The 69051-nt window shown below is 39.7% G+C and overlaps 5 protein-coding genes across 6 annotated transcripts; 2 read left to right on the forward strand and 3 right to left on the reverse strand.

Annotated features, from left to right (window-relative positions):
- Window positions 1-8596: 8596 nt before the first annotated feature.
- Window positions 8597-24789, reverse strand: kdr (kinase insert domain receptor (a type III receptor tyrosine kinase)). 2 transcript variants are annotated; one of them, XM_062424003.1, is made up of 30 exons: window positions 24545-24789; window positions 23543-23636; window positions 23242-23444; window positions 22811-22932; window positions 21075-21240; window positions 20667-20806; window positions 20088-20271; window positions 19025-19145; window positions 18697-18863; window positions 18455-18611; window positions 17374-17494; window positions 17147-17258; window positions 16710-17045; window positions 16300-16446; window positions 16083-16214; window positions 15054-15160; window positions 14548-14683; window positions 13415-13519; window positions 13111-13224; window positions 12682-12770; window positions 12254-12416; window positions 12071-12162; window positions 11832-11954; window positions 11636-11747; window positions 11444-11543; window positions 11245-11350; window positions 10656-10801; window positions 10465-10549; window positions 9571-9653; window positions 8597-9403 (listed from the first exon to the last, which is right to left on the reverse strand). In XM_062424003.1, the coding sequence occupies exons 1-30, from the start codon at window positions 24609-24611 to the stop codon at window positions 9187-9189; spliced, it is 4047 nt and encodes a 1348-aa protein (XP_062279987.1). In that variant the 5' UTR covers window positions 24612-24789; the 3' UTR covers window positions 8597-9186. The 2 variants fall into 2 exon arrangements, with proteins under 2 accessions (XP_062279987.1, XP_062279986.1); XM_062424002.1 differs by having other exon boundaries at window positions 21075-21243.
- A 3034-nt stretch (window positions 24790-27823) lies between these two features.
- LOC133984993 (cytokine receptor common subunit gamma-like) lies at window positions 27824-29703 on the reverse strand. Its single transcript, XM_062424524.1, has 5 exons — window positions 29433-29703; window positions 29148-29238; window positions 28699-28865; window positions 28307-28440; window positions 27824-28182 (listed from the first exon to the last, which is right to left on the reverse strand). The coding sequence occupies exons 1-5, from the start codon at window positions 29512-29514 to the stop codon at window positions 28003-28005; spliced, it is 654 nt and encodes a 217-aa protein (XP_062280508.1). The 5' UTR covers window positions 29515-29703; the 3' UTR covers window positions 27824-28002.
- Window positions 29704-35085: 5382 nt separating this feature from the next.
- srd5a3 (steroid 5 alpha-reductase 3) lies at window positions 35086-38733 on the forward strand. The gene is made up of 5 exons (XM_062424319.1): window positions 35086-35661; window positions 35837-35988; window positions 36831-37016; window positions 37100-37225; window positions 38229-38733. Exons 1-5 carry the CDS (start codon window positions 35438-35440, stop codon window positions 38486-38488), a joined length of 948 nt encoding a protein of 315 aa, XP_062280303.1. The 5' UTR covers window positions 35086-35437; the 3' UTR covers window positions 38489-38733.
- Window positions 38734-39402: 669 nt separating this feature from the next.
- tmem165 (transmembrane protein 165) lies at window positions 39403-44420 on the forward strand. Its single transcript, XM_062424060.1, has 6 exons — window positions 39403-39701; window positions 40130-40355; window positions 40468-40643; window positions 41824-42006; window positions 42113-42218; window positions 42580-44420. Exons 1-6 carry the CDS (start codon window positions 39552-39554, stop codon window positions 42654-42656), a joined length of 918 nt encoding a protein of 305 aa, XP_062280044.1. The 5' UTR covers window positions 39403-39551; the 3' UTR covers window positions 42657-44420.
- A 5512-nt stretch (window positions 44421-49932) lies between these two features.
- On the reverse strand, window positions 49933-59550 carry clocka (clock circadian regulator a). The gene is made up of 20 exons (XM_062423731.1): window positions 59479-59550; window positions 58150-58209; window positions 57654-57802; window positions 57462-57553; window positions 57254-57343; window positions 56968-57088; window positions 56707-56820; window positions 56496-56614; window positions 55990-56072; window positions 54773-54879; window positions 54510-54657; window positions 54232-54307; window positions 53938-54079; window positions 53728-53828; window positions 53483-53576; window positions 52797-52954; window positions 52480-52689; window positions 52179-52366; window positions 51314-51617; window positions 49933-50229 (listed from the first exon to the last, which is right to left on the reverse strand). The coding sequence occupies exons 1-20, from the start codon at window positions 59496-59498 to the stop codon at window positions 49933-49935; spliced, it is 2673 nt and encodes an 890-aa protein (XP_062279715.1). The 5' UTR covers window positions 59499-59550.
- Window positions 59551-69051: the final 9501 nt, after the last annotated feature.

The raw sequence follows: 69051 nt of genomic DNA on the forward strand, positions 1-69051 counted from the left end.
AAAAACGCACATCTGCGGTGTAGCCGGGGAATGACGTGAGTGTCCGGTGAGAGCAGTGATAACCTGAGAGGGTCTCCTTCCTGTACAGCTGTGCTTGACCGGTACAACAACACTCGTGAATGAATTATTCACCAAAGACACATGCTGATACACACACACACACACACACACACACACACACACACACACACACACACACACACACACACACACACACACACACACACATACATACATACAAAGCTAGTGACATAGATACCTTGCTTATCCTTGATATGTAGTGTAGTCACTATAGTTGAACATTCCTTTCTTGAAGGAAGGAACCAGCAGTGTTATCATGACAGAGAGAAAAACATCCTGATGTTTAATACTTTCTTGCCCCCCTCTCCCTTCCCTCCCGCTAGCATTATTGCAGCCCTCCACAACTCCCCCCCGTCAGCTTTTAATATCCAACAGCTGAGTGACCTCATGAGAAATTTGTGAATGGGCAGTCCGGCGGGTACTCTTATCAGACTCTGCAGATTTCAGCCCCTTGTAGGACTATGAGACACAATAACAGTGAGGCAGCACATCCTGCTTTGCTCAATGGATAATGGATATTTGTGCAATCAATTGTTGAGAATATACAGTGCAGTTGCGCAGGAATCATTCAGTTCATGTCCTGATACCAGCTGCAGATAGTTGTGTGACACTAACAATGTACTGCTGGAGCGAGGCCATTTTATTCATGTCCCCCCACACTCACTGCTAACTTTTCCAAACAAAGTGTTGTGGATAGAGAGTGCCATGGGAAATCTGAGGCTCTGTGTGATTAAATAAACTTGCATCAAACTAATCTGTTGAAAGCGTGTGTGCTCATAGCTGTGCTGGATGCGGAATTTAATGTGACACATCTGTGACCATTTTGCCATGATCATCTCTGAAATGTAATAAATTAAAGTCGCCTGACTTGATGAAACTGTTTCATTACATCAGTGTTTTTCAGTCCTACAGGAGAAAAACACACTTTAAAAAAAAAAACTTCAATATTATTGTAATATCTTTCCCCCACATATACCTTTGAATGGCTTTGTTATGATTTATTACATGTGTTTTCATATTGCAGTCTAAGCTATTTATCATATACAAAAAGAAATTCCAGCATGTTAATATCTATGATTTAATGATCCATATAATATCTGCTTCTCTTCAATATCTGAAACCATTTCAGGGAGGATAAGAAATTGCCACCCTAGAACCATTTCCTCTTTTCCCTTTCAAAAAATGAAGAGCTTCTTGATGTATTTCACTCCCTATTGTTGTGTGACTGTAGACAAAATACTACTACAGTGTTTAATAAATGGATCCAACAAAGCAATGATAATGTGTTTCTGTTTTGTAAACTCTCGCTGATATTAATCACAATATGTATTGTTCAGAGTTTGTACTGGTTTGTATGTGAGTTTCCAACTTGATTGTTTCTGAAGCATAAATATTTCAATTTGTTTGTGTTTCTAATAGCTGGTGGTTTTAGATACCTATCAGTTATGAGTTAAATTATGACTTTGATTCATCCATGTGTTGGCAGCCGTTTAGGGAATTACCAACAGGTGTGTGCTATCTATTTTTCAGAGAGGAATTTTTGGTTAGGAGGCATGTCTCCTCTGAGACAGGCTGTTCTCACGTGATTATGACTCCTCTTACCTGGAGACGGACTGCAGAAGCAGACCTTGTCTGTCTAACACCTGATGTACACAGGACACTGATTGATGGGGTGCATACTTCCTGACAGCAAAATGGATGACTGATTTATCTGACCGGATCTGACCGGATCTGGTGTCACTCATGATAACAGACTGAAAAAGAGATATTACTGCGATCACTGCACAGTTTGGAGTTGAGATCTTAGAGATTCTATGTGATTTATGGGAGTAAACGTCAGATAGAGTTGATGTTGGATTATTTGATTAATTGAGGCGAGTGATGCGCCCTGTGGGTGACTTTTAGCTCTGTTAAATTGGAGTCAAGTGATAAGGTCATCATCGTGTTTATGACCTAGACAACACTTAAAATATATGTATCGCTTCCTATGGTCACATCAGTCAAAAGCAATTAGCCTGAAGCCAGAGCACACACCATTCACTGTGAGTGTTTACTGTTGAAGCAAGGCCTGTGGCTGCCACTAAAGATGTACATGCTGTACTTATTGTTTTTGTTGATGTGTTCTTTATTATAAACTTAATCCAGTGTCATATTGACTTTCCTGACATTTGGATTTATAACACTGAGCAAAGAGTAACAGAAGTGAAATGAAAACCAGTTTCAGAATATCTTTTCATTAATCAAATGATAATTACACATATCAAGCCAATATCAGATCATCAAACTCATCACTCAATATCCCCCAGCACCAAAGTAATGTAAGAATAACTGTATCAAAACAACTTTACTGCCTGTCTGCTCACATGGTACACACACACACACACACACACACACACACACACACACACACACACACACACACACACACACACACACACACACACACACACACACACACACACACACACGCACACACACGCACACACACACACACACGCACACACACACACACACACCCTCACATCTTGCCTGAGGAAGAACCTCCCAGCGACCCAGCAGCATATCCTGCAGGTGACAGGTCAGATTGACAAGCTGATAGGAACATTGCTTAACAGTCTGTTCTCAGTGGTTTGGTACGTTTATCTGGCTGTACTAGCATGAGAAAAATTATGGGTACATTTTGTCATTTCATCCAGAGAAAGTGGCTGGCACCAGATCAGATATTTGAAGATATTAAAATGCTCAAAGTAGAGAAATTGATTTGTCGAGCTGTCTTTAATATGTTCTCGATTGATTTATTATTCAAATTTGAGGATTTCTTTATGCTTGCATGCAATTGAAGTTTCTATTAATTTTTTTTAAATTATTGCTATCAAATCAATGAGTAAAGTGGAGAGGACAAGTGCAGTCAAAGTGCCCCTATGCATCCTCCAAAAAACTAAATTCATCTTCCAATCAGTTCTACAGCTATAAAGCATCACATGACCTGAAGACTGCGTCTCACTGCTAGATTAGGCTTTGTTTTTACACACATGACACTGCTACCAAGAAGCAGCCAACATAAATATTCAGGGCAACATTTCATGACAAAAGGCATAAATATAACAACCATCTGCCACTTTTCAGATGGTTGCTATAGCAAAAGCGAAAGTCTTGAATTCATAGGTGGCATAAAATTGAGGAGAGTGTGAGCAAATCTATTAAGTTAGCTGGATAAAATCATAATAGTTTTGTGCCACAGACCCCTGATATATACTTTGGCTAAAAATACATATTTGCTCACATTTCAAATAGCAAATAACTTAAAATCCAACACATAGAACCCAAAAAGCTCATGTAATATAGAAATGAATGTGAGTTAATCACCAAAAATGACTAAAGGGGGTTGATGCTGTTTTAAATTTAATACATTTCATAACCTCACATAATTATCAGGTGCCCAGTTATATCATCAAATGTAATGATAGCCCTGCAGTAACAGTTAAAAGATTTAAAGATAATAATTTTTAAAAAAGCTTACAGCTATAGTTCCCCTCAGCCTTCATTGTTTTCTTCATTAGTCCCCTTCATCCCTTTTTCTTTCCTTGCTCACTTCACTTGTTCCTTCTTTACCTCTTCATTTCATCCTTTTATTTCTCTCCTTCTCTTTTTTAGTTTGTGCCATCTTACTTTCCTCTTTCCTGTCCTGTTTCCCTTCTTTCTACGTAGTGTGTGTATGTGTGTGCATGGTATGTGAGAATCTGCCTGGGTCAAAAGTAGCAGCAACAGCGTTGTATGGTATTTCATTGATTTGGGCATTCTCTTAAATAAGCAAGCCGAATGGATTTGATAATGAAATGCTGACACAGTGCATTCATTTACAGTGTGGTAAAAGTGGGTGGTCTAGATGAATACTGAACTTCATATAATAGCGGTGACAACTGAGCCCTCAGCATCCTCTCTGCATACTCTCTGCTTTTTATCATTTCACTACTTACACTTGATTATCCTTGGGCACTGTTGTATGATCACTGTCTCTGCTGCTGTATTCAATTTACTTGTGGTTCTTGTTTATATATGTATGTATGTTTAATGTATAATTTATGTATGCACTGATGCACCTCATGCCCAAGACACATTTCCCCAATGGGACATTAAAGTATATCTTATCTTATCCTGCTAGCTTCAGACCTTAGGTAACTGCAATTAATCCTACATTTTACTGTACCCTTCACACCTTAACATTAAAACTGTTTGTGTATGGTTTCATCAATAGTGCCTATAGGGTCAAACGCACAGGATCAGTTTCTCTGTGGGGATCAATAAAGTTCTTCTTCTTCTTCTTCTTCTTCTTCTTCTTCTTCTTCTTCTTCTTCTTCTTCTTCTTCTTCTTCTTCTTCTTCTTCTTCTTCTTCTTCTTCTTCTTCTCCCTCTTCTTCTTCCCTAATTACAAATCAAAGCCATTGTGGCTTTTGTCTGGGAAAATTCAGATGAACATTTTGCTCTAAGCTTCCCTTCCTAGTCTCTGAACACCAAATGCCAAATGCCCGTACAATGTTTGAATATCAAAGGAGTCGATCTTGACTGCCAGCGAGTGAGTGACAGGCTTGTGTAAGCAGCCTTTGAAAAATAGGGGCATATGACAGCAATATGAGATAAAGCTGCTGCGGACCTGTCAGTGAAACAAAAAATATCTGTTCAATCGAAATATGTGTGTCCATGTGTCATGTGCAAGTATGGTGGTTCAGTATCAAAAGTGCAACTGAGCCGCTGTGTTGATTGCTAGTAGTTTTCTTTTCTTTTCTTTTGTTCCAGGTCAGGTAGTTATATGTGAACTGACAGAACACGTTCAAGGTAATCACAAGTTATTATCTCTGATCAACGCCTTGATAATAGTCTGACAGCTTAATAAACCAATCCATCAGCTCCACACTTACTGAAGGTGTACATGTGTGTAAGAGTCTGTAAATGTGTCTTGGATTTCAGATAATCTCTTATGATTTGATGGACGAGAAGACAGAGGAAAGGTACATTTGGTACCCTTTATATTACAAAGCACTATTATAGATTGTCCAGCAGAGTTAAAAGAGAGTCTGTCAATCAATATAACATCACATTTCATACAGGGGACCCGCTTGTTTCCTGTTTACAACCGCTAGTTTACATTAGTTCTGTAAACCATGAACAATATCATGCTCTCACCTCAACCTCATTGTTATTACTGGTTATTATTGTGCCCCCATAACCTAAATTTCACCTGAAACCATGATATTCAACTGGCTTATTTTGAACCATTATCAGTCATGTTTGTGCCTTAACTGAACCAAACCTTTCCATTGAATTAACACATCATAACACATATACATTTTACAAAAGGTTTAGGAAGTGACAAATTATCAAATCAGGCACCGCTTCTATATATCATTGTGGAGCACATGAACAAATGTTTTATTTAATTTGGAGAACTTGTTGCACTATTACTCTAATTTCAGTTAACATACCAACTATCATGTAGGTTACCATCAAGATCTGTGGTGTGTGTGTGTGTGTGTGTGTGTGTGTGTGTGTGTGTGTGTGTGTGTGTGTGTGTGTGTGTGTGTGTGTGTGTGTGTGTGTGTGTGTGTGTGTGTGTGTGTGTGTGTGTGTGTGTGTGTGTAGGATGAGCCATCAGATGACACCAGAGATGCTGTTTGCTCCTCTGTCTCCTTGTGATCTCAGACTTCAGTCTGGAGAACTGATGTTAGAGCATTACTACCACTTAGTGGCGGGACTGAGTTTAAATAATAATAGAAGTCATGTGATCTTTCTGTTGCATCCCTGTATGAAATTGTTCAGTAGTTTTTATGACAGCGCTGCTATATATTGTGAGAACTCTCTGTTTTAAAGTTTATTAAACTGTAGCTTAAACTGGAACTTAATCCTAAAGTTTCATTTGTATTAATTATAAACTCATTTTACACTGTCTAATACATAAAAGTGAATATTGTTGCAATATTGTTCATTCCATTGAACTTAATATTTAGGTCAATATTCCAACTGTTTATTATCTTTTACTTTTACCTGTGTGTGTGTGTGTGTGTGTGTGTGTGTGTGTGTGTGTGTGTGTGTGTGTGTGTGTGTGTGTGTGTGTGTGTGTGTGTGTGTGTGTGTGTGTGTGTGTGTGTGTGTACTATGTTTGTTTGTTTCTCATGTTTGCTATATGACACAAACACACACACTTACACATGCGCATAGTATAATGGTAATGCTATCCTTTTTTTTTTAAATGATCATTTTTATCTTTTTGTTGTTTTGTCTTGTATGGGTGACTCTCTCTCCCTTTTGTCTTGGCATAAATCAGTGTTCATCTTACACTATCAATTTAGAAAAAATAATTAGCTTTTTCATTCCATTAGAGATCATATGTAAAAAAAAAAAAATAAATAAATAAAAAAATAAAAAAATGCCATTTCTGTAAGAGATTATGTAAATAAAGGCTACTGGCCTTTAACAGAACCCTCCGGTATACTAAGTTAACTTAGTATAGTTACTTTGTAATGGCTAACAAATGCAATTCAATTCTTAACATTTGGGAGGCAATTTCAAAGGATAGCTTAATAAATATGACAGTGGGACTTGACAATCTTTCCTCCTACAACTGCAGATGTACCTCCTGCAGGGTACAATTAACCCTGGTTGGGAATCATTGATTGTGTATGTCTGCAGGGGGCCGAGCAAATATGATCTCCTTCATTTGGCCATTTCAAATTGTCTACGCTAAAACTTCAGCCTCACTGCGTTAACAGCTGTTATCAATCATGCACCGACAAGCAGGTGCGTTTGTGTGTACGGGGCGGTTCAGTCTGTCTGCCTCTTTATTTATCCGTCCGCATTAAGAGAGCTGGCAGTGTGGTTGGCTGAGTGTGTTATTACAATGAGGCTGCTGTTATCTGTTTGTGAATACCAGGGTATTTCCTGGCAGTGTCGTGCTCTGCCTTCGGCCTGTTTGTCCATTCCTGAGGAAATTAGACTGAGTTCCTGTGTCTGAGTCTGTTTTCTGAACAGCATGTGAGTCTTTGAGATGAATCATTAGTCATACACTCAATGCTGTTATGATTACTTGACAGCTTCACCTTCTTTTCTAATATAATACACTGATAAATCTGACCTACTACGATAAATCGAGAAGAGGGGCGCAGTCATGTAATTACATTTTTGGCGCAGCAGAGGGCACTGTTGCGCAGTTATCTCTGGATTCCAAATATGAACAATGACATCTTTTAGCAAATGAAGGTGGGGTCTTACATCCAGTAGTTATGGACATTATACAGACAGTTTCTCTCTGAGTGTATTTTCAGTGAATGACAGTGTTTTCTCATTGCAGTTTGACCTGGTCCACCATTCAGGCATGTGATCTAGCTGTAGCTTTCAATCAACTGATGCCTGAGAAGAAACATTCAATTTCAATAAAACATTCTGTATCCAACTTAAATACACCCAAAAACCCATTATCTTTTTCTCCTAGTTTCCTCCACTACTATGAGGAGGAGTTTCTAAATTTACTCAGCCCCCCACCCACTCCAAGCACTATGTGTGGAAGTGTGTAAACAAGTCCTCGGGGGCTGCAAGTCGTTTCCTCTAGGATGCTATAATTAGCTGGGTTTGTTGGGCTTGATTGCAGACAAAATTGTGTTCTCATGCACTGTCACCCGCTGAGACCACCACCTCTGAGCTTTTACACCCAGCTAGTGGTGGCTGCAGTCGTCTGTTACGGCCGCACATCCTGGCTGGTACAACAGCGCAACAGGGTAGAAACAGCTGAGGAGCAATGTAGTGACATAACCCCTAAACAAAAGTCACAGACACTGAGTCAGACTAGATTTACTGTGAACTGCAATTTAATTAATCAGGAATTTTGCCCAGAGCTTTAAATTGCAATGAAGACTTGAAAACACTTCACTTCATAAACTTCTATTTTATAGACATGTTTTCAAGACTCTAAAAATTGTGGTTACACACTCAGTGGTAATGTGTGCATCATGCATCATAATTACAATGTTGAAACACGGCGTTCAGAATATACTGTGAATGATCTCGATCCTAAAACTGTTTTTTAAATGTGGTCTTTGCTTTGTTTGTTTTCATAGTGACCCATACTGGCCTTGGCAGAGCTATTGTGGGCATTGTGAGCTGAATACACCTAAGAAAATACCCAAGGTTGAAAGGGTATTGTTTATAGGGCATCCACACGCACGCACGCGCACACACACACACACACACACACACACACACACACACACACACACACACACACACAGACACACACACACACACACACACACACACACACACACACACACACACACACACACACACAAAATGACCAAGGCTGAGAAAGTATTGTTTTCGTTGTGTAACACAAAGAGAAAGGAAGCAAGAGATGTATCATACACAGAGACAAACAGATTTTTCATGTTTGGGATGAAAAATCAGAGTGTAGAAGATTTTTCATGTCAAACTAATGCTTTTTCTTTTTTTAAAGAATGCGCAAGAGCAATTAATCTGTGAGTATGTTTATTTTATAAAACTACTTACATTTATTGCAGGTTTAGCCAATACAATACATTTTTAATAAAATACTGTAAGTCATATGAATGAAAGAACTGTACAAATGTGACTCAAAAAACATTGTTCGCAGTTATCAGAGAGAACTAAATCCTTGCTGGGTTTTCAGTGTGCCAACACAATATAAAACAGAGAGAGGGAATGAAAAGAAAGAAAGAAAGAAAGAAAGAAAACATTTGCTGATTCAATTTATCTAAAAATTCCAGATGCCATTTCCTGCAATAGAGGAAGCGGGTGGCTTCGGGCCTCAGGAAGTAGGCATTCCCCCATGTCTCGGCTCTGCAGACCTTCACATGCTGTGTAAACATGATAGCATTCCTCCGGCTGCCCAAAGTGAACTTATACACTTATCATACAACCTTCATGTTTTCCCAGCTGATTTATTAAGTTAAAAAATATCTTAACATCACAGTGAACAGAGCTCTATTGCAATTGTTCCTAAACTGTGACACCTGTGATAGGTAAACAAATACTGTACAGTGAAAAGACTCTGGGTTAAGGGTCAGTGGGACATATCAGGGGTCAGACAGGTGGCGTGCTATAACGGATCTCCGCGTTGAACTTTTCAGGCGTCTTGGGCAGCGGAGGCTTCTTCAGCATGTTGTGCTTCATGATCATCTCCTCGTTAGCGTAGATCGGAGTGTCTGTGTCGTCAGAGTGGTACCCTGACTGGTATCCGCTCGTCTGATTGGACGATTCCGAGGCCAGAGACTCTTTGCTCTTACAGCGCAGTAGCTGGCTGTGGAGAGAAAGCAGGATCTAGACATTTAGAATCACAAACCCTGAAAAATGTTAACTATGACAATTAGAATTACAGTAGAATATAAAGTAGTGGATGATTCCCAGATAGCAGTTATATGAGTGACATTAGGTTTAATGTAGTGTGGCTTATATGCTGATGCTCACCTAAAGTTGGGCGTAGTTGGCAGCTGATTCAAACCCTTCACCTCCCCTGGTGAAAAGCACACTCCACTGTCTGTGTGACCCTCCTATAAGAGAGAAACCAATGTGAACAAATAAATGTTTAGCAATGAAAAATGAGGCCTTAATTAACATCTTTAGTTTCCCCCTTATTCTTGTTTTCAGACTGACTGGCACTCATCAGCTTGCCTTATAATTAGATTTTATAACACTATATTTTGTAACACTTTACTTTGAGCCTCCATATTTAGGATTCATGCAGAATATAAACAGTGAATAAATTGTTTATAACACACTACAATGTAGTCGTAAGCAGATATAAGTGTTTATTAATGTATGTCAACAACTAAACCTCCTCCTGTGGGCACCCATAAGTGGAGCTCCATCTATAAACAATAATAATTATGTGATAATGAATGACAATGCAGTAATAGACAGTTGTAATAATATAAAACATGTTCTTATATATCAATTGTTGCCAATACTTAAAATGTTCTTATATCTGCTTGTAACTACATTATAGTGTGTTATCGACCATTTATTTAATGATTGTATACTGTTTAAAAATGCTTAATAATGGGACTTGAAGATTTTATTGCTCCATAATGTCAGTTTTGCTTTATTTTATGAAAATGATTTATGTTTATGGGTGAGAAACTGGATGGATGATTCAACTCCATGGTCATTTCTAAAGGCTGTACTTTGTGGCGGTACTTTATTGAATTGCATTATATTCAGTTTCTATTTCATGTAAATATAGGGAACATTTCAGAAATATGAAAATATTCATTTTTTAAAAAAAAGATAAAATCTGTGACTACAGCCATTTTATGACCAAGGGACACTGTTTGTTGATGGAGTGTATTCAGAGACACTCACCATGACACTACTGTGCTCCACAGGGATGTCCTCAAATGTCTTCACACTGAGGGGCCTGCTGCACCGTTCACTCTGTTGGGACACACTGCACACAGAAGATGTGAAGAAGTCAATGAGTGAAGATTCACCTGTGAGAACTTCAACATACTGAAGTGACAGTAGAGATTGAGACATAGATGCATCGTGCTGACCCGAGAGACGGTGCATTGTCATAGTGAAGCTGAGCTTCTAGGAGTTCTCCACTTTGGGGCCTGCTGTAGGGGACCCTGGGGTCAGGGCTCACTGGAGGTCCTTCTGTCGCACTGCTTGGGGTCAGGGGGATGTAGTCCTTCCCATCCTGGAAAGCATGAATGACATCACTTCAAATACACACTAGAACATTTTATTCCACTTTCTAATATCGCATAAGAGTACAAATAATTTATTTTTTAATCTAAAATGTTGACTATTGTCTGTGATATTAATCACATTATATAAATACATTCTAGTAACTTTTCCAACGTGACTGTTTTTACCAGAATAACTTGGCAACACTCAGTGAAAGGATGTAAATTTGTTGCAATTAGCACTAAATGTATCATACAGGCATTAATGATAACACTAGCATGGTGAGAAAAAGTTAGGTTGGGCCTTTGATCTAAATTATATTATGGACTATTGTGAAACTGTTACATCTGCCCTTTGTGCAACTGATTTCTCCATGAGTGCTGAATAGAATATATTGAGTTGAATAATGAATCTAAATGGAAACTGTTAGTATTAGTGTTGATGCAAACAGACCTGTTGAGCACTGGCCTGTAGCAAGTTGCCCAAATGTTCAACCAGTTCAGCAAATGTCGGCCTGTCTGTGGGACGATCCAGCCAACAGTCCAACATGGTCTGGTATCTATAGACACAAAAAGTTGGATCCAAGTGAGACAGCAGATCAAGTTGTATTTCTGTGGTGTGTTTAAGTGCTTCATGTCAACTTTCCACTTACATCTCATTGGTGGCGTACTCTGGAGGTCTCATCCTTGTGCCTTCCTTAAGCCTCCTGCAGAAAGACTCATCGATGCAAACGCCCGGGTAGGGAGAAGCCCCTGCAGGAGAAATGACAGAGATTATGTTAGATGCATACAGTATTCATTATGTACCCAGTGTTGTGTGTACTAGTGATTGCTACAAAGTTTACCCAAAGAAAAGATCTCCCAGAGGAGGACCCCGAAGGACCAAACATCGCTTTGTGTAGTGTACACCCGGTCGAAGATGGTCTCAGGAGCCATCCACTTCAGAGGCAGACGAGCCTGTAGCAGTGACAATGTCAATTTAACGTTTCACAGACCTTAATAGTACGATTGATTATCTATGCGTCAGTTAAGGGGACTCACATCTCCCTTGCGGACATAGTCAGGGTCTTTGTAGACATCTCTAGCGAGGCCAAAGTCGCAGATCTTCACCACATTGTTCTCTGAAAGCAGGATGTTCCTGGCTGCTAGATCCCTGTGGATACACTGCAGACAAACCAGAAAGAGAAGAATTCACATCCATGTGCACTAAAGAGCAATTATCAGCTATAATTTGGATGCCTTCATGCAAACACACTGATATCTAAATCATTTGTTTTCACCTTGCGAGAGGACAGAAACTCCATGCCTTTGGCCACCTGGAAGCTGTAGCAGATCAGGTCCTCCATGGTCAGATGGTCTTGGTCTGAGCTCTCTGCGGTCACATGATGCATTTTACAATCATAAATGAACTGGGATTGACAATAGCAACGAGCCGAGTGAAAAAGTGAAAATGACTTCAGCACCTTCCTGAGTGTCCACGCTGCTGCCCGAAGCCTTGTCCCCAGCTCTGGAGCAGACAGCCGTTCCTGTGCAGATGTCCAACTGGGCAATCTTCCCCAGACCCAGATCCCCTTCAGTCACATCCTCCTCGCCAGATGCCCACTTTTGGCTATCCACTCGCTTCCTCTGTTGAACACAGACATCAGTTTAGAAAATCAGTGGATAAAAGTTAGAATATAAAGGATAATAGTATATTCAGCATGCAGGTATTGTTTGTATAGATCAGAATAGCATCCACATACAACACAACGTGTGAGTCAGTACTGGAATACGTTGCTGCGTAATGTCTGTGGTCTGTGGTGTGGCTGTGTGCACTGGCCTGGACTTAGTGTAACCACTTCAGAGGCTGACTGCGCTTTATTGTGCTGCATGTGGGTTACACATCATTTACCTTGTAGGGGCTGTACTCTCCACGCTTGCTTTTTAGGTAGCTGGAGAGGTTTCCATGTTTACAATATTCCACAATCACCATCAGTGGCCCTGAGGAGAGAGCAAGCAGGTCAGGGATCAAAGTAAGAAGGATCAACAACTCATAACTATATGTTAGAGGATCACAGAGCACATCTAGAGGCTGATTTTTTTGTGAGGCACATTAGAGAGAAAGGTAAATAAATACCAGCTGTACCAAATAAACCCAGATAAGTTAGTTTTTGAAGGCGATATGTAATTAGGTCAGAGAACACTTGTTAAGTCTCATCATTTGCTCTCATAAAGAAGACAATTACACAGGAATGCTGAATGCTGGGGACACAAAAAGGGGCAATGTGAGTGGGTCCTTCTTGATGTAAAGTGTAGGCGTGTGTTTTGTAGGATGACTCACCTCCAGGCTTTGTACAGGCTCCCAGCAGGTTGACAACATTGAGATGATGTCCGATATGGATGAGGATTTTCAGCTCTGACATCAAGGCGCGGTACTCACTTGATGTGGCTCCCTCTGTCACACAAAGAGATGATATTTAACTCTGTGTGTTTGAAGATTTAAACTGTGTCTACTGTCTATATATATATATGTGTGTGTGTGTGTGTGTGTGTGTGTGTGTGTGTGTGTGTGTGTGTGTGTGTGTGTGTGTGTGTGTGTGTGTGTGTGTGTGGGTGGGTAGAGAAGGAGAGGACAGATTACTAACCCTTAAGCATCTTGACAGCAACAGTGGTGCATGTGGTGGCTTTCTCGATGCCGAAGGCGGCCGCCTCTACAACCTGACCAAACGCTCCACGTCCCAGTGGTTCACCTTTGAACATTTGACATGAGGCTTAAAATCTGCTTTTACACGTTACACGCAAATAATAACATCAGCGCTTGTTATCATTTTCTCAGAAGAAGTACGCCTTCAACGACATGAGTTTGTTTGATTTGATTTTCAACTTTGCTTATTCGCTAAATAGCTTTTATGCTACATTTCCACTCTTCTTTCTTTCTTTCTTTCTCTCTTTCTTTCTTTCTTTCTTTCTTTCTATGTTTTTCTTTTCCCTTGATATTTTGTCTAATTCTTATTTAACTTGAGACATGTTCTTGACATTTTGAAGAAAAAAAAAACAATGTTACAAGTTGAGTCTACAGCCATTCTAGCAACTTTGACAGGCTGTACTAATGCTAATGTCAGCCAGGGGCAGATCTAGGAGTTGACAAGATCCAGGACCAAGCCCAGAGCACCAAGAGCCAGGGTCCATTTTTTTTGGATGGTTCAGATGTGCATTTTACTGCATTGTATGACTACTGCAAACATTAATAGTAGTAGCAGTGACTTATTTCAGTCCTTATTAACATTTTTAACATTGATTTTCCAAAAAGAATGCACAGGGAAACAAATAACTAGGCACAAAATCAAAAGGAAAAATATATATATTATGCAACATTTCATTTCTAATTATATTTCACTTAGTAACACTGCCTCAACTGAAATGTCTTCAGAAGTTTGTCTCTTTAATTACAATTGTTGTAAACTCACTTAGATTCAGTCAGCAGCTGGTTCAAGTCACTGTTGACAAGCTGGCATTGCCATTTTTACAGCAAGGATGCTAGCATGGTTTAAATTAATTCAGATTAAAAAACAAACAAACTGCAGTCAGTTTATTGTTAGAATCTATAATATAAATATAAAATGAATATCATTGTATCTCTTCTGGGGACATTCTCTTTGCTTCTAACCCCTTTCAATGTCTTATTTTCATTACTCATTATCCCTCCTTGCTGCCTATTCTCTGGATTTCGTCAGTTTCGTGTCTCATCCATAAGCTTATTATACATCCATGGTCTCACCTAGCTTTAGTCTGTCCCGAGGGAACTCCCATTTATTAGCATCATAGGTGAGCCTTTCACACTGCTCGTCCATGGGCATGTCCTCTGAGTCCAGGATCATGGACAGGTAGCCCGTCTTCAGATCTCCACCATTTGGCTGAGAGAAAATATGAGAGGCAAGCAGAGATGTAAGATGTGAATTAATGAGCCACTGTTTGTCAGCAGTTTTCTTGTGATTCTGTTGCCCCTCCAGTAAAAGGGGGCCCAGTCAGTACTGCAAGTCTACGTGCCTTATGGGAACAGAAAGTGGCCCTGTTGTTCCTGCATACAAAGGCGTGCTGCCACTGAGAGCCTGGCTAGTCACTTCTAATCAGTCATACACCCCCGCAGTGTGTGTGCTTGCGCATGTGGGTATGTTTTAGATCTAATTTTATTATTCATTATCAGCTCCCCTGTGTGTCACTGGAGGGAAAATCTGAGGAAGGAAAAGCATGGCAAAGGGAGGATGAGGATGAGGATGTTCTTACTCTCTTTCTTCCACGGATGACAAAGACGATCAGTAGCCAGAAAAACATGGCGATGACCACTGACCCAATAGGAACAATCAGCTCCACGTTGGTCTTTTCTTCTGCACCTAAAAGAAGCACAGGGATATAATTTGTTGAGTATTCACAAAAAATGCGTAATCTGACAAATTTGGAGCCCATTCTTGTGGGAAAATGAGGAATGTCGAGTGTGATTTCAGTGACGTGCCTTAGCAGGGGGGCATAAAGTACAGACAGGTTTGTCATTGTCTTTGGCATTTTCACGTGTCTGTATGTGTCTGTGTTTGGGTTCGAGGAAGGAGACTGTAGGAATTTGGACTTTAAGCAAACTGATATTTTATCTAGTCATAACAAATGGTCAGGAGTCAGCACGAACAACTACTGCCAAAGACAACTTGGAAAAGGCCTATCAGACTATTAGTGGTGTGTAACTAAACTCTCCCTCCAATTCCCTTCAGTTCTCTACTGCTCTGTAAAACTCATACACAGAGAATTTCTTGTTCGTGGGTTTGTCGTCTACTATCCCTCATTAGCAGTGCTGGGAAGTGCTGTAACTGGGTCTACATTCTGCTGGCGGGGACCAGGTCACGTAGGCCCTTCTAGTTCTAGTTACAACATTTGTTTGTTTGTCGCTATGTTGGGGACAGAAAAGGGTGGACAGGAGAACAGGAGGTTGGAGTTGGGGCAGGGCTGGCCTCTCCCTTTGTCCTGCAGTCTCCTCATTGTTTTGGATTTAGAAACTCCCAGGAGGATGTGCGTTAACTGGGCCAACTTCCTGTCATGCGGAAGCAAAGTTATTCTTGCTCTACATCTTTGATATCAAAAAGTACGTATGTGTGATGTGAACCACTGAAACCTTGAGGCCGGATATAAATACACAGTCCTTGTGGGTATTGCCAAGCAGTTAAGAGAAACTATTTTTTTCTTTATGATCAGGAAACAGGAAATATTACATCATTATACATTGCAATATTTCAGTTATAATTAGCATTATTTCAGACAGGGGCTGACCTTCAGTAGTCAAAAAGGCCTGTGAGGTGTCACAACCACGGCTGTTACATGCGGTGCAGGTGTACAGACCACCGTCCTCCTTCTTCACTCGCTGAATCATCAAAACACGGTTTTCCTGGCTCAGAATCACACCTGAAAGCATTTCCAAATTGTTCTTTAAAGCTGTGACAACTCACGAAGTCAGTCAGTTTTCACTGAAAAGCTGTGCATGCCTCACCTGAGCCATCCACCACAGTGTGGTTGTTTTTGGTCCATACCACCGTTGGGTTTGGTGTCCCAGCAGCATCACAGTGGAGAGTGATCGTTGCACTCACGTTAACTTTCTGGTCGGTTATATTGTTAAGGATCCTCGCAGCCTCGAGACCTTAAGAGTATAGCACAGAATGGTGCACAATTCATTTCAAAGCCACTGAAAAGTTTTAAAATGTCAGTGTTTGTTTATTTTTAAAAACATTTTCCCTCTAGAATAACATAAAAATCCCCTATTAGAACTTGTTAGATGTATGTCCTATGCAATGAAATTATGGTTATCCCTTTTGAATGATTGATTTGTAGGTCAGGAATGGTACAACAGTATCAACCAAGATATGGGTCAAAGGTCAGACACTGAATTCTTTGCTGTTTTACCTCTGAGAGAAAGACGGCGTATCAGACAGGTTCTCTCCTTAGTCTTTATGTTTTCCACCTGACAGGCATACAGACCCTCATCCTGGCGGGATGCATTGGGCAGTGGCAGCTCCAGGGTCACGTTGTTACCCTGCACAGTGGAGACCACGGCTTGCTCCAGGGGCCTCCGCTGCAGTGTCAAGGAGCGACAGGGCTGCACTGACGGGACGTGATCCGATTTCAACACACGGAACCACGCAAGGTTGCCATAGATCAGCTTGTCCGCCTTACACCGCAGGACCACATGGTCCTCCTCCAAAGGCTCATTGGATGGAGATATACTCAGCTCGAGGCCACCTAATAGATGGACACACAAACAAGAATGAGACCAGATATGATGACATGATTACAGAAAGGGCCCATATAAAACAGAGAAATAGAAAAAGCACAGTGCTCACGTGTCACATGGAAAAAGATGACGCGTGAATCCTCTGACACTTTGTTGCGAGCCGTGCACCTGTAGAGGACCTGGGCCTTGGCTTTCTGAATCTTCAAAGAGCTCATAATTTTCTAGGGAAATGTATCATTTGTTAATAGTTAGTATTACCTGGGCTATCAATAAAACAACTCAAACACAGTAAAAATGCAGTCTTATAGGGGCACGGTGTCATCCCGAAGAATTTACCTTTTGGGAATGATCGATGTCCGTGAAAATCCGCTCTATAGTGTTTGGACCAGTGCCATTAGTGATATTTCTCCAATCTGTACAGCCTTCTAGCTGAGCCTCAGACTTCGTCAGACCTGACCTGTTGGACCCAAATGAACAGATACCAGGTGAAAAATTTAAAAAAACATCTTGTTATGATACTTTTGTCAAATTTAGCACTGAAGTAGCAACAGTGTTACACTATTACACAATATTTTCATTCCCTCTGAGAACTTTCCAGTCATGCGTGTGTTTCAATTGTTTCCATTTCTAAAAATAGACTTTGTTTTTCTTCTTTTTTGTTTTGCTGTGTTTTGCAGTACATTTTTAGATTAAACATATAATGCACACTGCTTTTCAGTCCAAAGTAAGAAAGACTGAAAAACTGATATTTTGTAGATTACAGCTGTATAAAATTAGGTACATGAGAAAAGGAGCAAGAAAGTTTACAAGATGTGACGCAGCTCAGCAGGAAGAAGCTCTTTTCTGACAGAGAGCATGTTGGGAACAACAGGAAATGTAGTGCAGGGCTGACTGAGGAAGTGCTCTGATGTGTAGACAGAAGATAAGGAACATGCTGATGGTCTTCTCTGGCCAGAGCAGCCACGCAGCCCTCTTCCTTTCTATCAACAGTCAAACAAATCGGCGTATACCTGAGGAGGCTGTTGTGTAACCACAATGACCTCCTGTACTGCACGGACAGAGCTACTATCTTACACAGCTGATCCACTGAGGCACATGGCGTGTTGTAAACATATCTGATTGTCGAAAATTAGTAAACACATTCAGAGCCTGAATAATTGATGTCTAAAAATGGACATTGTGAAGAGCATGAATCACATCCGCTGATCTGCATCGGGTCAGAGTGCACTCTCATTGTCTCTCCTTTTGTTTTTGTCAACATCACGAAGGCTGCTATAGCTCTCCTACATCAACAACCTGTTGACAATGAGTGACTGAGAAGCATGTGAACACTGTGTGCATAGACAAAAGTCCACCGTCTTCCTCTCTATTTCTCTATGTGTCTCTCTCAAACACAAACTAAATGAAGGTGACTTACAGAAAGGCTGTCGGACAATCCTCTTTGGACATCCACTGCCACTCTATGTATGCAGGTATGGGAATTCCACGGACGGTGCACCTCAGGATGGGGCTGCTGCCATACGGGTATACATCAGTGTCCGGTGCCACCTCCTTCTCAATGATATGAGGAGGAACTGTAGGAAATGATGACAGGAATTATCACCACTGTCTCTAAAAGTGGCATACATTGTAAGAAGGAACAGAATGGAGACTACATGCCTTTAACTAGCAGCTGTATGGTATGTCTCTGCTCCTCTCTAGTGATCTTATTGGTCAGGACCATTGTATAATTTCCTGCATCCGTTTCTGCGATCCCACGGATGATGAGGGAATCATTTCTCCCTCTGACCCTGTAGTTATCCTTCAGTGGAAGGCCATTTTTTAACCTGGACAGAGAGAGGAGAGTGACAAAATAAGCCATAACACACAGTATCTGGATTAAGAGTACCAACAGTCCACCATGAATGTGTCACAATGGACTTTTTTCACATGTTGACAAAGCTACATAGTATACAGTATATCCATAGTTCTTCTACTATGAACATACCATCTAAAGGTGGGCTCAGGATAGGCTGAGTACTTCACAGGGATGGTGGCAAATGTCAGTTCTCCCACTCGGAACTCCCAAACCTTTGTCGATGGCTCCTGCAAATCAATGAAAGGCTTTTCTGGAAAGAAAAATCACAAAGTGTTGTTAGCGACACAAATCATCAGTAATTCAAGATTCAATACTTAATTGCCACTTCAACATACCCGAAAAGAATTTGCTTTGGGAAGTTCAAATAAAACAAAAACGTACTTAACTATTCTGCGACATGAAAACAGCAGTAAAAAATATAATGATCATGGTTAAACAAAGAGATTGCATTAAACACTAAGTAAGGAATACATTTTTAAAAATCTGCACCACAATCAAATATATTTATTGATTTAGGGCCCAACAGTGACTCAACTTCAGATCTGCAACAGACACCAGGACTATTATAATCTTGCTTATCACCCTCATTTGGTTGTGCAAGTGTTGCTTGGATGGGATTGTTGGTTAAATTAATATTTATGTGTATAGATAACTCAACCTCAAACTTTTAAGGAACAGTCTCAAAAGTTCAGTTAGTTACCCCCTCACCACTGCATGCTCAGCCTCCTTATTCTTAAATGATGCAATATGACCCTATTAGTTATTACAACCCTTTTTTTTGTCAGTGTCTTTCTCATTTTCATCATAGACACTTCCGATCAACTGAATATCAAGTGGGTCTCCTTCCATTATATAGCTACATAACCTTTCATTGTTAAAGGCCACTGTTAAGAAATACTGAGTATTAACATATAAATATAACCATGTTGTATAAATCAGAGGAGAAAAAAAATTAGCATTTAAAATGAAGCAACCAGACAATGTCCATCAACTTCCAGTATAGCCCACATCCCACCTCCAGCAAAAATCCAATTACAGATGTTTTTGTATAATTTTATGTTATTTTCAGTAAATCACAAGTCTGAAGGCTCTCTAATTCCATACTGTAATTTCTTTTATAGCATGAAACAATTTCTGGTTCTGAGCATCAAAACAGCTGCATGCAACATGACTTTTTTTTTAGTGCACTTACCGTAAACTGTAAGATGTGCTGTCTTACTTTTCTCCATCTTCCCACTGGATGCAGTGCAGGTGTATTCTCCCCTGTGATCGACCGTCACATTCTCCACTATGAGCGTGTTGGACAGCTCCAGAGAAGCCCACAGCTTCTTCTTATGGGGTGTCGCGTGGGTCAGCCTCGAACCGTTTGCCGAGGTCTGACAGAGAGAAAGAGAAACAGAGAGATCCATAAGAAATGTATAATATATGTAATGCATTTGTCTTTTATAACAGACAGTTAAAACACATTTAGACTCTTAAAATAATTGTGTGAAAAAAGTTTTTGTTTTTGTTTTGTTTTTTAAAGCACATCTGGTCACCTTTGCACTTTGACCTGGTATAGAGATAATCTGAAGGATTCCTCGAAGCAGGAAGCAAGGATTATGTGCAAGGACAACAGGAAGTGAGATACAGCACTTCTGGTAACTCAGCTGTGTGTCAAACAGGCTGATTGCAGTATCAGTGTGAAAGAACGTTGTTACGAGGTTCATTTAAAGCACACAAAAGCTTCTAATGTTACAGAGGGCAAACCGAAAAAGCCTCGGGCACTGACCAGGGCCTGGCCAGAGTGCGTCCAGTTAAACTCGATGCCCACATTGAGCTCAGTGGTGGCAGTGCAGCTGAGCATCAGTCGCTCCCCCACAGACAGCTTGACTTCTTTGGGGGTCAGTTCGAGGCCATAGATCTTGTATCCTGCGGAAAAGGGAGGAAAGACATCGCAGTCAGTCGACGGCCTATTGTTCTCCTGAGACCACAGACCCCCTCTCTCTCTCTCTCTCTCTCTGCACCTACTCTCCCTCACTCACTCAGGACTTATCAACACTATCTGTATAAATAATTATATGCATTCAGAAGTAATGAAGTCATAAAATACACCTACATACATTTTCCCCCAAAATATGTGTTAAAAATGAGTAAACAACAGACTGATCATTTGTTTTCAGTATCTTTTCCACCTTACCAACAACAGCGACGATGTACAGAGAGGACTTGAACGTCTCATTCCCAATATGAGTCTGGCAGGACACAACGCCAGCGTAGCTGATCAGATAGCTGGGAATAGTGAAACCTGTCCTGGCGTCCCATACAGAATCCTTCCCATCGGGATGAAGCTCCTTATTTGGATACTTCTGACAGACACAGGAATTTGAAGATTTTGAACACAGAATTGAAAAAAAAGAAAAGAAAAGAAGAAAGAAAAAAAGAGACAATCAATACCAGCACATTCAACAAATGAGCAGTCTTATCTGGCAGTGTAGATAACATTACTTTTTAACAACACATTAGATAAAAGTTCAGCAAACTGATATGTTATGATATACTCTTGATATGGGAACTGATATCACTACTGAGGATGTATTTTTCTGTATGATAGTTTGAAACCACATTAAACTGAAAGGCAACCATATCAACATGAAGGATAGTTTGGTGATAATGATGATAATGATGATACTGATGTAATCATGGTTATCTCAGCTTGGGATTGGAAACAAAAGTACCAAAAAAATCTATTAGAACAAGCCTCCTATACAAAATGGGGCATGGAGTTTGAAAAACATAGGCATAGTAATGTCCACAGCCAGAAGGGTCCAATAAAAAAGCTACATTTTGGGAAATGTAAGATCCAGTGCTTTGGAGTTTGATAGGTACAAAAAAAAACAATTTCTCATCCAATTATTTTTCAAGAGGTCATATTTTGCTCCTTTCCTAGTTTAATATTTACATTTTTTGTGGTCTGTTTACATTTGAATGTTTTTTGATGGAGTTAAATCTGCTCAGTGGACCTCTCTTCTGATTGACTGTTTTCTGAGTGACGCACTACCAGGCCAAACACAAGTAACACACAGAGAGCGGAGAGGACTCTTATGCTGAGCTGAGTGCTCATTAATTAGGAAAATAATATATTTTTTTTTCTTCTTTCAGGAGGAGTGGGAGGGTCCCACTGAAGGCAATGATGGGAGAAACACTAAGAGTAGCTGTGACATTACAACTTTACAGAAGTCTAAAAAGCTTGTTTAAAGTCACAGTTGCTGAATAGGGTCTGTGTGCAGGTCTTTATTTATATTCTGGGGCTCTAATAGAATATCTTTGCATGATTTACAGTTCAAAACTTCCTGTTTAATTTATACTGGCTCTGTATGCAGATCCTCAGTTCAGCCTCTGTCTGAAAAAAGGCTGTTTTAGCACCTGTCTCTTTAAGTCGTCTTCCCTCCCCAGTGAGCCCACTCTGATCTGATTGGTTAGCTTCCAGAAGCTGCCTCCCAGTTGCCTAAACAGTAGTAGTAAGATTTAACTTCTGGAAATATGGACTTCTCAAAAATATCTGTTCGACCCCGATTCCAAAATATGCGAGTGGATAACTTCAACAGCTTGTGGAGCAACATTAGCAACAAAGTACACTGAATGGACGTCCATTTGTGGGCATGTGCAAGCAATCAGATATCATTACAAGGAAGTAGAAGTAACTTTGCAAACAGAGCCTTCTGACTTGAATACATATGTTCTTTTAGAACTTTGACCATGTTTCACATAGACGTCTGACATTACAACATTATATAAATTACAGAAAATCACAAAAAGCATGATACATCCTCTATAACTCCAACTTGCTATTCATCCATTAAAAATAGCTCCTAGCCAACAACACTTTGGATTTCATTGTGGCAGAAGAGGAAAGCAGAAAAAACTCTTCCTTACAGTGTGGAGCGTAACATTGAGATTTTCCACCGAGCCTCTGCACGGTATGACCACCCGCTCTCCTTCATGGATGAAGACCACCTCATATTCTTTATCAGATGGCACAAATGGCACCTTGTAATCTGAAATCAAATCAAATGCATACATATTAGATGTGTGTTTAAATATCAGTTAGCAAAAGCAGCAAAATACATCAAAACACAACATAGTTCAACTTAAAAACACATCTATACTTTCAAATAACACAAAATATAACATAATGTAATACCACACCCTGCACAAATCACACTATATTACATGAAACAGCCACAATAAATACTTGATAAAGACTCTCTTAACTGTTCAGTGCCTATTGACTAAAGCAAACCCCTAATCCTAACCTTCTACAATTCTTCATAGTAACTCCAAAAGGAAGTTAAAAAGAGTTATACCATGTACAAACACGTATGCAGATGCTGCAGTCTTGCCATCTTCAACTTTGAGGTCTCTGTAGGCACACTGATAATTTCCAGTTTCATTGACAGTTGCGTTGGTGATCTGCAGTGTTTCGCAGAAGAGTCCTGATCCACTGCAGTCGCTCCTGGAGAAGCGAGTGCTTGTAGGAGGAGTTGACCATATCAGGTGCTGGCGACCTCTGTTGGATCAGGACACACAATTGTGGATGATCTGTTTCTGCACTGTGTGTGTATAGGTGAGTGGTTTAATTAATTGTATTCAGGTACATTTACAAACCTGCATGTAAGTTCCAAGTTGTCAGATTTGTTCATCCTGTGGATTCCATGGATGTTCAGCACTGGTGGATCAGGCATAAACCTCAGTCCAGTGGCTTAAAGAACCAAAAAAAAGAGAAAAACAAGTTAATCACTACAGAGATTGACAACAAACGCAAACAGTGATGACATCAATTTGTATGGCCCTAACTAACAGCTTCATAATGGGGTCAGAGGTCATGTTACTAATGTTTCCAAAACTCACACAAACAGCACAGTCCTGGAATTTTTCTTTTAAATGTTAAACTCCAAAAAACAACAAAAAACAATTAAAAAGCACAAGATTCTCACAACAATAGAAACTGAAAATCTCTAACATGTGATTTGTTTTGTAACTGGCTCTCTGGCTTCCAGGGCCATTTTTCCACTGCTGCAGAAAATGGTGGAACTGTGTCAAAACAGGAAGCTGGGGAAGATGGGCCGGGTCAGGCTCAATAGCCCAGCACAGTGTGGCCTAGGTGGGGTTCCTGTTTCTGAGGATACAGACTCCCTACCAACCTCCCTGTGAGGCCCTAACGCACATATTTTATGGAAAAAGCCCAACATGTTGGTCGGACAAGTTAACTTACTGTAACTAAATAACCCTTAAATTAAAAGGCCCTCCTCGTTCATTAGCAAACACAAACTGATTTATGACTTGTTGTAACAAATTCTTAGTGGTCAAATAGCCACGTTTCCTTCCTTTCTCACCATGAATGCCTAAAAGAGGACAGAAATTAACTGACACTACAATACTTTTTCATTTTCTTCACATCACACAACTGTTAATTAAACCCAGTATGTGTTTCTGTCCTCATAGTCAAAACTGGCAACTACATTAAATTAAGAAAAGAGAAATAAAAAAGTTTTTTATCGCATATATTACGGCTACTTTGGCAGCCTCTATTACAAAACTCATCAAAACTATTATTCAACTACAGTTTATTAGTAGAAAGCGTTGTTAGTAATTAATTTATTCTCTTACCAGCAACACAACTGATTTCCAGAATAATGCCAAGAAGTGGAATGACGGAGACTGCCAGAGCCATCATCCGACAGAAGACATGGACATAGTCCTCATGAACATCCAATAATAAAAAATAATCCTACACGCTTATTACTAATCCATTGACCTCTGATGCCTTATAGTCCACTCTGGTGAAAATTTCCAGTGCCGCAAACTCCTGAAAACGAGCACCAGTGGAGCCAGCAGTGGACAGTGATCAACAGTGTGTCCCCATGGAGCTGGATCTGCTGCTGAGGATGGAGAGACGCGCTTCAGCTGAGCAGCCTGCAGGGGAGGAGCGTCTCTCTCTCTTTCTCTCTCTCTCTGACTGTAAGTAAAACTTACCACATGAGAGGAACCTCTTGGCGTGGAAAAAATCCTTCAGCTGGGCCAATAAAACTTCAGGTCTTCCACAACATATTTATCAAACAAAACAAACAAAGAAAAATACAGGCCCAGTTCAATGCAATCTTATTTACTGTGTATTAAGCATAACACAAGTAAACTGAGGCGGGTCCATGGGGCATTGAACACTAAATTAGAAAACTGAAAACACAGTCTTATACATCTATCTAATAATAGCTAATGAGCTGCTCCTCTTGTGGAGCTCACCTTCTTCTTGTTTTCACAAACCTGACATCAATATTGCAACCAATACACCTTCAGTGTTGTAATGTGTTGACAATACTCCAATATAGTTATTTTGAGTTACCATTATTTCAGGACTAAATTTATATTAAACACAAAAATAAATGGCACAAGGCCTTTAATGATTAATAATCATGATTATCAACCATATGAAACCTTACTGATTGAACCACATGTCTTAACCTGTACTGAAAAATGTCCCACACTCTTCTTGTTGCTGCTTGCTGGAAGGACAAACACTGAACTTTGACCACAGTTTTCAGGGGCGCTTTCTTCATGGTAAAAATGATTTTGTTGTTAAACTGTCATTTGAGAAAATCCTTTCTCCCAAAAATATGTGGAGTGTAACATTTAAAATGCCTCCTATGTAATGTACATTTTATGTCTGAATATGAAAAAAGCAAATAAAATCAAGAGGATGAATAGGCCTACAAATGCTCTAAATGCTCTGCTGACTTTTCCTGTAGCGCCACCAGCAGTTAAATATCTAGTTGAGGGACTGTCACAAAATAAGATGACATTAATGTTATGTAGTAGCTATGTAGTTATGTAGTAATGCTATCATACAGACTTTAATTCTCTAACTTCCTCTAGAAAATAGTCTTGACAACTATTATATAGATTTCCATGTAATTTGGCACAGGCATTCATGTAGCCCTCACAATAATTTATAATAACTTTGGTGATCCTCTGACTTTTCATCTCGCACTGTCATCAGGTCAAAATGTCAAGCTGTATGTAGATAATCATTTGATTTGTGGCCAAATATTTTGAAAATGTTAGCATGCTAACATGCAATATACCTGGTTAACATATGCATTGTCATTGTGAGCATGTTAGCATGCTAACACTAGCGATCAGCTTTACAAAGACACTAGGGTGGTTATAGACTCATGTTTTCTTTTACTAATCATGATGCTGAAAAACAGTTGAGCTTGAAAAACAGTTGAACACTTTATTAAATGTAGGTCAAATAAATGATACTAAAAGAAACAATAAGAGGGATTTTAGCACCTAAAAGACTGTAACATTAAAAGAAATGCTACTACTTGATTTGACTCATTTGGATGGTTGGAGCTTCATATGAGTTCCATATGAACTTTTAGATACATTTTTGCGCAGAACGACTGTGGATTTTGTCCCCCATCATTTACATTGTAAGTGCACTATTAAGGGATCTTCTAATGGCCAGTATGAACAGGAGGAATCATTACAGCAAATAAAACCTGTGTTCAATGTTTAATTGGGCTCCTGACTGTTGTTTTAAGCAACTAGAAAAATTATGAGCCTGTCCTTTAAGGTTCTCCATCTGCTGTCTCAGCTACAATGAGGGTGAATTTGTTAACTTTTCCAGTCATTAACTGAACTAATTTTATAGACCCAAATCTATCACACAGGTTTTACCATCTATCATAAGATGTCTGATGAGGTTTGGATGAACTCAAATAGTTACATCATGTTGAACAGGAAGGGAGGGACAAGCCATACAGTGCGTCAGTCACCAAGTCTACTTTAGAGTACATAATAGTTTGCTCAGCAAATACAAGCAACGTAACACCTAAATTTGCACTAGTCCATGTCTAATGATCATGTTTTTCACTGAAATTCAAACCTGACCTCTACATGATGAATGTAGCTTTTCAGCTGATGAGAAGGAGGAGGCTTGTGTTTTGATGCTGGCATGGATTCAGGAGGGTTTAGGGAGACGATGGGGTTGTATGTTAATGTGCTACATCCACATGTTTCCTGGCCTGGTCACTTCTACAGGGACTCTCTGCCTACTAAACCGCCCACCCTCCTCCTAAGCAACGCTTCCTGGAGGGCACTCCTCTACCATCAAATGCACCTCTGGAAAAGCTGGAAACATAAAATATTTTCCATTTTTCTATCTGCTTCTGTTTTCCCAACTCGCCCTGAGGTTATGACTTTGAACTGTGGTCCACTCAAAGACAAAGAGAAACACAAAAGATGATTTTTACAGTATTTGAGCAACATAAAGAGGAAAAATGTTGTAAAACAGATGTTTTCAAAGTGGGAGGTGGGCCTCCCCATGGGGGCTCCAAACTGTTTCAGAGGAGGCTCAGTGAATATAAGTAATGTAATATATTACATTACTTATTAAATTAGTTATCAAAACATGATGAATAGCCTCAATGTGTGTAATTTGGTTAAAGAGATAGATCAGAGACACTAGGTTTGGGGAATTTCACTGTTTTTCCCACTTTGTAGTCTAAAGTGTGTCAAACAGCAATATCAGCAATAACCGATATTGTGGCTCAATTGTTGAGTGTCTATTGGATCAAATAACATAATCATGACCCCATAGGCATCCAGAAATTGAACAAAAGTAAGCAAGTACACTAAGAGGGGGTGAGGGAGCGCCTTTTTTCTAAACTTTGTCTGAGGGGAGTATCCTAGAATCTCAAACTTTAAAAGACTTGAGAGCCTGTATCATATTTGGAAACAAAAAAAGAGTGCATACCTCTACCAACACCATGCATCACTGTCAACATTTTGGAATTCATCAAAAGTTCTTTAATTCTTTTTAAGAATATGCACATTTGAGTTTGAGTTACTGTCAAGCATTCTAGCTGTACAAAATCACAGTACAACAATTGGAAATCACTTTATTTAGTCTGTGCAGGCTGTGTAGGCTGTGCCACTGTCGCCAAGTGCTTGCTCATGTGGGAATGTTGGGTCTCTTTAAATTAAACCTGAAGAGTACGGTTTAGAACCTACTCTAGGTGTAAAGTGCCTTGAGATGACCTTGTGATTTGGCGCTTTACAAATTAAGATTGATTGATTGATTGACTGTTGGAACCCCACATCACAGGCTCACTCCAGTCACTCCAAAATAAAGACTTTCCACAGTCGATCCCAATTCTGCTTCTCACTCGCAGCTCGTATTGTACACTGCTAGATGGCAAATTGATGGAGTAACTCTGCCTCCCAACACTGACCTCAGAAGTCTGTGAAATGGAGAAGAGAAAAGAGATGAGCAGGGAAGGGAAGACAAAAAAGGTAATGAAGCACAGAATGAAGAAAGAGGGATGAAGACAATGATGAATCCCTGTTCTCCTTCAAGTTGCCCACCTGCCACTTCTCGCAGTCGACCCTGAAGCTGACCTCACTCTCCACACAGGATGCGGAGGTCTGATTCCAGTTGTACCACAGATTAGAGTCTGATCCACTCTGGACAGTCAGGTTGGTTGGTGGATTTAACTTGACTGCAGATGACACAGACAATTTAATGATAGAGAATATACAATGTGAGAAATGCCTGTTTTATTGTCTTATATTTGTCTGTTTTATATCAGAATACTAGCATTGTTTCCCTTTACTGGAAAATACCCATAGATTTAAGTTACAGCTGCTGCATCGGTCAATGTAAAAAGTCTCTTTCTTCCAAGTAACATTGCATCTCCTTAATTCATTGGTTTACTATTTGGAATAATGTCATGTTGTACTCCAGTAAATGAGCTTACCTCTGTTTTTAAGATCATGGACCATCTGAAAAGTGTGTTTGTCATGTATTAGTTTTGTGTAAAACATGTTGAACCTCTGGGATTTCTTGTAGGGCCGGATACATCCAGTGACTGTGCTGTTCTCTGACAAATAGGTGCTGCACTCACTGGGTTCTTCATTAATGAACCTGCATAAAAATCACCATACAATTATTTAGTCATACACACACAAAGTATGAATACATATCAATATAGTAATGGTTCAGTCAATAATCAGGCAATCTGCAGTGGGCATATTTGTTGTGGGAGCTGTTTAAAAGGGAATATAAAGGGCTTTATATCAATAGTTTAGGGACATATTCTGTCTCCTTCAAATCTTTCACTGTCAGAAATGTTACTTTTAGCAGTTGGATTAATTCAGATGACAAAATTAGTTTTAGATTTTGAGTTTTTTATTTATTTTTACGAACCAGCTGTAGAAGGTGTAATTGACCTCTGGAGTCCACTGTGTATTCCAGGAACAGTGTACAGAGTGCACATGCACCACTATACAATCCACATCTGTCAACAGACCAACAGAAAAGTTTCATGAAGAAAACATTCACATCTAAAAGCTCTTTGTCAAACTATATACGCAGATCTGCCCTTAAGCAACTGCTCACATCACTGACACATCTAGGCAAAAAACAAATATTACTAATATGATAAGTCGCCTGTCATTTATTATTTATTTAATAATCTTCAAATGTTCTTACCGGGAGGGTCTTTGGCGAACACATGCTCTGTCAGGCAGAGAAGCAGAAATAATGTAGAAAACATTGTTGCACACAAAAACATGATGGGTCTTCTCTGCTATAGGCCAGTTGAAATTTCAGGACTTCCACAACATATATTTTCAATATGTGTAATTCAGCAAGGAGAGTTGGAACTTCAAATGTCAAAAAAAAAGATGCGGAGTATATATAATAGATTTACTGTGTATTAAGCAGTCCACGAGTAATCTGGGGCTGGTCCATGGAGCAGGCACTGAATGACTACCTGAGAAGCATGGTCTTATATACTCTACAGCACTCCACCTGGAGTGGAGCGGAATTTCCCCAACTCCTCCTTGCTTTTACAAATTTAAGGAATTTTCCACAATTATATTCTGATCCTTCTCTATATGCTTTTTTATGTACAATTTTATACATTGTATTTATAAGGTTTGCTTGGGTCTTTAAAAAGCATGATGTGAGTGATATCTGCTTTATATCTGTTCCACAGTTTAAAATTACTGGTACAAGACAGCACAAGATATAAGAAAAGTGGTTAAAAAAATAAAGAAAAAAGATTCCACACAATAGTTTTTGCAAACGAGCTGTGAATGAATCTAGTTCTAAACTCAACAGTTTGCATTAAATCACCCATAAAAACAATCCCTATGCAAAAGTCTCTGCAAGTAAGGAGCTGTGAATTGTCTTGGCACTTTTAGTGTTTATGCCTCTGGGATCACAAGAGTGATTTCAAAGGTCAGTGTCCCACAATTGAACACAGAAAGAATGGGCACGCAGCGTTTATGCACTGAGAGAGAAAGACGGAGAAGGAGGGGAGAGTGTTTGTGTTGCATTGTTGACATGGAGGCATTAAAGAGGGCAGCACAGATGGCATCAGAGCGGAGAACGATAAACAACTAGACTGAAACAAGAGGAAAAATGTATGATTCATGAAGAGATCAGTGATAACAAAAGAAGAAATATATTAAAGAATGTCTGAAATTAACAGCTGATTAATCCGTTTGTAAATAAAATCAATTCCATGCTTGAAAATTGATTCATGCTTTAAGGCATATCTCAATTTAAATGACCAAACACTTCCTTGTTTGCACGCTCCATAAATGTAACAAATTTGCTTTTTGTTAAGATCTTTAGTCTTTCGGGTTCACTACTCAACTCAACTCTGTTTGCATTGCATTTTTAAACACAACACGGCTGAAAGTCAAAAGTCAACTGCAGAGCAAAGAAAACCAGAGCAAAAAAGAAAGGAGGGGAAAGAGCAACAAACAAAAAGGTTACAGAGAGTCAGTGGACACTACAGAAGTCCTCTATTAAAGAAGTGTGGATGTCAAGGCGTGTATGACTTCCTCCAGGTCAAAGACAGAGAATTCTTTTAATTAGCACTAATAAGCAGTTGGTGTTTATTTTGAGAAGATGCCTAGGGCCTTTCACTAAGAAATAAATGGCAGAGAGGGACAGTCATTGTTGTGTGTCTTGTTCATTTGTGCAGTACCAAAACCGTGTCTCTAATATATTTTGGATTATCTGTCCTCACGTTGTGCCCAAATCTTTACATACTGATTTGGATTGTCCAGCTTTAATGCAAGGCGAGAAGCTTTTGCAACCTTTGGGGGCCTATGAGGGTCCCGCTCTTGGCACAGTAAAAAAGATGAGGACACTCTGAGGACAGGGAAGGGAGGGAAGCAGGAAACAGTCCACACTTCCTCAGACAGGATACTGTGCTTCTCTAAGAGGCATCCTGGAATCTAAGGCCTCAAAGGCCTTACCAAGTCTTTCACACAAAAACACTTATTTTCCTTTGACATATTACTGCATTGTAGAGAAGGGGAACACACACTTGTGAAGCTGTGAGTGGAAAGCTCAGCAAAAACTGAGCATGAGTGAAGTATGGAGGCCAGGAGGTCAGTTCATCGTGGTTGGTAAGGCCACGATGAACACTTGATTAAGATCAAAGTGTGACCAGCTGATGCAGATACTAAATCCAGAGAGCTTTGATCACTTTTTACAATATACAAAGTGAAAACACACACACACACACAGACACACACACAGACACACACACACACACACACACACACACACACACACACACACACACACACACACACACACACACACACACACACACACACACACACACTATCATTGTCTTCTTGGCCAAACCGCAGAGAGTTTTAAGCTTTTAGTTTGCATAAAAGTTTAAAACATATATTTAACCAGTGGCGAAAGTAAGTTAAATATTTAGTATTATATTGTTTTTTTTACTACTTCTGCTCCTCTTTATCAGAGGGAGATATTGTACTTTTTACACCATGACATTTATCTGAAAGATGTAGTTATTTCAGAAAAAAACATTTGACACACTAAATTTTTAAAATACATTGTTGACATATTTTAACTAAAATTGTTCAAATTATATCCACTTTCGCACACTCCAGCATTTAAATGATGCTTTCATGTTAATCTGTAATCCAACAATATAATGTAAGTAATAATATACCACTCTTATTCACTTCTATTATCTATTAACCTTTATTTTACCTCAAAAGACCATTGAGTGGATAAATAGAAGAAGATAAATATGATGAATGAATATAAAATAAGTAAACAGATAAGATTAGAGTGAAGTTAAGAACATTTACAATTCAATTAAAGCAAGCTCCGAAATAAGGCTTTTGAACAGCTGTATTGGTGGCAAACAATCCAAGTTTATGACCTTTTGTAGATTGTTCAACATGGAACATGCACTGTAAGACAATGACTAATGGAGTTCTGACTAATGGAGTGTGGAGCAACAACAAGCAAACAACTTTGAGCAAGTACCAATACTGTGTGATTTCAGAGCTTTAAAAAAAAGATGACGTATAGGGTGGCAGTATCTGTTATAAGGCTTTATAGATGAATAAAAACCAATGCTGATCTCACCTCACCACCCAGTATGGCCAGCCAACTTTTTGGTAAAGAGCGCGGTGGTGTGAACTCCAGGGATCATTAGTTATAAACCTCAAGCCTGAGTGGTAGACAGCATCCAGTGATTTGAAAGTAGATACAACAGCTTTTCCATGAGTAACATCCACATAACCCAAAACATACAAAAATAACGATTCAACCATTCGTTTTCTCTGGTGAATAGGGATGCAATTCTTATATTAATACAGAAAAACCTAGTATTGTATGTAAATGTGTTAATATGATACTTAAAGTTAAGATTATTGTCCAGCCTGATGCCAAGATACTAAAGTACTTTCTCTCTGCATGTGAGACGGAATATTAGAGGATTCAGTGTGAGTATTCTTGGTGAACAGCATCCATTTAGTTGTCTGATTTTAACACAAATGTATTGTTATGTAACTGAAGTTAATCAAATGAGGAAAACAGACATTCAATGGCTGATCGGGGAGTGGTTCCTTTACAATAAAAAAGTGTATCATCAGCATAAAGGTGAAATTTGCAGGATTCAGAAGAGGGGACAATACAATTTATATAAATTGGTAACGATATCAGACCTAACACCAAACCTTGGTGAACACCTTTAGAAATACTTCGAAATTCAGAATGAACATCACCCATTTTTGCACATTGTAATCTATTAGAGAGGGAGTTTTCAAACCATAGACGACTGGCAGAATCAAAAGCGATATGGGCAGGTTTTTGTAAAAGTTGGGTGATCAACAGTATTGAATGCTTTAGACAAGTCTATAAAATAGAGCAGCACAAGACATTTTACTATCCAGGGCAACCGTAATGTACTTTAATACCGGGGACATTGCAGATATGGTACAATGCATAGATCTAAATTCAGACTGAAAGGGGGTGAGTACAGCAAACAAAGAGAGATAAGACCTGAGCTGATTATTAACCAATGATTCCAGTATTTTAGCAAGGCAACATAATTTGGAAATAGGGTGGTAAATATTTACCATGGATTTGTCACCATCTTTATGTAACGGAAGGACAAATGTTGTTTTCTAGACTGTGGAGATAGTCAAGTTGAAAATATGAGTTATACATTCTGTAGCATTGACAGATTAAGAAAAAAGGTATTGAATTTATCAGCAGCAGTTGATTCCTTGTATCAATAGCAAGAAGAGCATCAGTACCTTCAGTAACTTCCTTAACACTAAAGCAGGACATACTGAAGCTTGGTGGAGAAATATTATCTGTAGTTCAGCTCGAGGTTTGTGGTTAGAATTCAGTTCAATCATAGTATTATCAAAAAGATGTTCGGCAGCAACAAAATGACTGTTAAAAGCAATGCCAATTTCTTAACTGTCAGTTAAAATACTGTGCCCATTGCCAGTGTGACTTGGAAAGGAGCTGTTTTTCGAAATTGAATCAACAACTTTCCAAAATGTACCTGGACTATGACAGGAGCTGGTGAAAGAGTGTAAGTAGTAGTCAGATTGAGCTTTTCTTGGTGCAGCAGTACAGCGATTCCTAAGTTGTCTAAACACAAGCCAATGGGAACTGTCTACCTTGAGCCCAAGCTCTGTCTATAAAGTTCTAAAAAGCTCAGTTAAGTCAGCAGTAAACCATGGACTAGAGCTGGCTTTTACTCTTAATTTCTTAAAGGAAGCATGTTTATCAACAATTTAATTATAATCACTCATTCTGCATCAGGGATTTTAACAACATGAGATAAGGTACTATGATATAAGTCATGTAGAAAATAATTATCATTGAAGTGTTTGAAATACTGGAACTGGGAATCTGGATTTAACACAGACTCCCACACCACTTCCTCTACCCACCCTGTCAAATAAGTTACAGTTATTAATGGCAACATCTGAATTGCTAATATTTTTAGACAGGATTCAGTGAGAACAGGAATATGTGGCTCAGTTTGAGCTATTAAAATATCTATGTGTTCCATTTCATTGATCGGTTATAGGCTTCTTATATTTAAGTGCAACAAGCCCAAGCCTCTCCTTGACTTAGGCTAATAGATTGAAATACTAACGGGTTTGAAGGTGGGTTGAGACAGGGGGACAATGCCCAGATGTGGAAATTGTTACAGTTGAACTATTTAGAATAGTCAGTGCAGAAAATGGTGTGTTTAATCTGTTAGTGATTCTCACAGGATTAGCTGTGGGGATATGATAGTGAATGCTCTTATTAACAGCAACTGAGCTAGTACATGAATTAGTGGGAGCAGTAACTATACTATTATTGAAATAAAATTATGAAGGAATGCCTTTTGGTTGTTTCTCATTGTGATACTGTTCCTTTTGTTTAGGCAAAGAATCTGAATTTAAACTTAAACAATTAGTGGATTCATGACAGAAAATTAACTGGCAAGTCATTTTGAGTTTTTCAGATGGGACTGTTGGCTGGTTTTCTTGTTCTTTTATTGTGTTTAGACCCAATTTCTTTCAGTGTTGGACTCTTAGTTGGACAAAACAAAACGTTTTAATATGTTATCTTGGGTTTTAGAAATTCTGAAAAAACTGATTTATCATTAATAAAGATAATCATTAGATGCAGTGTCAATCTGAATATTTCTTTCATTACCTTTGACTTCTGACTGTTCTCAATCAAACCACACATGAACTAAAGCACTTTTCATTGTTAATTAAAAAGGTCAGAATATTTAAAAGTAAATCTCCTGTAATGATGCAGTAGAAATGTACTGCATCTGGCTGTGTGGCTGGTCCATGTTTTCATGTTTGCTTGGTGTGTAAAACAGCTTTACTTGTCCTGAGATGAGATTCAAGTGCTGCCACCTGCTGCCCCATTTTCTCAGATTGTTAACTGTCTGGATGCAGAGTGAAAAGCTCTTTTCGTGAGGACTGTGTATGGTGTCACAATATATCATGGTATTATTTGTAAAAAATAACTTATAGCTCAGCAACTCATAACATTAGTAGAATTAAATAATTTCTGATGTTCATTGTCTTTTAGTTTCATCCGGAACTGTTACGCCCGTTTTCCAGACGGTCTCTTTTCCGTGTGGCACAAAACAATGAGGACACCGCCGAGCTTGAAACATGATTTGGAGCTCAGTCGGCGTTAGCTTTATTGATGTTTTGTGGTCATTTCTGTCTGTGTGTTTCCTCGTAGCTTTTGTCGCACACACAATCTCAACACACCTGCCGAGGAAACATCAAACATGTCGTCTTTATGTGTTATTTCAGGATCTTATTCGCTACGGAAAAACAAAACAAACCCTCAAACGAGACGACTGGTTGTTCATTTTTGACGTCCCGAAAAGGTAACTGTTGCGTGGTGACTTACACAGCAACCCGTGTGTGTCATTTATGTATACTCAATATATTTAAGTGAAGTTTTAGGGTTTCATTTCCTTGTTTAGCTCTGAAAGCTAGTTAATTTGCTAATTTAGCTGCTCTTACACATTCATTATAACTTTATCTTTCTTCACTCTTCAGGTGGTTCTCGCACTTTTACGCCATCTCTGTTGGTTGGAATGGTTTTCTTCTGATTTTATCCTTGAACTTCATATTACAGCAGCAGTCATACCCAGTATGGCTTACTGAGATATTAGACATGCTGACAGGTGTACCACACACGGACAGTCAAGGTGGGCTCTGTATTCTAATCTATTTTAATAATCAATCATTTAGACATTTTTTAAATCTAATTATGTCCAATGTTTTGATTTAATCTTCTCAAATATGATTGTTTTCTGGTGTATCTATGATTAAATATCTCAGGTGTGGTCAGGACAAAAGTAGACATTTTAATTAGAGTCTGACCAATACTGGATTTTTGGGGCCGATGCCCATATTAGGGAGTTAAAAATTATAATATCAATATATTGGCCGATAATATTATAGGTACAGAATATATTTTTTTAATGATCCATCACATGTAATGAAGGTATGATATTTTACAGTTTGACATTAAACTTGATTGTATAAAATGACATCAGTGCACTAAAACAGTAAACTTCTCTGGGGATTAATTATAATAATTAGAATTAGCTATATTTTTTTTTAAAACATACGGAACAAACAAAATAGCAACAACGTGCATATATTAAACTTGTATCAAGAAAAATACTCAAATATACATACATTTCTGCCTACCTAACTTTCCAAAATAAAAATATATTGGCATATATCGAACAATATATTCACGATAGCCATATATCTGCGATAGGCCAATATATTGGCCAATAATATCAGCTCACCAATGTATCGGTTGAGCTCTAATTTGAAGACATCACCTTGGGTTCTGGGGAACAGTGATCAACATTTTTCACAATTATTGTACTTTTCACAGGCCAAACGACTAATCAGTTAATCGAGGAAATAATCTGCAGATTAATCGATAGTTGCAATTAATGATTAGCTGTGGTCCTAAAAGCATGTGTTTTCCTGTTTGCTTCACACTGGTGTCTGATGTACATCCTGTCTTCAGTCCCACAGCTGTCTACTGTACTGGTGCTGCTGTTGCTCTGGGTCCACTCCCTCAGGAGGCTGCTGGAGTGCCTGTTCGTCAGTGTTTTCTCTGATGGAGCCATACATTTGGTGCAATATGTGTTCGGTCTGGGGTATTATCTCTTACTGGGGTTGACGGCGCTCTGCTCAGATCGCCTGGGAAAAGGTTAAACTGATATAAGTAATTTTCTATATTTTCTATCCACTTGCTTTACTGTGGTGTATTGATGTTTGTGTTGTTATTTTTAGGGGCTGGCCCTCCCCTCTCACAGTTGAACTGGTTGCATGTAGCTGGAGGCACACTTTTCATTTTGGCCTCACTGCTGCAGCATCAGTCCATGGTCCTGCTGGCCAGGCTGCGCACTGGAAAGTCAGGTAACGTGCAGTTATCTCAGCTCAAAGGACCAGTGTGTAAGATTCAGTGGTATCTAGCAGAGTAGACCTAGTAGAAATGGAAAATAACATTAAAAAGTATATTTTCATTAATATATAATCACCTGAAAATAAGAATCATGTTTTTGCTACCTAAAAATGAGCCCTTTACATCTACATAGGGAGCAGGTCCTCTTCCACTGGGCCACCATGTTGCACCGTCATGTTTCTACAGTAGCCCAGAACAGACAAACCAAACACCGGCTCAAGAGAGGGCCTTTCACATTTTTCTCGAGTTTTGTGGCCACCATAGGTTCAGGCTTGGAAGGCAAGGATGAGGCGAGGTGTATTCAGCTGGTTGCAATGTGCAACTTCACCACTAGATGCCACTAAATTCTACACACCATTCCATTAAAGGACTATACCAGTGTTTCTGTATATACTTGATTAATTATTAGATATCTGTAGCTGTAGGCTGCTACTGGTTTCTGTTCTTTTCAGGATAAAATACAATACAGACTAAAGAGAATGAAAATATGCTTGTAATACTGTGGGTTATCCACATTTAAAGCCTTCTCTGCTTTTATTGTTACTTGGTGGTACCTTTTTAAAGTGCATGTCCATTAACAAAATAACACAATAATAAAGTAACTTTGACTAAAGTAGACGCATACGTGACTACTTTTCTTTTTTTGACAGACTGAATTGAATAAACATCAGCATCGTCAATTGAAGCTACATTAATTGATTTTTTAAAAAGGGGGATGGGTTGGTCTTCTGGGTCAGTGGAACAAGCTGAATATATTGACGTTATTTTATAAAGTCATTATGGTTAGGAAATAGTTACAATTTACTCATGCAGCACACACTGAACAACTTTAGCATTCATTTGGAGTCATGTTTCTGGTCACCTGATGAATGTAAATCCATATTAGCTCTAAACCAGTGATGGTTCATGTTACAAATTATGTATTTTTGTTATGTTGTCTTTTGTCATATCTCGCAGGAACAGTGGAGACGCTGGCTCACAGAATGCCAAAGGGAGGCTGGTTTGAGCTGGTATCATGCCCACATTACTTTGCAGAGCTGCTGATCTACGTCTCACTGAGCTTGGTTTTTGGAGGCCTCTCCCTCACCTGGTGGCTTGTCGTCCTTTATGTGTTTTTCAACCAGGCACTGGCAGCACAACTTTGTCATGACCTTTACGTTACCAAATATGAGTCATACCCAAGGCACAGAAAAGCATTCATACCTTTTGTGCTGTGAACATCTGTTAAGAGAATGAGGCAGTAAAACTCAGACCAACAACACAACACTGGCTGTAAATGGTGCCCTGGTGAGAATGTGTACTGGCATGAATGGGAAGTAAGGCAGTGCCAATACAAATCACCTGTTCTTTACAACATAATCTCCCTATTATAACATACCAGTCTATGTTATAACTCATAAGTAGCATTGCAACTGAAACTTTTATATGTTCCTTTAATAAAACTCAATGAAAAATCTGAGAATTTGAATTTTGTGTGCCATAATAATCAGAGGAAATATAGTATATTGTGACACACAATTTATTTTTTTATTATAAAATAATTATCTCATTATTATTAGAAACGTTTTTTGCACTGATGGGATACCTTTAATGTTTAATTACTGTATGTATAGTTATTTATTTCAGTTTTCTGTATTTGTTTTGTACATGTGCCGTCTACACAAGGCTTTAGAAACTCCACTAGATGACTGTGTTATTGATTTCATAACGCCAGGATGAAAAATCTTGGTTGAAAAGAATCACTACAGATTCCTCAATATTTCAAGTGGTGGATGGTTTTATGCAACTAGCCAAACATCACCAAGCAACAGCAGCAATTAGTTTGGTAAATTTTCCATGTTAAAGGTTGTTGATATATTTTAAGCATAAGTCCTTTTGATTTAATGTATTTTAAGACTTGAAGTGGTGACCAGAAACCTGCTGAAAGGCCTTGATTCGTTTTTTCCCCCTTTCAGACACATAAAACATTTTCCACTCCATTTGTATGGGATTGTGATAGACAATGAAACTATCCAATCACCGAGCTGCCCAGTGCCAACGTCAGTCTACGATGCTACGTCGCTCCTGACTGACCAATCACGACGCTGGTTCGGACCTGTAACTTCCCCCTCGATGAGTTGGTCGGGTCGGTTTGATCGTGACGTGTGTTAGCGAGGAGTCACTCAAACTGGACAGGTTGCTAATATGAAGTTAGCCGCCTTTGTTTCCGATGATATAAAGTGGTTCGCTTGAGAGAAATTCCTGCGCAGGCTGTGTTTGGTCGGTGTTTTGGAAGCAACAATGCCTGTCATGGTCGGCGGAGGAGACCGACGGGCTGACAGAAATGTGATGTGCGTCCTGCTTCCGCTCGTCGTCGTGTTGTTGTTGTCGGTTGGAGTTGCTGCTTCTCCAGATGAACCTAAACCTGTTCAAGAGCAGCCTGTACAAGAGGTACAAGCGTACACGTTTTTAAATATACCAATTCAACCTTTTATCGTCGTCGGTAGGAGGCAGTTTTTGACGCTGGCGGTGCTGCTTCCCCTTTTAGCACCGCCGAGCTAGCTACATGCTACGTGCTAACTGAAGCTTATCACATTGTGTTCCGGGTAGCTGCTAAAAGTTAGTCTTTCATTTAGGAAAATGACGTCTGATAAGTAAACACTTGATGAAAAGGTGAGCTGATATGGCGGATGTATTTGGTGTTGTGCATGAGGCAGCTTTGCCGGGTCGTACTGATATAATGATATGCTTAATTTACAGGGATGTGTGTGAAGCATGCAGCCACCAAATGGACCAGCCAGGACAGACATGCACGTTTGAATGTTGTTATACTCTGTGTGAGACTTAGCTGACTCTCGCTGTGTTGCTTTTCTTGTCAGAAAGCCGCAAGTCCCCATCCTGTGGGCCCAGCAGTTTCTGAAGATGACTCCACTAAAGGGAACCTTGGTTTCATCCATGCCTTTGTGGCTTCTATCTCTGTCATCATTGTCTCTGAGTTGGGAGACAAGACATTTTTCATTGCAGCTATCATGGCCATGCGTTACAACCGCCTCACCGTACTGGTAGGTGCCATGCTGGCCCTGGGAGTCATGACTTGTCTTTCTGGTAAGTAAAGGTGGATATATGTATCGATTTTTAGCATGCACCTGTAATGAAGAGTTACTTCTCTATCCCTTTCATATGAATTACTAAAAAGTAATCTCTTCAACCCCTACAGTACTGTTTGGCTACGCCACCACCATCATTCCCAGAATCTACACATACTACGTGTCCACCGCTTTGTTTGCCATCTTTGGTGTGCGAATGCTGAGAGAGGGGCTGAGGATGAGTCCAGATGAGGGCCAGGAGGAGCTTGAGGAGGTGCAGGCGGAGATCAAGAAGAAGGATGAAGAGGTATAGTTGATCACTCAAATACAAACTTTTTACAATTTTTAAACCCAAAGGAGGACACTGTGTGACTATACATTGTTTAATCCTGATTAAACATCCACAATCTGAAGCACGCATAGTAAATTCCTCAGTGTAGGTTCTGTTTCTGACAAGTAGCACCATTTCTTTTTTTATTACTGCTTGCGTGACTCACATGTGGTTCATATTACTTTACTACCAGGAAAGATGTGTCTGTGTTGGTGCTTATGTGATACATGCACAGGCAACAAGGAAACACTTGCAAGGATAATCTCATTTGTCAGCCTGAGTTTTAAAATTTAAATGAGAGATCCAGAGTTACATGATTTGTTTTCCTACTCTTTTAAAGATCCCCTCAATTATATTTTAAGATTTATATGAAACACTGTACTTTGACCTTTTTTTGTGTGCAAAAATCATATATGACACACATAATTGTTCACATATCTCTTTTAAAATCCTTAAAATGACATCTGTGCCTTCTCCCTCCATTTAAAATTTCAACAATCAATGAAAATGCAAATATTTTTGCTGCAGGATACAACATGTCTTTATTGTAAAGTCCGTTCTCAGTTTTTGTGCCTGAAGGTTTCAAGTTTTCAAAAATCACACTTGTGTAAGTTGCATACTGGACCAAGATTGGCTCCCAACCAGTGGTGATGTTGCAAATCATGCTCCTAGGTCCGCCCCTTAAAATCAGATATTTGGTGAGCACAGAGAAACTTTGCACTTTCAGCAGAAGGATCTGAAGACAATCTGTTCACATACATCATTCTGCACAGTGACGCTCAAACATCCAACTGAAGGAACAAGGAGATAAACACATTTTTTGGGTGGTGGCTTTTTAAAGTTTGGAGTCATGTTGAAGCTGTTTAGATGACTGTTTTATATGCTGTGGGGTTATTCTTAAGATTTTTACAGGGAGTCTGACCAACTGATCTGGAGCCATAAATTCTACCTGTTATAGGTGACCATAGCTCATTACCATATTCTTATCTGAAATGGCATCATTACACCCAGTGAGAGGAGAGCAGCTGTTGAGGCACATACTTACTCTACTGTAGATTGGATCAAAAATATCAAATATCATGACTGTTGAAATCTGTAATCAAATCTAAAATGATGTTTCAATAAAGCTACTTTTTTATTGTTTATGTGTGCGCAGCTCCAGCGGTCAAAGCTTGTTAACGGGGCTCCAGATGTTGAGGCCGGATCAGGAAGTACCATGCCTCAGAGAAAGTGGCACAGCTTCATCTCACCCATCTTCATCCAAGCCTTTACCCTCACCTTCCTCGCCGAGTGGGGGGACCGTTCCCAGCTGACCACCATAATTCTTGCTGCTCGGGAGGTTCGTTAGACATTTATTCTAAGACACACGGCAGTGTGCTTTGAAACAAAATATTGAATAATATTCTTAAGCATCAACATAAAATGTGCTCTGTTAACATTTCCAGAATCCATTTGGAGTTGCGGTGGGCGGCACACTTGGACACTGTTTGTGCACAGGACTGGCTGTGATTGGAGGGAGAATGATCGCCCAGAAAATTTCTGTCAGAACAGGTGAGATTTTTTTTTAAATATACCAATTTCATCTATTTTCATCATTACAGCCTTCACATGCAATTATTATCCATCCATTCATTCATTCTTACATCACATCCTGGTGGGTGTTGTGGCAGAAACAGGGTGACCACAGCAGCTCTTTTTAATGTAACTTTCTCCACCTTTAACTGGAGATGTACCCCTCTAACATGAATCTGTTTTAGCATTATAAAGATCATTGGGGTATTTATATGTATGATTGGAAAGCACATTCACATATTTCCTTTTATTTCTTTAATAAAATACATATACATTGTTTTTTTCTGTCTTGTAAACTGCAACATAACTGAACAACTTTTTTTTCCTTTTGCTTCCATAGTTACAATCATTGGAGGGATTGTTTTTCTGGCTTTTGCTTTCTCTGCCCTCTTCATCAAGCCAGACGCTGGATTATAATTGGACGAGAGACTTTCAGGTTCACTCTGTACATAAGTGTAAAGTTTGGTTTAGTTGCTGTAGAGACTGTAGTTTTGACTCTGTATGTGTCCAACAGAAAGTGTGACCTGCTTAACAGACAAGCTTAGGTCCTATCCTCCTTTTCCTAGAAAGCCTCGGCTCCACTACACCCTGTCAGCCTGAGAGTGAACACTATATATTATCTTCATGGCATTCAGTAACATTTGAAGAATCTCAACCTATTGCAGTCAAGGTCAAAGAATCATGGGAGGTGTAGTTGTTGAATGCTAACAATTTTTTATTTTTAGTGTCTTCAAATTGAACTGTTGAGATAAACATTCAGCTCGAAACAGAAAACCTCAGGAACATGTTTCCACTGCTAAGAAATCCTCTGAGAAAAATCACATCAGCTAGTGGAGCAGAGGCTGGTTAGGAGGAGGAAGAGGGGGGGGGGGGGGGGGGGGGGGGGTAGTGACTTTAAAAGAGCTGTAATCTCATCACAAGGTGTGTGTGAGAGAGAGAGAGGGGACATGGATTGTTACTGATGGCTGCCCTCCGACACATCTTAGAAGCTGTTTCTCAGAAACTAAGCCTCCTGACATACAGTACTTCCCACACACTGAGTCAGTTTCAAATGTCCTTTTATTTGCCTTCTTTTTCGTTTTTAAACGTCGAGCTGTTGACTTTTTTTTTTGTCTATTTAACGTGAACCCAAGAGATATCAGGTGACTGTCAGGATGCTAACAGTAGACGGAGCTGCCAGTTTCCTCCAGCGTACAGCTGTTGAGTCTGTTAGTACACAGATGTTTATTTGACCTTCTTCTGTGATGACACTTTTTGTTACAATACATCAACAAATCTCAGAAAGTGGACCTATTTTACTTAAGATAAGACTTTCCCAATAGTGGGATCAACCCTTATTTTTTACTAAAAAATAAGCAACAGCATATAATTAAGTCATATTTTTTTTGTGATCTGATTCTATTTAGTTTTTATTCAAGCAAAATATTTCCCTTAGTTATTCCTCTGTTCCACTGGTGAGACGTAGGAGCAGTTTTTAAGAGCATTAGAGACTTGAACCACTACAACATCTGTCCAGCTGTTGCTACACCTGTGCTGACATATCTGCGTTAGGCACGGTGTGCAGAGAGCTACACCATGGCTTCTTCAAAATGCTAATCACATATGGGAGATATTAAGTCGCTGCTAAAACTGCTCATCTAAAATTTCCTTCCTGCCAGGTTTTCAGTGGCGAAAGAAAGGCCAGTAAATGACCTCACAGGTTCTCCCACACAGGTTAACTCCTTAGCGAATCTAAATCATGTCCTGTATAAACCTAGCTGCCTCCATTTGTTACCACTCCGAATCACAAAGTCAGCGTGACATAATGTAAACTACATCCGGTACAGAATCACGCACGTCGCTCCTTTAGCCATAAGCAGCTCTGGTGTAGCTACAGCGACACCTCAAACACTGCGACGTTTCATCTTTTATTTAAAGCAGTATCTATTTATTTAGCTTCCTTTTCTTTCCTTTTTAAGCAGTATGTACTTTTGAAACAGAAAAGGGGAAGGGGGGTGGGAGTGGGAGGTCACTATAAACAAGGAATGGAAATATTTTTATAAGTGAAACAGGCTAAAGCCGCATTGTCAATATTTGACAGGCTGCGCCCGGCTGTGAAGTACATCAGAAATTCTGTTTGTGATACAGATCAGTTGAAATGCATATAAATCTGAAAAGGATCAATAAAAAATGTTTCATGTGTTTGATTCTTAACGCAGTCATTTTGTGCTTCACATTCAAACCAAAACACTTGACAGAACACCAGAGACATTTCATACAGTTTTTATTTTCAAATTTAAGGGGAGCAAACGATCAATACATTTGCCTTTTAAAAGGTAACGTTATGTTTAAATTTATGAACGATTGAGCTCAGGAAATTTAATGCAGGGCAGCACACTTTCAGCAGGCGCACACACATGCAGCGGTCTATAATGGTATTTTATGAGTTACTGTGCCATAAATACATCAGTGAGGCTGTTTCACATCATTTTCTGAGAATCCAAAGTTAGATTAAAGTTTATTTGTGGCCCAGGAGCCTAAAAATGATGTTAGACGTTAAACTGAACAGCAGGTGGCAGTGGTGAAGAATTCAAAAATCCTCGATCCTTGTTCCTCATATTAACAAATTAAATGTCTTAATATTTTATTTCTTTATTGAAACTCACTGATTGCATTGGTTATTGTATCAAAAAGGCATGTTTTACAAAGGTGCAACTCATGGCTTTATTCATGGTTAATAACTGATTTACTAATGCTTTATAGACTAGAGTGGGAACTGTTAGTTGATTGACAGAAAATGAATATAACTATTTTGATTATAAAAGTAAATTCTCAAGCAAAATGCAGAGCTGTCACTGATTTCAGAAAATGTGATGCTTTTTATCCATTGTTATATATTAATATGATTGAATATTTTTAGCACAGTTCATTTAATAGACTGACTTAATGAGGAAAATAAGCATCAGATTAATCAACAGTTGTAGCTCCATGGTAGGATAAAGTACAGGTACCAGGTTGTGACTAATAACCCTTTGATTTGATAACAATACATCTATGAATGGTGGTAATTTATTAATACATGCATGTTTTTGTTTAATAAGGCATCAGGTTTGCAGTTATAAATGTTAGCCATTGAGAAAAGGTTTGAATCCATCAATCTGCAGGTTTAAGTGTTAATAGGATTGTTGTTTTTTTTGGTCCAGACTTATCTGCAGCACTTTTCTTGTTTCTAATCTATACTACTACTGTACAACTACTAGTAGTAGATGTGGTAGCTGCTGATGTGTCTACCTAAACACCTGCTGTGACATCACTGTCATGGCGGGTCACTAAGCCTTTTAATCGCTTCAGGTGTGCTTTGCAGTCAAGTGTACCGTGGCAGTAAATTTCATGAGCCAAACAGTAATGCCACACAAATATGAACTGAAAGCGGGGAGAAAAACACTGATGACACTGACATTCAGTTGCTAGTGTGTACATCAGAACTACACAACATTTAACATAATGCACCGTGTCCTTTCACATTTTCCCTCATGTGTCTTGGAAAATTCAAAAGCCAAACCTCATTTTTTAACGTTGTGTGTTCAATTAATAAAACTGATTCTTTAAAAAAAAAAAAAAAGTTTATGTCCTTTCCAACCATTTTCCGACACGAGAGGGACAAACTTGACTGGCAGGTATAGATTCAATATTGACACTGAATCACAGTTTGTGAAAAGAGAACATTAAAAAAAATTTGATACCATATCTTTGCATAACAATAAACTCACGTGACCAGCTCTTTATAGGTTGGGAAATGAGTTCCTCAGTCTTTGTGTTTATGTCACAGTTAGTTTAGATCCTCCATATGTAGTTAAAACCTTGATTTGGAACTTTATATCTATTTAAAAACAGCACAGCCACTTTGTTTGATGCCATGTGTGTTATAGCTCAATGAGGTCCATTCTGGCAATAGAAAAATAAGGAAGTTCTCTTATCTACTGCACATCCTATCATACATTGTGCAAAGTCTCCCACAGCCATCAAGCGAAGTACTTTATGATATTTAGTTACATTCTCGTAAGGTTTATTGCACCATTTAAATGACACAAGGTCAGGTCCGCTCCACCAGTTTGTGGGACAGGGTCATATTTAAATATTGATATGTGCTGTAGAGCCACAACAGGATGGAGGGAGGGGAGGGGAGGGGAGGGAGGGGGGGTGGGGGGGCTGAGATGAATGTGTTGTAAAAAGGTCATAAGTGCAATTTGAAAAACATGAATGAAAGAATGAATGACTGTGATCACTGTACTGAAACATGATGTAACATGGACGCTGGTCATAGCATGCAGCCGACTGTAATGTAGGCTGACAACAGCTCCAGAGGGAACTACACACTCCACTTGGGGCTGTATCATAACTAGTTAGATATAAAATGACAACTCTGGTCGACAAAACTCAAAGGCAACGTGACATCCAGTTTCATAAAAATGCGACCAATCACACGAATATGATGCCAGCCAAAACGAGAATCAATGAGATGACATTTTAAGTGCAATTCTATATCCAGTAAAACCACATTCAATATAAAACAAGTCCTTTTTTTTTTTTTCTCCTCTCCTACTTGTCTCATTATGGAGGTTATTAGCCTGCAAACAGCAAGCCAAGTGGAGGTCAATTAAGAAGTGACAACCTCGGAGTCAACGCTGAAACATTATAAACCAAGTTGGTAATTAAGGCTAAAAGATGACATGCGACGGATAATTACTTCCCTGAAAAACTGAGCTGCTGTTAGAAGAGCTATCTGCATGTGCCAACTCGTGGGTCTAATAGACCAAAGCAAGCAAATGATGGTTATAAACTGGCATTTCTCCACTGCTACTGAAGGCTTGGCTTAAGCCGAGCACAACGTGTGGTGCATCGTGGCGGATGAATAACGTTTTGCTCTTTAAGTGCTTCAAACTGAATGTGAAAAATGCGATTGATTCGCAGTTGAATACAACCCTGAACAGACTGGTTTCTTTAGACGAGGAAGAAAAAGAACAGAATTCAATGACGATCAAGAACAGACTGGGGGAAAAAACACACCTGATGGCTGGACATCAGTTCCAGCTACTATTTCTTTTATTATGTCAAAATGTCATTCAAGTGTGACGCTTTCTAGTCACAAAGCGCTCTTAATGTTGGTTTTTGAAAGACTACATTAAGATTCTCACCGGTACAGCATGGTTAAGTACTGCCAGCTGGTTGTTTTTGGCCTGAAGGACGATAGCTGGCACTTCTTAAAAATATGTTTTATGAGGAGTGCCTGTTGGCATGTTTTAAAAAGAGTTTGACAGGAGAGGAAAACACAGTGACCACATTAACAGACAAAATGTCCTGAATGGAGATTTGTGCCACACACACACACACACACACTCACACAAGTCAACATCCCACACACCACCGAAAGGTTCCAACTAGATTGAGTTGGCCGCACCTTAGCACACAATACTCCTACTCAAGTCTTCTGCAGGCTGAGAGACACCATGTGAGTGTGGGAATAGTCACAAGTTTGCAGGGAGCTGATGGAGCAAACTGTCTCAATATGGTGATGTACTGGAGTAAAGAGGAAAAACTTTGTTGTGTGTGTATGAAGCTAAACATGCTCTCTGAACACCTAGAACGGTGTGATAAAGAGGAATAACCTCTATAATGTGGACAAAGAGAGATAATGGATTAAATATTAAACATCTGGGCTAGACTGGGGTTTCCCACCTTGGGCTGAATGGTTGAAAGACTGGCTATTGTAGGCATTTCAGCAGATCTGTGGCTGTGTGTGTTGAGCTCAGTCCTTCACTTCACACAAATGCAGCACAGGTTGAGCTGGCAGCTTGCTAGCATCTGACAGTGAATTAGGTCAGATTCAGGAGAGCCTGGTAAATGTCTCGAGGAACTGCTGGTGAGCTCGGTGGAGGTCTCTGTCTGCAGCAAGATTGTGATCTCCTCAATGTCGCCTTGAGTGGTGGAATAAAAAAAAGTTCAAACTAAGACAAAGGCTTTCTGACTTGAGGAAACGGTCTGTCTCAAATTAATGATGGATTCAGTTCTGATTGCCAAAGAATGAAAAAGGCTTTTTACTGCCTTGCAAATCAGAAAAGGTCAGTGAAACTATAAAAAAACTGTTTTAGCTTCAGTGAGATGGCTGCTTTATTAAAGCATGATGAAGAACCACAAAGCAAAGCTCTCACTTGCCAGACAAATTTCATTTGAACCACTGAGCACTGGTTAGTAACTCTAAAGCAGTCTGCAGATATAAGGATCATTATTAAGAATAAATGAAGATTCTGCTGGTTGACCGGCATCACCCTCCCTGAGGGAAATATATGGGGGCCCCATTGCTTCTCCAAGAGCTACTTAAGGTGGTTTTGAACTCCTGCAGCTCAGACAGGAGCAGCTGGAGGTCTACTAAGAAAGAACCGGAGGAAACACTTGATGGATGATCAGCATGTCAGTGAAGAAACCATTTGATTGACCCTATGCTAGTATAAAACCTTTCACTCGAGCTTAGTTTAAATAATATAAACCACAGGTTAACAGGTCTGATTTTTAAAATTTCAATATATTTTAAGGTATGCATGTTTATAGATGGAGCGTACAGGAAATGTGAATGGCTCTGAAGTGGAGGGATCTCAGCAAAAGTGCTAAAAGTGAAGAAAATAAGGATATAAAGGGAGATAGTATGTTGGCAGATCTTACTCTGTTGCATACATTTGGCTTAACCTTGGTAGTCTTTGTTTCATTCACAATAACTGACTCGTATTGAAATTAGAGTGTTTAGTGTGCAGATTTGAAGCAAATCTTAAAAAGCTTAAAAAGACTTTTAAACACTTTGTCTATCATTTTGACAATTTTGTGAAAATATGGATCAAGGATTAAACAAACTGTGACACAACAAGCAGCATCGGCTTTGTCTGCTATGCAGACACACAAACAAACACACCCCTTCGGAGAAAGGAAGTTTGTGAAAATATCAGCCACTGAGCATTTTAAGATCTTTTTTTCTTAGAATACTAGAAAAAAAGCATATTCAAAGCTGCAAATAACAGACTACGCATTTCATTTCATGCATCATATAAAATATTAGTTCTTTCTTTTTCAATATATTTACAGAATATATTACACATGATGTTCTGTACAGTAAAAGTTCAATCTACACCACATTCTTAAAAATATTTTCTGACCCATAATTATTTTTACATGAAAAACAAGAATAGGAGAAAACATCCAAAATAAACAAGGCGCTGGCTGTTGCAGGACGTCCTTGAAGCTTGGAGAGATGCTCCACTGAATTAACTGGAGAGCTCTGCATAAAATAGTCCTGTGAGGGTGACTAGAGCACACACACACACACATACACACACGCACACACTAAACACACAAAGGGTGTGAGGGGGGGGAGTCTATTACAGGGAATGTAGCTCCCTGTTTTCTTGGAGAAAAAAGGCTTCAAATCGGAGCCAAAGCCGACTGCCAGAACCACTGAGAGCCCAGTCTTGGGTTCTCTGCAGCAGTCTGTGCTCAGGAGTTCAGTGCAACCAGCAAAAGATCCTTCTGAGAGACCATCCAACCGCTCCTCAGCCTCTGAGGCATGGTCTCAGTACTGCACTTTCAGCAGAACTCCTCATGAGACCCCTGTCATAAAGACAACCCCACCTGGATTTGGCTCGCTCCACGTCTGATTGGCCTCAGCCAGCTACTGTGGCTGTGAAGCAGAGCGCTCAGACAGACTATCTGCTCTGTGAGGAGCTAGTTGCTGTTGCTGAAGTTGCTGTTTCTGCTGTTGCAACTGCTTCTGCTGCTGCTGTTGATGTTGTTGTAACTGTTGTTGCTGTTGTAACTGTTGTTGCTGTTGTAACTGTTGTTGCTGTTGTAACTGTTGCTGCTGCTGCTGCTGCTGGGTTGTGGCAGTGAAGGTACCCTGCTGCTGCAAAGGGAACGCTGCCTGCAGGATCAACTGGGTGGACTGGTTTCCATGAAGCAGCCGTGGAGCCTTGAGCATTAAGTGAGAAATTGGGATTAGCTGGATCTCAGGAGGGATTTCATGTTTTAACCTGGTGAGCTATTATGTCATAAAATGTTTAATTAAACTAACAAGTCAACATTTTGGTTTTGACATTCAAAACGGTGACCCTATTAATTCACTTTACATATAGGTGTGCAATGACATCACTTTTTCACATGACACCACCCCCCTCACATCACTGTGACTGCTATAAACAGAGAGAACAGTGACACCGAGAAGCAAACCTTTTGAAAAACTACAGCAATCACCACTGATCAGTATGACATATTGGATAGGGATCTGTGGATGATCAAAAGTGGTTAAAAAGTAGCCAAAAGGGGCGCGCAGGTGATCGAGTGGTTAGAGCGCATGCCACATACGCAGCCGACCTCGGTTTGAATCCCGATCGGAGGTCATTTGCTCCATGTCACACCCCCTCTCTCTCCTGTGTCCTGTCTGTCTATATAAAGGCGTCTGTGCCGGGAAAAAAAGTGGCCAAAAATTGAACTTCCTGATAACTCAACTGAACTCCATGTATGTAGCAAGACACGAGGGAAGTTTCATTACCTTAACGTACAAAAGTGTTGTCATACTTTAAAGAAATCTGTGACAAAACCACAAGGTCTTAAAAGGTTACTGTGGTTGTCTGTCAGGTTTGTGAGTAATACACTGCATCCAAGTGAAGCTTCACAATGCTTTCCTTATCTTCAGCCTTCACGAGTCTATCAAAATGTCTCTCAGAATATATTAGTCTAGTTTATAGCAGTGCTGTTTCCAAAGTTTGTTTTTTCCTGGTGATTGCATGCTGGCAAATGCTGATTGCTGCCATTCAGTGGGGGAGTGAGAGTGGTGATTTCAGTGTGCAGCGACATCACATGAATACCTTCAATTTTACCAAACTAAATTCTGATGTTTATAGTGTGCAGCTCTGTGAACACATATATAAATAAACTGAAATTACACCTACCTACCTGTACTCCAGTAAACATAAGCATAACTTAACAACAAATGTTCTGTCATTTGGAAACATCAAAGTGCAGAGTAAGCGTGTCTATTTAAATGGGAGTGTTACCTGTAGGAACTGTGTTTGCTGCTGGGCCAGTGGAGCCTGCCCTGGCTGCATGGCTGTGACTTGTGACTGCGTCTGTACCTGCTGCTCCTGCTGCTGCTGCTGCTGTTGTTGCTGCTGCTGTTGCTGTTGCTGCTGCTGTTGCTGTGGTGGCTGCTGAGAAATGCTGATGGTCTGGGTCTGGCCCTGCTGAGGAGCGAAGGCCGTCACCACTTGGCCCATAAACATGGTTGTGGGGACCATGACTGCCCCGCATGCCATCTGTCCTGTCACTAGCTTGGTAAGCAGCTGAGGAGCAGCGGGAAACCTGTTACAGGACACAGGAAGCAGCTAAAGGTCAGGTAGGTTTAACTGAAGCACTTGGAAATGTGGTCAGGAGATTTCTATTAGTCCTCACTCGTGCAAAAATTGAACTGCATTGTAGAAACGCTAGTATAAATCAAATAAAATCTAATTGAGCAAATAAAAACAGCGACGAGTTATTTGAGGTCAGGAGCGAGATGTTTGTTTGGAGTGAGCCCAGACTGCTTTAACTTCTCTTTATTTGCTCATAGGGAACAACTGTTTTGCAGTATTTGTTTATCACAAAACTGCCCATGTTTGCTATGTCTATTTTTATTAATATAGCAACAGTAGATTAAGTAAAAAAAAAAATCCCTTAGAGCTTATTTGTGGTCCCAATTAACTTGAACAATTTCAAAGATAGGCTCACATTTTTTTTCAAGTGTATCTTTATACAACACTCGTATGCCCATATGTACACTGAAAAGGATAGTGGTGGCTGTAAGTGAAGTGGGACAAAATTAATAGCAAAAATTTGCTGTTTGTGAAGATAAAAAAATGACAGTTTTCAAACATAGATGCAAACCTAATCTGAGCACCACGGTCTTGTGCAAATGTGGCCACAGCAGCTGTGTTGGGACCAGTGTTCTGGGCCAGGCTAGTGGCAATCTGGACCACGTTAGCAGGGTTTTGCTGAGGGATCATCATTGTGTTGTAGAGAGATGCCGGCAGTGAATTTTGTTGAGGCTGTAGAGTGAGAGAGGACCGCTGAGACTGAAATACACAAAGGGGAGTAAGTGAATAGATCTAAAGCACAATTGTTGGAAGAGTCAACAAACAGGCCGTGAATGAGATGTGTTTAATGTATAGTATAGAGAGAAGTATACCTGTGAGAGTGTCGTGCTCTGTTCCCGCAGGAGTGTTTGTTGCTGGGGTTGTGGCTGGACAGCATGTTGTTGCTGTATGCTGTTCTGTAGAGGCCCTGCAGAGACCACATGGCCCTGCATGCTGAGCGTCCCCCCCTGCTGCACAGCGTTCCCCTGGGCCATTTGAACGGCACTGAGATTTATTCCTCCAGTTCCTTTCTGCAAGAACATCTGCAACATACAACAAAGAAAGAAAAGAGAGTCAAATAAAAACATTGAACATTTCAATGCGGTGATATATTTAATATCCTGTATGTATGAAGCCTTTAGCCACACACCTGCAGGCTCGTTCCCTGCACCCTCTGCAGCTCGTCCTGAATCTGCCGCAGCTCATCCTGCTGCCGCTGAATGTTGGCCTCGATCATCCTGGTCCTCTGCTCGAGCTGGTCTTTTAGGTGTTGCATGGCATCTATCTGGTTGGAGAACTGCACTATTGACTATCAAAAAACAATGACATGGAAACACAGATGAACACAGTACATATGTGTGTGCTTAAATCTGGTGTCACTTAAAAGAATACCCTGTATATTTGAAATGTTTCTATTCAGACTTAAAACCATAAATGATTTAGACTATGCCACATTTCTCTTACACATATATTAACATATTTGTGTGTGTATGTGTGTGAGTGTATTAATCACTTCTTATGTTAGCCAACAAAGCTTTAAGACTACAGGGGGCATATCCTAACTGACACCGATTAAAAGATTTTATTAGGGCTGTGAAAGTAAAAAGTAAAAAAAAAAAAAAGAAGTAAATTATGCTGCAGTGGCTAAATGATCAGGATTTGAGTGCACAAAAACCTGCTTGTGTTTGAGTTTGACCTTAACATGAGATGAAGATCTTACTTGGCCACTGGTCTGAACTTGTTGCTGTTGAGGCTGTTGCTGCTGCTGCTGCTGCTGCTGCTGCTGCTGCTGCTGCTGCTGCTGTTGTTGCTGCTGCTGTTGCTGCTGCTGCTGCTGCTGCTGTTGCTGCTGCTGCTGCTGCTGCTGCTGCTGCTGTGAAACCATGGATGAAGCCATGTTCTGTCCTGTGTTTTGGGAGCTCATTGAATGCTGATGGAAACAATACAGACACCAAACAGAAAAGATCAGGATGAAGAACAGATGAGCTAAGAATACTCTTCATCCCTGATTAAATCCCTCGTGATCCGGTGCACGATTGTTCACAAAATGACTACCAGGCTGTTCTTGTCCCTTGACTGACCTGACTGCTGATAGATGATCTCCGTTGTGATGTCATCTCCACGGCAGAGACGGACTGACGACCTGGTGTACTCCTATCTCCCTGAAGCTTCATCTGTGACGCTGCAGGGAAAATATTAACATGATGCTCAGATTTGTTTTAAACAAAAAAACAAAATCATGGAGATACCCTGCTGGGGTGTCATATTGCTTATTAATGTTTAGTGCTTACAGGCTGGGTCAGACACAGCGGTTTGTGAGGATTTGCGTGAGCTGCGTGACGAGGCAGAGGGTGTCCGGCTGTGGTTGAAGCGCTCCAGAACCTCCTTCAGGCTGGAAGTGTTGAGCTGGGACTCGGAGCCGGAGTCCTGGGACTGCTGAGAGGTGATGGAGAGAGTAGCTGTGGTCAGTATCTGAGTGTGGGAAAAAGCTCATAACTGGTTCAGGTAGGGTTAGGGTTAGGTTCAATTAACTGCTCCATTTATTACATTAAAAGAAACATACTCTAGTTAGACAAAATTCTCACCTTGTCTGCTGTGATCTCAGGTGGTGAGTCTTCTATTCCAAGCTCTCTGCGCTGTTCGGCTCTTACTTCACCATAACTGTAGAGCACAGACAGTGAATGAAAAATGTATATATATATATAACATTCTGATCAAAGTGAAAGATGTGAGACAAAAAAAAAGGTTTCAACTGTAACATTTGCTTTAGGTAATTTTTATTCTTCCACTTTCTATCTTGCAGATGCATTTCTATTTTTTGCATCTAGGAAAGTAAATATCAGAGGATTAATCTTCCGTGTACCTTACAACAGTGTGTGTGCAGACTATAAACTCGGGTCTGGAGTTCCACTGGTGGTAGGTGATGTAGTAGTGGGTCTGAAGCCAAATCCACTGCTGCCCTTTGGTGAGGAATCTGTAGTAGCAGGACTTTCCTTTGCCATACTGCATTACTACAGAGACACAGGGAGAAGGATTAGGCTGACGTTCACTGTTTGAAAGCTCAAGACGAAGCTCAGAATCTAACATCAGCTCAGTTTTATTAATAGCTGGATTAACTGTACTCACAGTGTTCATGGCATTTGGCCAGAGTGTCCAGGTCATCTACATGGTAGTAGTCATATCCTGATGTGCCCAGGACCTCAAATGGGAGGTAACCTATGATGGGTGGAGCTCTGGACAAACAAAATAAATGGTAGTGAGATGAGTCACTGGTAGACCTCTGAGACCATGTTTGAGAACACAAATACTCCTGTGGATGAGTCACATTCACACACCCTCATTTAGGGGCTAAATGTCATGAGGTTTTCACAGTAATAAGAAGAAGATGCTACAGTGTTGTACATAAATGCCTGAGTGACTTACTCTGGCAGCTCTCAGACAACAGCATAACTGAATGAAGAACACTCTCAAAATGTGATTTGGGATCATTTGTTATGTGATTTGATCCTATTAATCTCATCATAGACGTATCTGTCCTCTGCTTCCATTGAATTCCACTTCCAAGTGACCATTCACCACTGCTGCCACCACAAAATTATTCTTTACCAATCAAGCTAAACAATCAGACTCAGAGACATCTCTCACTGGCACATGCAAAGCTTTTTATATATTTTTAACACTCATCCTGCAGCATGTCTTGACTAATTACTGATCACAGATACAATGTACGTTGTAGATACTATAGTTAGGGTGCTTTCATATCTGTTATTCTGTCATTTGGCCCAAAAAGATAGATAGTTTCCCTTTTAGTCCTGTCCACTGGCTTATTACAAATAAACCAGGGCTAACCCATTCATTGAACAGTTTTGATGATGTCATCTTGCATCATCAGTGTTACTGCACGGACGCTGTTTGGTCACTTTGTTTCACTGACTTTTAATCACACCTACAAAGATTACAAAATGATGTCTTTTTATCTCTTGATCAAAGAATAAATAAATAAATAAATAAAGGATGTAGATTGCATATGCAGATCAGATCACTGCATCCTTGACAGTTAACAATCAGCAGATGGATTTAATAGTAGTTTTTGAATTCATGCTAAAATTATAAATGTACTGAACCAAGCAGGCAGCCAGGCACACACACAGTTACTTTCAACTAAGCCAAACAGGCTAGGTATGAATGCACCCTTTGATAAATTATCCTGTCATTAGTGAAGGGTTGCTATACAAGAGGATAACACAAAATACAGACGTCTCTCTCTACAAAATGAAAAACATACACTGAAATGGAGACCGTGTTCTTTTGAATGGTCATTGACAAATACAAATAAACTGTACCTGTGGTCCAAGAAGAGAAATTTCCACTCTAAACTATGTCTGGAGGTGAATTCCTCATTAGGCTCTTCTACAGTGCACATCTCCTGTGGAGGATAGGGGTGAAGATGAAGAATGTATTTGCAATTTTTTAAATATTATTAACATTAAATACTAATTATCTTTTGAGCTTTTATTCCAGCAATTTCCAAAAAGTTAAGTAAGTCAAGTCAATAGCAGCACCTTTAATCAGCTAAGAGAGAGATTTCTCACTGTGGGCAGGAGACAAAGAGAGAAAGTGTTTTATGTTTTTAAACGAAGGAAAATTGGTTACCAACAGGGGCAACAGGGGACTGAGCATAATGGTTGACAGGAGACCAAATGTGTTTGCCTCGGGGTGCTGGGCAACCATTACAGTTAAGCCTTGTAAAAACGTACTTTTTTAAAAAACCCTGAGGCAAGAAACTGAATGTGTGTCAACCAGATAAAAGGAGACGGGGAGAAGAAGAAGAGCCGCTAATGATTCTTACCTTGATAAACTGTGGTTTGGCTAGCCGCACAGTTGCTATGAGACACACTCTGTCTTCAAAGGCAGAGTGAAGCGATCGCTGGATCACTCCTTCAAAACCGTTTCGGGTACAGTTAGGCACTTGTGAGAAAGGGAAAAAAGAGAAAAACTCAACTTTAAGGCCTTAAAAACGGATCCCTAAAGCTCAGATGCCTTTTTTTAGTATAACTCACCATTGTTCAGGGACTTGAAGTTTCCAATGAACTTGACGTATTCGTACACAGGAGGCTCTTTGGGGTCGATGGTCCCTCGGAGCATGTGGCAACAGAACTCTAACTGATTTTTTGCTGGGGAAAAATAATTGCAATGTTCAAAAATGAGGATCTAAGTCTAAGAATTGGCAACTTAAATAAATCAATCGAATAATGTAATATCACATAAATTGAAATTCCAGGATACAAATAAGACTCTAATGAAAAAGCTGCAGCGCTTACTTTTCAGATATTCGGGCGTCGGTGTCTCCCCCTCCATGATATGAGAGGACAGAGCCTTGTAGACATCTGAATGCTCCCCCATTGGCAGGAAGTTCAACAGGTTCTGATCCACGAGATCAGACTGAAACACAAAAACGTAGCTTTAAAACACTTAACTGACATGTTGGCATTATTATATAAATAATCAATTAAAAGAGCAAGTATTTGACTTTCCTTCCATCTCTTGAATTATTCTAAAAGTGCAATATATTATCATTAATTCAGGACATCAACACGTTATACTCACAGGTAAGTGTTCTAGTAATGATGTCACACTCTCGGAGGCGTAGATTATATTCCCATCAGTCATAATTGCAAGAAAGAATCCATCTAATGCCTGACAGCAACAAAAAACAGTAAACTAGTTCAATTTCACTCATATTCTTATTTGTAAACAAAAGAAAAGGAGATGGAGAGAGAATTGTGCTCCATGTTAAGAGGTTTCACCACCTCACCTCCAACATCAGCTGAGTGAACTCTTCATTACTAAGAAAAGGAGGTTTCCAGTCTTGTCTGATCTCAGTTGACTCTGACTGAGCAGCGATTTCTGGAGACATAAAACAAACAGGGTCAGCTTTGGAGTGTGTGACACACCACTCTCTAAATATCTGACAAGTAGATTTCAGTCACTTGTCAGAGTTCCTCACCTTTGTGTTTGTGCAGAAAGTCGATGCTCTTCTGCAAAATGGTAGATTTGTCCATCTTCCGGGTGTTGCCCGGCAACATGGTACCCAGCTCTTTGATGAGGACATTGAACTGGTCTCTGCGTTTCTTCTCAGACTTGTTACGGGACACGCTGTGGGTTGAGACCCAATAAGCATAACAACACATTTTCTCTTGATTACATGGTTATTGGTTTAAGCTACATCAGCAATTCTGTATTAATGAGAGAGCTCCAAAAGACTTCAGCTGCATTTCATTTGGGCAATTACTAAATTTTTGCCAGGGGCATGAGACATTCTGGTGTACCTTTACTTCAAGACTAAGAAAGGTGAGGCAGGTTTATTTTAACATAAACTCTTGCTCAGTGACACTTTCTTCATCAAAGAAGATCAAGTCTCATAAAAGCTACAACTGTAATATCAAGGAGATGTTCATATCACTGAAAGTCTTTGATGTGAACACAAAGCTCAGGTTTCTTACCGTTTTGCTTTGTCCTTTTCATCTTCTTCCATTAACCCATCAAAGATACTGCTGTCATCCCTGCAGAGCAAACAAACCAACAGCTCTCTAGCAAACCCTTTACACACATTTTCTCCCTGTTCTTCTCTCTTCTTACAATTTTATCATGAGGTAATAGCAGGAAATTATAAAAATGGTCATATAAAATCATTTCATATTATTTTCTATGCTATTAGTTTATTTTATAAGGTCAGTGTTCATTTCTAAATATAAAAAATGTAAATGGGCCATCATTTTTTCCCCTAGCCAGATGTTAAAAAGGCACCATAACAAATAAAACAGTCCTTTACTTCCCAAAACTTTGATCTGTTTGTCAAGTAATCAATGAGTCAGCTGAGTGAAAATAAATAAGTGATAATTGTTATAACAAATTTATTGATTTCCAGTATGTAGTAAAAACTACAAATACCACTGCAGCTGTGTGCCTCCGCCAACCAGTGTAGTTGCAATTTCCATCCATGTCTCTACAGACTCATATAATATTTAGAGTGAAAACTTTGAAGGAATTTAATAAAAAGGTATAAAGTATATTTTCCATGCATTTGTTACATTTGTCCAATGAAGCTGATTCTGATAAAACACAACGTTGTAGCCATGACAGTAGATGATGCTTCAGACATCGATGTTGCTGCAAAGAAGCTACAAACTCTGAAATGTGGACGCTTTACACACATCTTCAACCCAGCAGCACAGAATCTCTACACAGTTCACAGGTGGGTACCAAGATTAGTGTCAGCATCTGACCAAATGTGAAATATGGTCTCCCTTTCTGTTTCTGAGTTACGGCATTGATTAGTGGCCAGAAAAGTGTTTTTGCAGAATGTTATGATGCCACACTTAAGTTGATCTTTGAACTTTTGGATATGAAATGTCATCACTTCATCATTTTATGCTGTTAGACATTTGTGTGAAACTTAAGTCATAACTACAGTATGAATTATTGAGTTATGGCAAAAAAAAACATGTTATGTGAGGTCACAGTGACCTGTGACCGTTCCTTGAGTCCAAGTGGATGTTTTTTGCCAAATTTGAAGAAATTCCCTCAAGGTGTTCCTGAGATATCGTGTTCATTGAATGGGACGGACAGATGAACAAACTGACTGGCCACAGCTGTTGCCAGTGCAGAGACATAAAAATGCTGTTTACAGCATCTCAAATGAGATGATTTGATATCCTTTTCTGTAACAATCTAAACTGATTACCTTGTGTTTTTTTGGCCTGTAGGTCAGACATCATTCATAAAAAAATCAATAATGAAATAAGCCAAATGCAGCAAAATGTTTGACTCACCGGTCGATGCTTGAGGTCATTTTGTATCCTGTTCAGGGTCGCAGTGTTGGAGCGGGGTCTTTTAATCGTGAGGTAGACATTTGTGTATGAACCTTTGAAGAAAACAAAAACACAAATATGATCAATTGTGACAGCTTCATCCCCATTCAGACCACTGATTCAGTCAAATCTGACCTCATCTGAATCAGTGTAAAAGGCCCTCTCTGGCAGTAACATCACCTCCCTCACAGAGTCTTTACCTTACTGACAGTTCAGCCAGTCCTGTGAGAGGATGAGGAAAGTGCTTCTGGATGAAGGCAGAGTCTGGGTGGGCACACTGCAGAGGTGGTTGAGCTCTGTGAGTCTTGGAGGAGAGTCACTGAGAGTGTCCTCGATCAGAGGGTGGAAAGCTGCCAAAAGGTCTTCAATGAGCTGAGTTTTTCTTCTACTTCGAGTGTGAGTGTGGCACATGGCAGCAACATCTGAGTCTACAAGAGGTTAGAGAAATGTGTGTGAAGGCATGAGAGATGTCCAAACAGATGAACATACTTTAGGTATCTCAGTTTGTAATGTTATCTATTTGCCCTCATAGTAACATTACAGAGTATGACCACATGTGATCTGACACTTCCAAATCCCATTCAAAACACGTACTGTGTGTTCCTAGATCAGTTTTTACAGCTCAGTCTCAAAAATATTGACTTCAGAACTGATTCTGCCTCATCAGATTTGAGACTTCAACCAAATTGAAACCAGACACCAAAGATACACAACCAACATGAATCTGCAGCTGAACAACAACTGATGGTGAACAATTTTGGTGTATGGTTTTGGGGGGAAAACTGACATTGTGTCAGAACAGTTGCCATGTTTGAAAATCAGTCATTCACTAATTTATTTTGACTCAAGACCACAAGCAGAACATACAATATAAGAATTACAAAACAATAGCACAGAGCATGGACAAATGTTACTAAAACAATGGAAGACATTCTGCAAAGAGGCGGCTGATTTACAAATATGTTTTTCCGTATCTGATTGTAATTGAAACATAGAAGGGTGGATAAATAATTCTTTGGCAGGTACCTTTCTCTATGATTCATGATGCTTACATACTTAGAAACAAAGGCGACAGTGTACTATTCATCCAGTCAGCTCTATGAAGGGGAATGATGTAATTGAGTAACATTTTTAATTAAAATATACAATCATAAGAATTAGAAATATCATTTTTGTTTCTATGATCTCTATCAACAAACAAAATAATAAAGAAAATAATGGTCTGACATCATATTCAGCCAGCAGCTTGAAGCTAATCTGTTAGGTGAACTTGGTTGTAGGTTATGCATAACATTGTTAGTGTGTCTCTGTCAGCTCGGCATGTGAAAGGTGGAATGTAGCGTACAATAGTGAGGTTAACTACAGACCAGAGATGAACTTGTGATTTATTATAACTCTGCCACGCACTGACAGGCCAGTCTAATATGGGAGACAGCGTGGGACATTTGTGTGTCCTACGTGCTCTCCAACAACGCCAGCTGGCCAGCTAACACCTGTTGTACTAGGGCAGACCTGCCTGTGCCTTACCAGCCACGTTACACTCAAAGTGAGTTATCGCTGCATATCGAGCTGGCAGAAGTTCAAACTATCTGACATTAGCGAATGTCTGCACCAAAAATAAGGTTGTGATGACAGTAGAGCTTCAAGACACGCACGGCGGGGGCATGAGACACTGGCTTGGACTGGTAAACACTGAGAGGTAACATCTAGGTAAGTTTGAGATCATAAAAAACAGATATCAGTAAGGTGTGCAACTAGGACCAGACTTTGTACAGTCAGATAATACGTGAATGAAGCCTAATAATGAAACTACTGATAGTGCACAAATAATTCTGATATTTGACACCTTGACTGCGGATGTGGCAGGTTCATAAAAACACCTATCTTGACTTCCTGTAAATTAACCAGAAAAAAACAAACATAAGCAATCCACATATTGAGCCACACATTGCTCATGCATTTATCCTATTGCCCAACTACTATTCTCCTTGTTCAGGTAGACCTACAATAGACTGCCAAATTAAAATAAGAAGGCCCAATAGGTCTCTAGCCTAAATATTTGACCCATTTATTTCATGAACCAGTTACCGTCAGAACCTGTGTGGGAGGTTTTTCTCACCATGACAGCATTTTTGTGGTGAGAATATCTCTTTGATGTGACTCTTTGTGTATCATGGTAAACACTGACATCTGCATTCAAACACATTTCCATACTCTGACGGAAAATTCATGTGAGCGTTTTATACAAAAGTCACATAAGTTAATATATACTCTATTTAATTTTACATGAACTCTGTTATAAGCAACAATTTGCCAACAGTATAAAACAACTGCACTTACTGGTATAACCGGCTCCATCCCACATTCACATTTGCCAAACAAGCCACCACATACTGTGAAAATGGAGCTCTGTTCCTGGATGTGATTTTATTCCCTCTATTTCATTTAGTTTTTGAGTTTTTCATATTTAAAAGCGCCTGGTGTTCCAAATTTAGAGGCGATAAAACATGTTTTCAACACACAGCATGACTGACTACATAAAGATAATAAACTAATGGAATAAAATATATCAAAACAGTCTACAGATGCTAAATATATGAATACATGTCTGAATTCATTATGAACAACTGACCAAAGATCACGCTATTTACTTGCAACACACAGCATGTGTTGAGGGGGAACCCCTGTCAGCATTTGCATTGTTGCTATTACTATTAAAATGTATGTTGAGGCTTCAATTTATTTACTGTGTGAATCAAAACAGGGAAAGGAAGTCACTCGGTGAGTATTTACACTATCATGGTAGGACACGCAGATGAAAATGGAAGGGAAAAACATTTGTTTGAGTAGGAGCAGGTTTCTTTATGGACAATTGACTTCCCGCAAAGTTGTGTTGTTTCACTGCTTGCTGCATGTGACTCTTTTGACACCAATACAGAGAATGAGTTCCTTATCTAAGATTACAGTTCTGTCAACAGGAGGAAACTACACTTGGCAGCAGCGCTATAAAGGGAGTGGCGAGTTGTAATGAACAGCCACAGACCTCCAATAGCAGCCATTGAAAAACAGAGCATTTGCATTTCTCTACAGCATCTCAAAAAAACAAGCTGTTGTCTTGCAGAGCGAGATGGGGGAGGGAAAAAAAGGCAAAAAGAAACATTGGATGCTAGAAAAGTCACACAAAAAAAAGAGAAAAAAAGAAAAGCTGAGTGATATGATAGCAAAAGAAGAGAAGGAAAAGGTTAGTCACTGACACTCGTGTATCAGCAGAGGCTGCAGTGTCGAGCGAGCGTTGTGTAACCGGGAGAGCAGGGGTTGTATAACTGTGATGTCATCCGTGCTTCACTGACCTGCTGGCCCAATGACCTACTTTCCTCCTCCTCCGATCTAACTTAATCACAGCTCCACAGGCAACACCTTCCTGTTCTTACCAATAACACTACACTCCCTGTCAACACAAATCCAGTAAAAGCCAACCGTTTACAGAGTAGGCACTTTCACAAAAAGGTGCGAGCACGTTTCCCCACTTAATCACAGTGTGTACAAAGGCACAGGCAAGAGACGTAAAGGAAAAGAAAGCCATGCAGGCTTGTGAAGGTGCTGAATTGAACAGTTTTTGGTCATGTCAACCATGTAAAATAGGAGATGTATTCAAATGAACACCCCTTACACATTTTTCACATCAACACATCAAGACACACGATGAAAAACACTCCTATCATCTTTTTTCTATTGCTCACACAGCATTGTTGAATATTACTGAGTGTGTATGTGTGTGTGTGTGTATGTGTGTGTGGGTGTGTGCCAGCATATTCAGATGTAGGGCAGCAGAGCTCTGAGGATATGAGTCACTCTGAAGTGGATCCGTGGCGCCACCGCTCACGTACCCCACCACACCCCACGCTGAGATGCCAGCGCAGCAACGGTGCCAATGGGCAACACCATAGCAACCGGCCTCACCGTGCAGGGTAAAAATAGCCTGGCTGAATTCCTCCACAGCTGATATTCCCTCCATCACACACAGAACTATTAAACTACAGAGAGAGACTCCCTTAAATCTACTCTTATGTGGATCTAAAACACTGTGACGGGTCCACGTATATGCCGAGGCGGTTACAGGTGTGCCATGTAAACATCACTGTGCTGTGGCGCCATCATTCCCTCCCATCCTTATTTTATTATGAAATAGATTCTCTTAATCATGGAGAGTGCTTCCCTGATTCAATTTGAGGACGGACTACACGGAGCAGAAAACAGATTAGGCAAAGAAGAAATGAAAGAGAGGACACAGCGGAGCTAAATAGCTTTCTCTTATGAATGGGTAAGCTCAGTCATTCAAATAACAGCTGACGTATTAAATGCACCCAGTGAGTACCCAAATGTAAAGCAGAGACCAGCAGTCAATGTCCGCACAGCTTTAGTACTTTTATGCTCCAGCAGACAGGATAATAAAGTGTAGCATACAGTAGCAGCATACCAGTCTAATGAGGGCAGACACTAGTCGATGCAGGCAGAATAAAGCCAGCTCGTCTTACCACGCTTCTTTAAAATTTAAATACCAGGATGCATCTTTTTTTAATCCACTATGCCACCAAAAAAAAAAAAAGAGCTTTGCTGCTGTGCTGAGGACTAAAAGAATAGATTTGTGCCGTTTGTCTTCTGCGTTCAAATCATTTATACAACACAAAAGTGCATTTCTTTTTTAAATCAATATGTACTATTACAGCAAGTGGTTGTGTGATTTAGATAACAATGGTATCTGTCTGTCTTTCAGTGATCAGAGATTCAGGGAATATCCTTTTAATTTTTGGTTTTATTTTGATTATTTTATCAACTAGCCAAAACATTTTTTCAATAAAACGTGAGAAAAATAAAAAGATGAAAGACATTCATGACTTTCCTAGAGTGCAAGATGACGTAATCAAATGTCTTATTCTGTCCAACCAAAGATTCAACCCCCCCAGATATTAAGTTTACAGTAATATAACCAAGAAAAACAACAAAATCTCACATTTTAAAAGCCTTAAACCAGCATGTGTTTGGCATTTTTGCTTGAAGAATTACTTAAACAATTATTGAATAACCTAAATAACTGTTACTACTGATAAAAAATAATAATTGCTGTAATTCACAAAAAAGGTGTGTAAACTGTGAATGCAAGTCAGATGAGATTAAGAGACTTTCTGAGAGAACTACAGCGGCTTTTATCATTTGCAACATGATTGCTGGGTTTCTTAAAGAGGGACACCTTCCTGGAAATTCAGACACCCCCCCCCCTCCCCCTCCTCCCCCGACTGTAGACACAAGTCTGTTTGGTAGTTCTTGTATCACATGATTAGGTAAACTCTGCTGTCATGGCAACCCTTATGTTTTCTTCATCATCCACGTCACGCGCTGACACCTGAGAGCAGGGGATTTGTGAACCCTAAAAGGATCCCGGGTGTCAAAACATAGGCCGTGGCTTTTACAGGGTTTTAAAGAAAGACTGGGGGAAAAAATCAGTGTGCCAGTAATTTAACAGTCCTCTGGTTCTGGTAGTCGTCAGACTGTATGTAGTCTACAACAATTAAGACATGCAACTTGGTACTCAGATTAGGTGTGAATAAGGCAGAGGAGGTGTTCATTCTTCTCTAAATGCTTTGAATTATCTATGTAGTTTTTAATAGCCAACAAGCATCTGACTCACTGCCGAGGAGGTCTCGCAAATCTACATCTACATTCTATCTCGCTGGCGTCCACGTGTGATTCCTTCATTTTCCCAGACCTAGAAGTATCCTGATGACTGGGACACTGAGGATGGTTTTAATAATGTTTTTAATGTTTGGCCTCGAAAGAATCAAACCAACATCGCAAGCTTGTCAACACCGAATCAAACCCTTAACGCTGGGCAGCCAGCTGTGTTTCCACTCGGCGCACGCACATCCACACGGGCCGCAGCAGCACAAAAGGAGTCTTTGTTTTTCATTTTCACTCGGCGGCCCACAGACAGGAATGTTTGAGAGGCGAGCACCACTGGTTGGCGGGGGCCCCTCTCTACGGCTGCTGGCCTCTTGTCCCAGCGGAGCAGGAACTAAGCCAGGGGCCTCATACTGATGCCAAGTGGGTCAGTGGAGTTCAGAAGGATGACTGGCAGCGCAAGAGATGCGACCAAAGAGCGACTGTAGACCCAGGACCCTGTTAAGAGCGGGGGGCTGTGATCGAATATAATCTCACCAGCCAAACACTCGATTAAGGTGCTCGCTGGTATAGCGTTGCTCTGAGCAAGCTAAAGACTCTGCAGCACATTATGTTCAACTCCTAACCTCCTAACCTAGAAATCAGACTTTATTGACTGCAGTTAATCTCAGATAAAGGGAGCGCTTTCATAGCCAGTGACTGCACCATCTTAAAATCAAGTCACGCAGAACTCCCAAACAGCTGATATACGATCTTATAACCTCACAAGGCCAATTTAGAAGTTCACTGTAATAAATTCTTTACTTGCTTAGCGCTGAAACAATTATTCAATTTTAATAATTGATTAATTTGCTTTTATTAACTGAATAATCCATCACTGAAATTCAAGTTTTTAACTGCTGAATGAACAAACAGGTACTTTGAAGACGGTGAAATTGTGAGCAGCCATTGTTCACTATCCTGACTTCTGCAGACTAAACTGTTGTTGTTGTCATTGAGAGAAACGTGTTCGTTACAGCCACAGTTGGTATCCATTTTAAAAAGAACCCCGAATTATTTCCATCACCCTGCCTTCGTCTTGTACTGAATATTTTCGGTGCTGCTCAAGTATGAACAAAAATAGAAACACTGCCAGTAAAAGCACACAAAAGATAACAATATTCTTACAGACAACATTTTTCATGAGAGATGAGAAATTAAGCTTGACAAAGTTTGAAATTCTGAGCCTCTAGACAATTTTTCAGCTGCAAATTTAAAAATACTTTGTGGAACTACACTATCCTTCTGGGTCCAAGACAAGGGACGTTTGTGCCAGATGTAAAAAACAAAAATTCCCTCCAGTGTTCCTGAGATATCTGAGGAACACCTGGACATTTCTGAGAATGGGATGGATGTGAGGTCACAGGGACATTTGAGCTTTGACCACCACAATCTCATGAGTTCATTATTGACTGCAAGTGAGCATTTGTGCCAAATTTGAAAAATCCCTTCAAAGTGTTTCTGAGATATTGTGTCCAGGAGAATGGCTCAGACATTAACCTCTGGCAACAGCTGTCACCGGCACAGAGGCAGGAGAAGGTAAACAAGATCTTTGATAAATTTTTCTATTTTTGGCAGTCTTTGTTTTAAAGTTCAACATGAGTAACTCTCTACTGAAGCCAAAAAACTGCTTGTGTTATACATTTGTCTGATAACACAAGCTTTAAAATTCTTAACCTTGACCCAACAAAAATGAACATTAAACACACTCCTCAACTCCCTCCTGTCACCTTCCTGTCTCCTTCCACTGTCAATCACACAATTTGGAATACATTCTCCAATAATACATTAAACAACTTGATGAAGTGTCTACAGATAAATACACTGTCAAAAAGGAGCTTTTATTATTGACATATTTAAGACTGACTTTAATGTATAGTTTAAGCCTAGTTTAGATAATTTGGTAAACTCTAAAGATAAGACTTATGATGTTGAGTTTAGGTTTAGATATTGGGCTTAAACAGATATTTAAACAATACATTTTTGTTGCTAATGTAGAATGTAGCTATACTCCTAACCTAACATGCACACATACACAAACACACACACATCTTGAGCAGACACAGCAACATTAGCATTATAGACTAATCATTATCAGCAGGTGCAACCAACAGACACTAAACCATTTCTATAGGGGCACCTTATCATGAGACAATTATATGAAACCTGGTGACTCAGTCATTTAAATTCCATATTTATTACAGCAACAGACTGCAAGTCAGAAACAGAACATTACTGATACATGGAGGAATAATAGCTCCTGATGGAACAGACTTCAAATGGTTTAAATAGCCCCAAACTGTCCAACTCCTAATCTAAATAGCTCTGAAACAGTCCACTGCAGCCAAAAGCAAAATTGAGCAAATGTCTTACCTTTTGTCTTTGAGTGATGATTAATTAGGGAACTGCTTCACCTCATGGCTGCACGCTCTGTGGTCAAATCTTTGAGTTTTTCACCTGTTGAAAAGAAAAGAGAGAGGCTAAATTTACAAAAACGAGTGGCTTCGAGCTAAGAAACTCACATTACTGAATCAGAACTAAAACATCTGGGTCATCCTGCGAGCCTCCCACAGCACAGCAGAAATAAGAGCAACTCTGAACTCACGAACACACACACACACACACACACACACACACACAGACACAAGTTCATTCACGAGCAAGCCGCTGGCCATCAGCTGGGAAGTTGGTCTACTTCCAGGAAATGTAAACATGAGCATCTGTTCTTAGAAATACATTCAACCTGAGAGTTTCTGAAGGTGTGTGCATGTGAGTGTGTGTTTAAGCGACGGAACCGGTATATTGTATAATCCACAGTCATAATCAAGGACTTTGTTATACTTGCACACACAACCATGCATCATGGTGTAATGTGCTACTCGTTAAATTGACCTAACAAAAACTTTCTTATTTCCTTTAAGGATTTCCTGTCATATCCTCACAACAAACTATCTTCTCAATTTGGTGAAATCTCGATTATCAAAAGGAGAGGAATTTTCCCTTTGATTTCTTAAAACCAAGTGAAGTGGATTAGTCTCAGTATGTCATAGTCAGTCATGCTTTTGTCAGTAGAATGAAATTAAGCCATTAAATGAAAGCAGGACAGCAACCATCTAAAAATTATATCATTATTTCATGATCAATCAATCTATTATTTCTTTTCAATGAAAATATGACTTGTTAAGAGAATAGTTTCCCAGAGCTCGAGGTCAGATCACGTCCTCAAATTGCTCTTTTTTTGTACGGCCGACGATTCAAAACCTGAAATGATCCCGTTTGCAGTTAAATAGAACAAAGAAAAAGCAGCAAAGATGATGAGTCGCAGAGCTTTCTGAAACTTTGCTCAATGTGCAGCTGGAGATAACTGCATCCCAAAAACCATCTGTGCTACGAATTCTGAATTTACTCTTTGTCAATATTTCCCACAGCTTTAGCTTTATCATCTGATAACTGATCTCATCTGCGCATGGATATCTCTGTAGCATGATCTGCTTCCCCATGGCTCCAGTTCATGGTTTCTAATTGCACTACAGTCTTTATTAACAATGACACTAGACTGATGCTACTGATAACACAGACGCACCTCTACCCCCCATCGCTTTTTTGTTTTTTTTTAGGAAAACCAAAAAGACTTGACCCATTTTTTCTTGATCTTAGTAAAATCAGATAGCATCATTCTAAGACATTTTTCGATTGCATCTGATCTGCATGTAGGTCAACTTTTTTCCATTTTGACAAGAAACGACTTCTCGCTGAAGAAGTGTTACAGCTGTCTCCTGTATAGTGTATTTAAAAGATGGGACTTATTTATACCTTATC

The sequence above is a fragment of the Scomber scombrus genome, chromosome 8, assembly GCF_963691925.1.
Source record: "Scomber scombrus chromosome 8, fScoSco1.1, whole genome shotgun sequence".
In the NCBI taxonomy this organism is placed as follows: domain Eukaryota; kingdom Metazoa; phylum Chordata; class Actinopteri; order Scombriformes; family Scombridae; genus Scomber; species Scomber scombrus.

Coding starts and splice junctions, on each gene's coding strand:
- kdr (XM_062424002.1), bottom strand. CDS start 24,611: ATGATGGCTCTGGCAGTCTCCGTCATTCCACTTCTTGGCATTATTCTG. Junction 18,864..19,024: donor CCTGAGCCCACCTTTAGATG/GTATGTTCATAG, acceptor CTCTCTGTCCAG/GTTAAAAAATGGCCTTCCAC. Junction 11,748..11,831: donor ACTATGTCCGCAAGGGAGAT/GTGAGTCCCCTT, acceptor TCACTGCTACAG/GCTCGTCTGCCTCTGAAGTG.
- tmem165 (XM_062424060.1), top strand. CDS start 39,552: ATGCCTGTCATGGTCGGCGGAGGAGACCGACGGGCTGACAGAAATGTG. Junction 39,702..40,129: donor AAGAGCAGCCTGTACAAGAG/GTACAAGCGTAC, acceptor TTTTCTTGTCAG/AAAGCCGCAAGTCCCCATCC. Junction 42,007..42,112: donor TAATTCTTGCTGCTCGGGAG/GTTCGTTAGACA, acceptor TAACATTTCCAG/AATCCATTTGGAGTTGCGGT.
- clocka (XM_062423731.1), bottom strand. CDS start 59,498: ATGACCTCAAGCATCGACCG. Junction 57,344..57,461: donor TCACTCAGCTGATGTTGGAG/GTGAGGTGGTGA, acceptor TGTTGCTGTCAG/GCATTAGATGGATTCTTTCT. Junction 54,658..54,772: donor GGCCAAATGCCATGAACACT/GTGAGTACAGTT, acceptor GTGTCTCTGTAG/TAATGCAGTATGGCAAAGGA.
- LOC133984993 (XM_062424524.1), bottom strand. CDS start 29,514: ATGTTTTTGTGTGCAACAATGTTTTCTACATTATTTCTGCTTCTCTGC. Junction 29,239..29,432: donor GTTCGCCAAAGACCCTCCCG/GTAAGAACATTT, acceptor GTCTGTTGACAG/ATGTGGATTGTATAGTGGTG. Junction 28,866..29,147: donor AATTACACCTTCTACAGCTG/GTTCGTAAAAAT, acceptor ATTTTTATGCAG/GTTCATTAATGAAGAACCCA.
- srd5a3 (XM_062424319.1), top strand. CDS start 35,438: ATGATTTGGAGCTCAGTCGGCGTTAGCTTTATTGATGTTTTGTGGTCA. Junction 35,989..36,830: donor ACCACACACGGACAGTCAAG/GTGGGCTCTGTA, acceptor TCCTGTCTTCAG/TCCCACAGCTGTCTACTGTA. Junction 37,017..37,099: donor CTCAGATCGCCTGGGAAAAG/GTTAAACTGATA, acceptor TGTTATTTTTAG/GGGCTGGCCCTCCCCTCTCA.